Below are 72,089 nucleotides of genomic sequence, written 5' to 3'. Positions count from 1 at the left end.
TGTTACGCGGATTAATTAAACTGAGGTCCAGTGTCTCGTTGGTTAATCTGGTGAAACGTCTCATTTTCTAAAGCCACGTGGCTGCTGATTGTAATCGGAACGATTCAACGGCCTCACGTTGTACTCTACGCAAGTAAATCAGTTTAGCACGGTACTCATCGTTATTGTATAAACCGCTCACGCTCAGTTAATTAGTACATAACGCAGTGTATATAGTGTATATAGTGATTTACGACTCTGTGAAAGAAATAAATCCTGAAACTCAGTGCCGATCTGTTCATTTCAATTACCCCGTTGTATGATCTACTCATCCGTGTGTTAGCATTCTATCAGACAAGCTCATTCTCAAACAAATAGCCATTTCTTGGCGTGTCGAAACCATTACAGGTTTGTATGTATGTATTGGCAATACATGTATCTCTCTTTCAGGATGTCATGACATACTGAATATTATATGTATACACATATATTGTATATACACATGTAACAATGCGCCCCGGAAACCGCATCGTTCCGGCCGAACAACCAGCCGCGACCGCCCGGCCGACCATCCGCCGGGCGAGGAACGGGCACGGTGTGCCACTTTATTTTTTAATCATTGTCAAGATAGGAAGTCCGTGAACGGACTTACCGCGGCAACCGTCTCAAAGCGCCGAGTGGTGCCAAAAACGACCGAAGACCGCCGAACGCAATCGCGGCGTCGGGACGCCGTAATCCGCCGCGCCATCCCGGCGCTCGCGATTGCCGTCGCTACCCCCGCCACTCCGTAACGCCGCCGCGGCGTGTATATAAAGCGAGCGTCTGTTAACGCAAATGCGATTCTGCGACCGACCTGTTCACCGACCGCACCGATCCTGAGCTCTCGCATCCGCTTATCCAAAGCTAGCCAACCGAGGGTAGAGTGCTATCGCATACTCTGTCTTCGCCGAGTGTGTCTCGACAAACGACCAGCTTCCTCATCCACAAGGCTATCCTACCGGGGGTAGAGCGCTTCTCTGCCTCCACAGAGTGTGTCTCGACGGATACCTCCTCGTCTCAAGATGCTTGCAGCCTTCCCCGAGCGCTTCTCGGTGGTGGGACTCGCGCCACCTTCTCGATCTAGCCGCTTGCAGCCTTCCATCGGGGGTAGAGCCTCCGTACTCTGCCTCCACCGAGTGCTTCTCGGTGGTCGGACTCGCGCTAGATCAATCCTTCCGCCATCCGAGCGGAATCTCCGCGATCTCATCGCCGCGTCCGCGTTTTGCGCCATTCCCACGCGCCCCGCTCCGCGACGCCGGGAAAACCGGCTCCGCTCGTACCGATAAGCTTTGTTACGCGATTCGGCCCGCAAACTTCCGAACGCACCGGCTCCGCCCCGTACGTACCGCGCTAACACGCCAGGCGGAATCTTTACCTTGCGCCGCCCGCGTTGAACCGACCCGACCATCCGTCGCGACCACATAATACGTGTACCCGGCCGCTAGTGCCACCCCGCGAGAATCGTACTCACGCGCGACTTTCATTATACCGCGCCGGTTCGCTGCTCGCACCGACGCGTGCATCACGACACTGTACTCTGCGCATATCACATACTTCTCCGTTCTTGTAAATACGCGTGCATCACGACTCTGTACATCGCGAACACTTATTACTTTAGAATAAATCTTTTGTTATCGAAATCGATACGCTTCATATTGCCAGCCCACGCCTCGCTTCTGTTCCTCCGCGCCTCCTTCGAACCCAGCCACGCCGCGAGCTAGATCCGCGTATCGAAGTCAGGTTGTTTTACACATAATTCTGTCTTCGTTTCGTGACGAATGTTTATGCGCTATATAGAGTCTCTTTAAACAGGACGCAATATATTGTGACTGTTGAATAAAGAGAATATGAAATGGGCCCCTCCAAGCGTGTCAGAGTGGCGTGAGGCCTCGCGGCCGATCGCCGTTAATACTCCCGCGTGATCCGATTCGGAGACACTGCCAGGCGGGGAGTTTGACTGGGGCGGTACATCTGTCAAAAAATAACGCAGGTGTCCTAAGGCCAGCTCAGCGAGGACAGAAACCTCGCGTAGAGCAAAAGGGCAAAAGCTGGCTTGATCTCGATGTTCAGTACGCATAGAGACTGCGAACGCAACCTCCGTGAAACGCAACCAACATATTTTTGCCGTTTCTCCGTTAGTGTAATGAGTAGTGTCAGAATAAATGTTTCTGATTTTTATTACAATCAGTATCATCTAAAGGCTTCTGACACTTATTTTATCAGTAGCGTCAGACGCTTCTGACATTTATATTTTGTCAGTACCGTCAGACGCTTTTGATTTTACTAAGCCATGCAGTCCACAAAGAATATCTTTGCTAAGATAGCTTTTGAGTATCACAACAGTATTATAATAATATCAGCCCTTTTTTTAATAAAAAGCTTGAATTTATTTCTTGGGAAAAGGCAGCAGTTTATTGCTTTCTATAATTTTACAAAAATGTTCTCTCATACTTTTTACATCATTGGAGTATTTTTCCTAGCAAGGATTACCTGCTAAAGCTATAGTCGTGGCGAAAGCTGCAGAATAAATTCCACAACTCGTTCCATCAGGTTGTGTTTGAACATTTTCAAAAATTATGTCATTCAAGCTTACACTGGGATAACGATGATGTATGTAATATTTCTCTTCAGCCGCCAATTTATCGTATGTAGAACCAGGTAAACTATCGTACACACGAAGTTTGGTACCATCAAAGAAAATACATCTCCAGTGATTCGTACAATTCCCTCCAATTATTTGTAAGCTTTTATCGCTTTGACTAGCTTTAATCATGTCGGGATAGGCTATATATAGCACATTTTGCGTTTCAAAATGACTTATTTGTCGTACAACGCGTAAAAATTGTGCTAACGATGCATTGTCCAAATAACTATTTATAGGCAATACATTTTATTTAACATCAGAAATGTCAGGAATATACTTATCTAGGTATTTCTTCCGACTTGCCAATTGTTTATCAGTTATATTTTGCTTTTCGCTGGTATAACTAATAATTACGCAGTCATCATCCTGCTCCTTTTTTGGAACAACCGGAGCAGCAATAAATGATGTTTCCGTGGGTGAAATGTCTCGTTTAAATTTCTTTTCTTTTATGACATTTTCGTTTTGTTTTTCATTTCGCCGCTGACTTTGCCCTCGAATATTTATTTTCTTATTTGCTTCTTCTTTTGCTTCTACAATATATCTTGGATCTCTGATTGGCATATGCCTATTATGACGATTGTCCAAGATTTCTGGAAGTATGCATTTGTCATAGAAGCGTGTTAATAAAGGCAGCATTTTATTTTCCCGCAACATATTGTCTACATCAATGCGCAATATTTTCATGCTTTATGGAGTCCGAATAGCGAATATACAATATTCTCGTCGTGCTATATTTAATTGGCCTTGAATTTGGTAATAATACCGGTGATTCCTATTCATTTTTTGCGGATTTTTTTTTTATCGAAGATGCTTTTTAAAGCAGGCAATGTCTCTATGGCTTTTTCCGCCGTTAGATTTTCAGTACAGGGGACATTTTATTTCGACCAGACTATTTTCGTCGATAACTCCGTCTGGAGAAGCACCCAAGCACGGATTATCAATATCAATAAATAATCCGCATGGTTTTATTTCTTTGTTTAATTTGATAGCCAATCCATCCCTTGCTACTTTTTCATTGTCGCGACCATATTTCACGGCTGCGGAATCAATGAATGAAGGATACAAAATGGCTTTTACTGTCGCTGCGCAAGACGTTGTCGGTCTCATGCGACACACAGTTCAAAAATGAGACGCTGTCAACATTTCTCGTCTCAACGATAACCATAATTCGGAATCACTTTACTTTCTCGTTTCAATTTCAATTTGCTGCCAGTTAATCGCATTTTCGGATAACTTTTCAAAATGCTTGCGTTGGAGTTGATTAAATATCTCTGACGGAAGATCCGGTTTTTGCGATTTGGGACCATAATAACGATCCGTTCCTGGCTCTTGTTTGGGCTGTCTTTGTCTTCCCTGTGCTTCTCGAGATTCTCTAGTTCTTGCAACTTTGATTTGTCGGCGATGTTCCAAATTTTCAACAATAGGTGGAACAATTTTACACATGCTTTCATGCAATTGTGTAAGAACTTGTTGCGTATTGTATTACACAACTGCTCCTGCAACTCTAGCGTTGTAAGAGCCTCGTTTACCAAAATTAATTCGCTTTCCACCAATTTCTTTGCAAATTATCGAATTGAACGATTCTGCAGGATTATTGGTATAATTTAGCAACAAGCTGTACGCATTAGTGCTTATATACATTTTCTATTTTTTGATACAGACCAAATGATTTCAGAGACGGAACATGATTTTTTTCCATTTTATCACCATTCTTTTTACATTGGCGACCGCGTGCTTCGCATCGTTTATGTTCGCCAAAAATGTGGCTAGTAATATTCAATATATCTTCCTGTAATTCCACAACCTTTATATGTTGAGATGTCTGTTCTTTTCTTCGTAGCTCGGCAGCTTTTTCTATTTCTTTTCTGATATTTAAAATGTTGCTTTTCACAACATTTCGCGATTACACAAAGCCACGCTGTATTTGCGTTTTTGGCTGAACTGTTTCAGCTACAGCTTTCAATTTCTTGCATAAATTGCGAAGCAAATGATTTGTGCATTCTATTTTTTTAACTGTCACCCTACCACTGAGAGAGGAGTGCAGACGGACATTTCAGGTCCAACAGGCACTCAGGCGACGTAGACCGACGGTCCGGCTCTCGATTGCCAGGCCTCTTACACGCCTCCCGGGACACCTCCGGCTTGGAGGAGACCCAGCCAGTGAGGACCGTGTCAGCCGTTTTACCGGACGCAGACATCACCTTGCCTTGTCTGGCGTGAGCGCCTCCCGCCTTAAAGCAGAATCAAACGGCCCTTTTCAGGGCCACATAATACTCCAATCACTGTACATATTAGATTAGAAATAAACACATGTAAATATTGTACAGCCACTTCTCGTCATTCACGGGTCCACTACACTGCGCCTCCCATCCTCTGCGAGCGAGCGAACACACGGCAGGCCTGTACACAATTCAATCTTACAACTCTTACAATTCTTTCGCTTATTCTTAGTTTTCGCCTGTACACACATACACGCCTCGCACGCCTTGTCCTTATCCTTATTTTCGCATTATTCGCTTACTCGCTTGCTCGCTTGCTCGCTTATTCGCTTATACGCTTATATTCGCTTATCTTCGCTCTTATATCTAATACCTTATCTATAAAACCCAATCCGTTTTCCCCCCTATTGGACTTTCGTTTCCTTTGCCATCCTTCCTTTTCATTCATACCGTTCTCTCACACCTCCTCCCGTCCCTTCCCTCCACCCTGTCTTGTTTTCTCTATCACTTTCATCCATTCCTCTCCCTCTCCTTTTTCTCTTAGCAACCTCCCCACCACTTCCTGCCACACCTCTCCATCCCAATTCTCCCATCTCGTGCACCCTTCCCATATGTGTTCCCATGTTTCCTCTTCCCTCTCGCATATCCTACACCTTCTTTTCTCCTCCTTTTCCCAGTATAGTCTTTCCCTAACTTCATTACCGAGTCTAAATCTTGCAATCCTACTCCACCTTGCTTCCTCCCAGCCCTTCTCTAAGTATTCCGGAATCCCGTCCTTCCTTATAATCTTATACCATCGGTTGTATCTCGAGCCCATGATCTTTTCTATCCTTTCTTGTTTTTGTTTCAATTTCTCTCTGTTCTCCAAAATTTCACCTTCCAAATCTTCCTCCTCTTCAACTCTCACCCCCAACCTTTATAAATAAATCTTTTTTTCTTGCTCCCACCTTCGTATTATCTTCCCCTTCTTCCATCTCTCTTTCATTTCTTCCAGACATTTCCTCGCTATTCCCCCTCCTTTGCCTTCTTCTAGCTTCTTTTCAAATTTCCATGCTCTCTTACTTGCTCTGCCTCTCATCTTCTCTCTCTCCACTTCATCTCTCACCATATATTCTGGTGTCCTCCAATTTAGACCAAATATCCATCTAAGATATCTCTCCTGTATACCTTCTCTACCTCCTTCCTTTCCTTCCATCTCCGCTATTTCCGCCCCGTATCCCATCACTGTCCATATCAAAGTGTCGTATAACCAGATCCTTCTTTTCCAATCCTTTTTCCACATTCTTTTCCCTATCCCCCAAACTTCCCTCATTACTCTCGCCGCCTTCCTTTTTCTCTCTCTAATGTGCGCCTCTTGTCCCCCATTTTCCTTCAATGTGTATCCAAGGTATTTGAATTCCTTAACTTCCTCTAATTTCTTTCCTTTCCATCTCCAGTCATACTTTTTCTTCCTTCTTCCACCCTTTCTGAATCTCATTATTTTTGTTTTCTCTATGCTCAATGTTAATCTCTTCCTGTCCAGGTATCCCTCTAGCCTGCTTATCATCGATCTCATGTCCTGCTCCTCCTCCGCCATCAACGCTACATCATCCGCATACATTAATGTGTATATCTTCTCCCCTCTCAGTTTCACTCCTCCCTTCTTCATATAGTCTTCCAAATCCGCGATTAATAGATTAAAGAGTATTGGGCTTAACGGGCACCCTTGTCTTACACCCTTCGCCATCCAGAATGTTCCTCCACGCTCTCTTCCCATTCTAACCCTACTCTTCGTTTCTCTTGACCTCATCTACCCTATCTACTAGTCTCTACCTTACTCCTCTCTCTCTCATCGCCCTAATTAATATTTCTTTGTCCACTGAGTCGAACGCCGCTTTCAAATCTATGTATAATACTGTCATTTTTCCTTTCTCCTTTTTTAGTTGTCTATTTACCAAGTAGTTCAGTGCGAATATTTGATCTATCGTCCCCATTCCTTTTCTAAATCCTGCTTGATTATCGGGAATCAAATTCTTCGTTTCTACCTCCTTCCTTATCCTTTCTGCTAATACCGCCGTGTAGATCTTGTACATCGAAGACATAATTGTTATTCCTCTATAGTCCTTCACCTCTCGCCCATCTCCTTTCTTTATTATTGGAATTATTTCCCCTTCCTTCCATTGTTCCGGCCAACCTTCCCCCTTCCAGACCCGTTTACATATTTCCCATATTCATTTCACCATTTCTTCTCCTCCAAATTTCCATGCCTCGTTCGGTATCTCATCATTGCCTATTGCTTTTCCTGTTTTCAATTTCTCTATTACGTTTCTTACCTCCAGTTCTATCTCTTCCTCTTTTTGCCTGTCCCTTCCCCCTTCTCCTCTTTCACTACCCTATTTTCCACCCCACCCATTAATTCCATGAAGTATTCCTTCCACTCTTCCAGCTTTATCTCTTCGTTTATCCTCTTCCTTCTCTTTCTTACTCTACCTATCAATTCCCATACCTTTCCTTCCGTTCTCGCTTCCCCTATCTCTCTTATCATCCTTTCTTTCTCCTCTTTCTTCTTTCTTGCACACATTTCCATGTACTCCTTCCTCCCTTCTCTATACCTATCCACCTCTCCTTTTCCTCTCCTCCATTTTCTTAGTTCTCTCCTCACTTCTCTTTTTCTCTCCCTGCATTTTTCATCCCACCACCCTCTTCTGTTCTTGTTAGTCATTCGCCCATTCTCATTTTCATTCTCCTCCATTACTTTTCTTATCCTCGACATTCCTACTTCTATCTCTTTTTGTAGTTCCCATTTTCCCTCCTTCTATCTTCCCTAACCTCTCTTTGAATTGTGTTCTTCCCTCCTCGCTTCATATTCCTCTTCTTCTTATTCTTTCTCCCTCTCTCCTTCTCTGCTTTCTCTTAAGCTTACCTCTCACCCATACTATTAATGGATGATGGTCTGAGTCTACTCTTTCTCCTACTACCAATCTTTCCACTTCTTCTCTAACCTCCTCCTCCCCTATAACGTAATCTATATAACTGTCTCGCCTTTCTCTCCTGTGTATGTAAATTCACCTTCTTCATCTCCTTTCACGTCTCCATTTAGTATCATCCTCTTTCCTCTATATATTCCAATAACCTTCTACCGTCCTTATTTATTTTCTAGTCTTTTGATCTTCTCCCTCCTCCCATTCTTCCCTCTTCCTCTTCTTCCCATCCTCCTTCCTCACACGTTCTAGCATTAAAGTCTCCACCTATTATAGTCCTTACCCCCTTTTCCCCATCTTTCGTCCAATCTTTCAAGCCTTCTAGTTTCCTGTCTATATCACTATTTACATATACTCCTATTATTCTCCAAATTTCCTCTCCTATTCTTATCTTACATTCGATTTTTCCTTCTTCTTTCTTTAACGTTCTTTCTTCATTTACCTCTTCTATTCCTTTCCGTATTCCTAATAACATGCCTTCACTCGCCCTTCCTTTTTTGTTCTTCCTGGTCGCTATCTGCACTCTCCATATGTATTCGCTTGGGATCTTCTCTTTCACTTTTTCCCATCCCTTCTCATCCAACCATGTCTCCATCATTATCACTACGTCCCATTCCTTTATCCTTGTTTGTTATACCCGCCACGTTCCAGAATGCCACCTTCCAAATCTTCTCCTCCTTCCTGTCTTTTTTTCCCTCTCTCTCTCCATATTCCTTATTCTCATCTCTGCCCCTTCTTCCTACGTTCTCTTCTTCATCCTCTTTTTTACCTTCATTGTTCTCTTCGTCTTCCTCTTCTGGATTACCTCCATCCTCTGCTTCTCTTATTCTCCCCCCCTTCTTTGCCCACACTCTCCCTTCGTTGTCTCGCAATATCTCTTCATCCTCCTCCCATTTCCACCATTTTCCTTCTATTTGGATTTTTCCATATCCTACCCTTACTCTCTTACCATTTCCTCTCTCCTGTCTTGCAATGTCTTCTAAATTCCATTTCATCTTCCTCTCCTTCCATGTCAGGTCATCATCTATTCTTATCCCTTTTTCTCTTAATCTTCTTCTCTCCATCATGACCCTTCTTTTCTGTTCCAGTCCCTGTAGTCCTATTACTGTCATTTTTACACCTCCCTCTCCGCCATCTTCAATGACCTTTTTACAGCACACTTCCGCCTCTATTTCTACCACCTTTAGAATTTCTTTAACCTCTTTTTCTACTTCGTTCCTATTTCCTTTTGTTCCTCTTACAACTATGTTTTTTCTTCTTTCTTCTCTCTCTCTCATTTCTAATTTCTTATCTATCTCCTTTAGCTTTCTTTCCAATCCCTTCTCTCTTACGTCTTCTTCTTTTCCTATTCCCCCTTCTTTTATTTTTAATAGCGTCTTCTCCATTTCTATTATTCTCTCTTCCATCTCTTCATTTTCTTTCATCCATTTTTCTTCTCTCTTTTTCATGATTCTTTTTAAAACTATTCTCTTGTCTAAATTCCCTCTCCTGTTCTCTTATTATCTCCTTCATCTTCTTTATCCCTTCTCTCATCTCAACTTTTACCTCATTTTTTATCTCTTCTATCCAGCTTCTTTCGTCTTCTGTAATTTACTTGCCTTCTTTTTGCGGCGATCTTTGCACTTTCTTGCTCCTGCTGAAGGCCTATTCTCCTGTTTCCCCTCTTTTTATCGCTCCTCTCTTTCTCTTTATTAAATCCACGTTGCCTGTACTTTTTCTTCTCTCCCCTCTCCCTCTCCTCTGTTCTCCTCCCTCTAATTCTATCAATCTTGCCGCTTTTCCTTTTTCCTCCGTCATTTTCCCTTGGCTATATCTATCTCTCCAGCTATTCTATGCCTCAATGTGTTAACCGTTCTTTTCCCTTCTATGTCTATACTAGTCTATGCCCCCACGCGTGTCGCCGTGACGCCGTGACGTCCCTGCCTATACGCTTTGCCCTACTCTTCTGATTTATTCCGTGCTTACCTTTTTTTACGGGGGGGAAATCCTGCATTGGATACCCCCTCCCGGGGCGGGGCGGGTGGTTATGTCGGACTCCTACCGACTAAAACCCCCCCCCGGGTGTCCCTCGCGGCGTTTTGTGGGGGGGGCCGGGAAACGCAATGATTACATCCATAAGCCTCCCCACGCCGTGCCCTGACGGGCAAGAACTTAACTTGTGGCGGATGAGTGACACCACCCTCATCCGCCATCCCTCCCTCCGGGGTTGCTTTCGCAGCGGGCAAGCGGTGATCCCCAACCGCTCGCCCGCCCCCCGGGCGGGGAGGGAGGGAATTCCATCACCGAGGTAATGGGTCCCTCCCCCCGCGCCCTCGCGAAGAGAGCAGGTGGGGCCAGAACCCCAGGGGTGTTGCCACCCCCAGGGACCCTTTTTTTTTTTACTTGGGGAAATCTTCTCCTGCCGGGTTCCCGAACCTGACTGACAGGTCCGGTATGTGGCCCGGCAGCCCCCTCTGGTGACGGAGGGGGAAGACCCCCTCGCCCTCCTGGAAGAGGACGAGGGGAGTGTGGGATTCCACGTGGGTCCTAGCCTCCCGTGACCTACCCACTAAAACCCCAAGGGTGCCACCTGTGCGTCTAAGGGGACGCCCGGGAACTAATTACAAATACCTCCGGGTCGCCCCCAACGCAGAGTCCTGACTGGACTGACCTCTCGTAAGCTTTTGGCCCATTACTCTTGAAAGAGCTCATTTATCTAACTGTGGCAGGGATGGCACCACTCACCCCCGCCACTCCTCCCGTTGTTGTGGGAGTTCTGCTCGGCGCCACGTTTCCAGCCGTGGCGTCGAGCCTCCCGTCCTCCGAGCTGTCTTTTCACGGGCAGCCCGGAGGTACGGTACCTCTCTTGCCGTTTGTTGGTAACGGCATTTCTCCCCTGTGGCAGGGAAGCCAGCTGGGCCCTTAAGGGTCCACTGGTAGGGGATCCGATTGGAACGTCGGATGGCGTTCCCCATACTTACCAGCCGTGGCGTCTTCCCCCCAGAGGAGGGAGTGCAGGCCTGCGAGAGACCCGCAATAACCACGACTGGTGTAGAGAGGGTCCGCCTAGTCGCGGGGATCTATTTCTCCGCGGCGGATCCTCTCTGCCTCCTCCTTGGCTGACATCACTTGCCCGCAAAAGGCAGTGAAAGTTCGCCACTTACTTTCGTCCCCGACTATTGCCGCCACAATAGCCGGGAGGGAGAGGTCTGCTCCGACCTCCCCCTGCAGGACGCGGCGTTGGGCGTTCCACGCCGGGCATTTGCTCAGCGTGTGGTCCGCCGTGTCCCTCTCTTCGTCGCAGTGGTGGCACTTAGTTGTGGCTTCCTTCTTTATACGATGCAGGTACACACCGAAGAAACCGTGCCCGGTGAGCACCTGCACCGCGTGAAACGATAACCCGCGTCTCCGTCCATCCAGCCATTCTGCTAGATGGGGTCGGATGGCGTCGACGGTCCTCTGTCCCCACTCGGGGTTGACAAGATACTCCTGCCAGCGCCTGATGAGGGCCGTCCTCTCCTGGAGTCTGATCAGCGCACGAGCCCTGGGGTTGATGTGAGGTTGTGACCGGAACAACGAATGAAAATTTCAAAATAATAAAATATAGCCACTTACTACTTGGGCTGAATATACGGTCGCCACTGTATTTTAAGGATCTAATACAGAAACCTTTCTTTACTGCGTTGCCCCGTCCTTCCTTCTCGGCAAGATGGCTGTCGATTCACGTCGCAGGCGCGTTCAAGGCCGTCGGCCACGCCCTTGTTAAGCAAACGTATTTACGAGGATAGGATTTTCACTGGGGTCGCGAAATAATGCTTTTTGTTTATTATAAACAAATAATAGTTTATTCTAATGCTAGGTTGTACAGCAATCTCCTCTAACGTACGTATTCGCTCGATCGCGTGTTGCTACGTCGAGTTTTTATCGAAACGCCGTTATTTCGGTTAAAGCGGATCTTAACGATCAATATAAGCGCAAATGGGTATCCCGCATCGCGCACTCACTGTCTCAAATTAGTATTCAATCACGCTACTAACGCTAGCGGATAACGGGATAAGAACGTCTTTTTCCGAATTGTATGGCGCAACACGTGTTGACGCCTCGAAAACTCGCGACGGACTGTCCGGGAGGAACGGGTCGAGTTCTCCCACCTTAGACTCACGCATGCGCTGAGTCCTCATTTTAGGCGCGCAGCCTTCGCACTCGCGGAACGCACCTTTGGGTGTAGATGGTACGATTCCATCTGCACTTCGCTGGCCGAGTCGTTGTTGGGACTCGGCACCTTTTCGTGAGATGCTACACTAAAGTGCAACGGCGCGACTTGGCTTTCGCACCCGCGTGAACCAAACGCGTCGCTGCACGCAAACTTCGCGCAAGCGAACTCAAAGTCACTCGATTATTATCGAGTGACTCACAACGTCACAAAAGACGAACCCAATGCAAACCAGGTAAGTATTAATTTCTCTTTTCTTTCAGGTACCCAGGATCGCTATGGAATCGTCTCATCTAGTCACCGGAGTCGGTGTAATAAAGGTAAGTATCAAAAGGTAAGTATGACGCGGCTTAAAATTACCGCACGCGTAATCGCATAATAATGAAATTTTAAATTGACAGGGAATAATGTTTAAATATCAAATTAATGAATATAATATCAAATTGGCTCAATGCCGTCTAAAAGTGTAGAAAGTACATAAAAGTGTAAAAAAGTGTAACTGAATATAATGAAAATCACTGTTATTCGCAATGTTAAATAAATCTTTGCCTGGAACAACTCCATTTGGCTTGTTTCTCTATCTTGAGACGTAACTGTAAATAATACGCTGAAAATTCTATAAATTCAATGAATCTGCACTCAGAGTGCTAAAAGTGTAATAAAAGTGTGACTGCCGTCGGTGGCTCACAACGACATATATAATATAGCACGCTTATCCTAAGTCGGCGAGTGTAGAAAGTGTAAAAGTGTAGCACCTTTCGGTGACTCGGTCTCGCACGCTGAATCTAACATGCAAGTGTAGAAAGTGTAATAAGTGTAATTGAAAAGTGTAGAGCCTTCGCTGGCTCGGCTCGCACGCTGAATCTGGAAACAGGTGTAGAAAGTGTTGAAAGTGTATTTTAAAGTGTAGAGCCTTCGCTGGCTCGTCTCGCACGCTGAATCTCAGAAACAGGTGTAGAAAGTGTAAAAGTGTAGTAAAAAGGTGTAATTCTTCTAAATGCTTTAAAATGTTGCAAATGAATTTAATTAATTGAATATTGCCCCAAAGGGTCGTTTCTGTGGTAAAATGTTTGAAATTAATGAACAAAGTGTAAATCGATTTATATATGTGCGCACCTCGTGCATCTCATCGGCTGTTAAACGTTTGACATGTTATTATAGCTTTAAAGTGTAATTGGTGTAGCGGGGTGTAACTGTAAATGTTGCTTGAAAATTAAAATAAAATATATGTTAATTCAGGAATATGTCCTGCTCGCTGTTGGTGTATAAGGTGTAACTTAATTATGGTGTTTAATAGGACCGTCACTCGCGGATCGGTCGTGGATCTATCTCCGCTCCTAATATTAGTATGTAAAGTGTGAATATGAAAAACAATGTAATTATTATGTCGGGATCAGGGAAATTAACAAACAATGGGTAAAATATTATGAAAGAGACTACTATGTACTCCTTGAACTGCATCTTTGTTGTACTTAGGGTACTTAATGTGATTTTAATTCTATTTTGTATAAACATACCAGTAACAGTATGCTGGCTACTGCTATGGCGAAAAGAATGAAAATAAATGTTAATGCTATTACCTTGAGCTTATCTGAATCCATCTTAACGGATATTTGTTTTTAGTTTTTTGGATAGGATATGTTTGCTGGGTGATTGATATCATGCGATACGTAATATATCTTTTATTCTTGTGATAGAACGTGTATTTGTGTGTATGTATTATTTATCGTGTATCGCTAATGCGCTGGCTCGCTGCCATATATATGTTACTTAAACTTAATGATATTTTCTTTAATAAAACGTATAAAACTCACATAAAATAAATTGACTCGAATAAATTCGTTGTTGATTCGCGCAGGTACATTAATAAAAGGGATCTTTCATTCTATAGCTGGGTGTAGCTGCCCTCGGTCATCTGCTCTGTCCCCTCTGGCTGCGGCTCCTGCCGTACCTCCTCCTCTGCTGCGAACAACTGGCTCCCAGGCGATGCTGTTTCCGGAATTCGGTTATTGCCCCTCGCCATGAGCCTTTCCACCTCCTCGTCGGCAAGTTCCACGAACTGTGGAGACTCGCTTGCGTTCTCGTCTCCCGTCGGGTTCCTCTGAGTCAGGCTTATGTTACCTTCGTCGTCCCGGTGCACCTCTGTCGTCTGCACCTCCTGCTCCTTCCGCACCTTGTCCTTGCTCTGCCGCACCCTGGGTTCCCCTTTGCCGTGGGACATGTCGGGTGTGTCGGCGATGACGTCCCGGCTCTTTACCGAAACGAAGGGTTTATCCTTCGATTTCAAGGTCCCCCCGCTTGCAGCTCCCTTGTACGCCGGTGTACCTCGGCGTACTGTCGGGCTGCGAGAACCAATGGGGGGAGACCCGCCAGGGTCGTGGCCGCCGTGTGTGAGACCGTGCGGTACGCACGTGACACTCTCAGCGCGATGGAGCGCTGCATCTGTCTCAGTCGCTGCTGTATTGGGCGCGACTTCTCCGCTACTGGCGCCCACACCGGGGCGCCGTAGAGTGCCACGGCGTGCACGGTCGCGGCGTACAGTCGGCGAGCCCTACCGCTCGCCCCTCTCAGGTTCGGCATGAGTCTGGCGAGACCGTTCGCCACGCCTAATACCCGGGGAGTCAGGCGAGCAAAATGCTCGCCGAAACTCCAGGTGCCATCCAGCCAGAGGCCGAGTACCTTCATACTGGCCTCCACGGGGACGCGGGTCCCCTCGACGTTGATCTGGGCCGCCGGTGGTCTCCCCAATTTGCGTGTCTTCCTCCTATCGTAAAAGAAGACTATCTGAGTCTTCTGGGAAGCCACCTCTAGGCCCAGTTTCTTCATAGCAGCCACAACTGCCGCCACTGCGACGTTAGTTTTGGCAATGGCCTCCTCCCATGTATCGCCCTCGACTCCCAGGAAGGTGTCGTCAGCAAACCCGCTGAGCCAACACCCCGGGAGGAGGACGATACGGAGCACATAATCGTACCCTATGTTCCACAGGAGTGGTCCTAGTGTGACCGGAACAACGAATGAAATTGTTAAAATTATCAAATATAGCCACTTACTACTTGGGCTGAATTTACGGTCGCCACTGTATTTTCTGGATCGAATACAGAAACCTTGTTTTACTGCGTTGCCCCGTCCTTCCTTCTCGGCAATATGGCTGTCGATTCACGTCGCAGGCGCGTTCAAGGCCGTCGGCCACGCCCTTGTTAAGCGAAACGTATTTACGAGGATAGGATATTCACTGGGGTCGCGAAATAATGCTTTTTGTTTATTATAAACAAATAATAGTTTATTTAAAACTAGATTGTACAGCAATCTCTCCTAACGCACGTGTTCGCTCGATCGCGTGTTGCTACGTCGAGTTGTTATCGAAACGCCGTTATTTCGGTTAAAGCGGATCTTAACGATCAATATAAGCGCAATAGGATATCCCGTATCACGCACTCACTGCTTCTAATTAATGTTCAATCACGCTACTGACGCTAGCGGATAACGGGATAAGACCGCCTTTGTTCGATTTGTATGACGCAACCGTTGTACGTGTTAACGTCTCGAAAGTTCGCGACGGACTGTCCGGGAGGAACGGGTCGAGTTCTCCCACCTTAGACTCACGCATGCGCCGAGTCTTCCTTTTAGGCGCGCAGCCTTCGCACTGGCGGGACGCACCTTCGGGTGTAGATGGTACGATTCCACCTGCACTTCGCTAGCCGAGTCGTTCTTGAGACTCGGCACCTTTTCGTGAGATGCTACACTAAAGTGCAACGGCGCGATTTGGCTTTCGCACCCGCGTGAACCAAACGCGTCGCTGCACGCAAACTTCGCGCAAGCGAACTCAAAGTCACTTGATTATTATCGAGTGACTCTCAACGTCACAAAAGACGAATCCAATGTACACCAGGTAAGTATTAATTTTCTCTTTCTTTCAGGTACCCAGGATCGCTATGGAATCGTCTCATCTAATCACCGGAGTCGGTGTAATAAAGGTAAGTATAAAAGGTAAGTATAACGCGGCTTAAAATTACCGCACGCATAATCGCATAATAATGAATTCTTAAGTTGACAGGGAATAATGTTTAAATATTAAATTAATGAATATAATATCAAATTGGCTGAATGCCGTCTAAAAGTGTAGAAAGTACACAAAAGTGTAACTGAATATAACGAAAATCAATGCTATTTGCAATGTTAAATAAATCTTGGCTTGGAATGACTCCATTTGGCCGGTTTCTCTCCCGTGAGATATAACTGTAAATAATATACTGGAAATTCAATGAATTTAATGAATCTGCACTCCGAGTGCTAAAAGTGTATCAAAAGTGTAACTGCCGTGGCTGGCTGATCTCGCACGCTTATTCTAAGACGTCGAGTGTAGAAAGGGTAATGGGTGTAGCACCTTTCGGTGACTCGTTCTCGCACGCTGAAATCTAACATGCAAGTGTAAAAAGTGTAATGGGTGTAATTGAAAAGTGTAGCGCCTTCGCTGGCTCGTTTCGCACGCTGAATCTAGAAACAGGTGTAGAAAGTGTTGAAAGTGTAGTTTAAAGTGTAGAGCCTTCGCTGGCTCGTCTCGCACGCTGAATCTAAGAAACAGGTGTAGAAAGTGTAAAAGGTGTAATAAAAAAGTGTAACTCTTGTTAATTGCTTTAAAATGTTGCAAATGAATGTAATTAATTTAATATTGCCCCAAAGGGTCGTTTCTGTAATAAAATCTTTAGATATCTTGACTAAAGTGTGAATTGAATTGTACTTGTGCACCTTGTGCATCTCGTCGGCTGAAGGCATTAATATTATTGTTTAAACGTTGGAAATGTTATTAGAACTTTATAAAATTGTTGATTATACCAAATTGGAATTTCTTCCACTTACAGATTATCTCTGCGTTCTTTCGTCGGCTTAGGGCCTGTAAAGTGTAGTTGGTGTTGTAAGGTGTAGTTGTAAATAACGCTTGTAAAAATCAAATAAAATATGTGCGTATTCAGGAATATGTCCTGCTCGCTAATAACGCTAAAAGTGTAGCTTATATGTAATGAATAATGAGACCGTCACTCGCGGATCGGTCGCGGATCTACTCCCGCTCCTAATATTAATATGTATATTGTGAATAGTATGTATGTGGTAATTATCATATCTGTGTCTGGAAAATTAATGATTAAAGGGAAAAATATTATTATGGAAACAACTATGTATTCTCTAAACTTCATACTGAATGCTCTTCAGGGTAAACAATACGGTTCTGATTTCACTTTGTGTGAATACGTCAATAACAATATGCAAATTATTGCAATGGCAAATGTAATGAATAAAAATGACAGGACTATTACTCTGAATCTATCCGGCTCCATTATCTGTTGATTCTAATTTGTATATATCTTTCTCGTTGTACGTAGGAACTTTAAGGATTTCGGTAGGAAAGTATCTTTGTTTATTTATGTGTAATTTGTTTTTATTATGTTTTATACCTCGTGGTGTCAATGTTGTTCGTGATGCTCTTATGGCAGTTTGACAGTGTTATCGCTATATAGTCTTAATCCTACTCAATCAATTATTAAAACGTTAAAAACATAAAATTTATAAAAAATGTACCTTTGTGGTACTCGTTGCTCTCGAAGCTCGTATAAAATAAATCTAACTTTTCGTTTAGGACGTTTGTACATTTGTGCCCTATAGGTTCGCGTACTCCTTCTCGGAATCGGCTGCACTCGGCTGCTGCACCTTCTCCGCCTCGACCGTCATGGGCTGGTCCTCGTCCCGCCCGGTCTGTCCAGCGGGCTGAACGCCCACCTCCAACAGCCGGCGCACCTCCTCGTCGGGGTCGCACTGTGAAATATCAGGGTTTGCCTGACTATATATCTCGCATAAGCCACTGTCCTCCTTGTTCTCGGTCTGGCTCTGCTGTTCGGGCGCCGATTTGCTCGCACCATGCTCCTTCTGCACCCTTTGCTTATGCGGTTGTTCCCTGCTCATACTGGAACTTGGCTCGCTGCTTCCACGACTCGCTCTGGAAACGGAGGGTTTATCCTTCGGTTCCACTAGGACCGACCCCTGCGGAACCCCCCGCACGACCAGCCTGATTCTGACCACGCCGTCTTGGTCGACGTAAGCCAGTTCCCTGTCCCGGAGATAGTCGTATAAAACGGCTATTAAATAAGGAGGGACGCCATGATATTCCAGTGCCCTCCTTATCGTCGGCCACGGCAGGGAGTTGAACGCGTTCTTGACATCGAACGATGTGCCAAGAACTACCCTGCCGGCCTCCGCCGCGGCCTTCGAGAGGGCCATGATGCGCTTAATGGCATCGACGGTGGATCTGCCCTCTCGAAAGCCATACTGGTCCCGCGATAAGTCGGGACCAGTCCGGGACAGGTGTTGGACGAGTCGGTCGGCTAGTATTCGCTCGAATAATTTACCGACCTCGTCCAACAAGCAAATCGGCCTGTAAGCCGACGGCTGGTCGGCGGGTCTTCCCTGTTTTGGGAGGAGGACCAATTTTGCCCGCTTCCAGGCCCTGGGGAACCGGCCATGCTTGAGACACTTCGTGTAAAGATCCTTCAAGTGCTCTGCCAGTTCCCCCGTGACCAAAGACCACGCTTTTCCTGGGACTCCGTCCGGACCGGGGGCCTTTCCTGCCTTTAGCCGCTTAGCGGCTTTCCGCATCTCATCCATGGACACCCCGAGCTCTTCGTCCCACTCCACTTCCGGTGGAGGTGGGCCGCCGTTTTCCCTCTCCCCGGGATCATCCGGGAAGAGTATGTCCACCACTCTTTCCAAAAACTCGGGGGCCATGGACTCCGTTGCCGGGGGCGTCCAGGTTCTCATCTTGTTGAGAACCATTTTGTAGGGGCGCCCCCATGGGTCCCGGTCCAGTTCCGCCAGGAGTTCTTCCCACGCCTGGTCCTTGGCCCGTTTGATGGCCAGGGAGTAGAGCTGCTTGGCGGAGCAATACTCCACTCCCGCTGCCTCCATGCGACGCGGATCGCGATGTTGGACTCTTCTGGCCCTGATCCACTCTCGCCTGGCTCGGACGGAGGAGCGCCTAAGAGTGGCGATCTCCTCCGTCCACCAGTAGGCAGCTTTGCGCGGCTGTGGGCGGACTCGGGGCATTCCGGCGTTGCAAGCATCCGCCATCAGCTTCCCGACCCGCTCCGCCAGCTCCTCCACGTCGTCGGACCTTCCCAAGACGTCTTCTATCCACAATGACGCGTGGATGGACGCCCTGAAGAGGTCCCTGTCTATTTTCCGCCATGCCCATCTGGGGAAGCGTTCCTCTGCCTCCCTGCGGCGGGCCTGCACCTCCGGGAGAGCGACCGGGAGACTCGCCTCGATAAAGAGGTGGTCCGATAGCGTTTCTATCTCCTCGGCCACCCTCCATCCCCTCACCTGGTGGGCTAGGTGGGGGCTGGCCCAAGTCAGATCTATTATGGACCCCCCCCGCCTCACGCAGGTCTGTGTGTTCCCCGTGTTGAGAAGCACGAGGCCCAGACCCGCCGCCCAATCCTCTAGGAATCTGCCTCTAGCATTCGTGGCCGGGGAGCCCCACAACACCGATTTGGCGTTGAAATCCCCGGCCACTATTACTTGCTGTTGAGGCAGAATTCTCTCTAGGGAGGCTCTCAGATTCTCCAGAGTCCCCTCGTATGTGGCCGCATCGACGTTGGGGGATACGTATACCCCAACAACGTGTACACGACCCCACTTGACGATGACGAACCCGTCGCTCGCCTCTACGCGAGAGCAGGCGACGGGCTCGCTCGTGCCCATCCAGGTGATCGCTACCGAGCCGCACCGGCTTCCCGCCCACAACGCGTGGTTCTGCGGTATCCGGTACGGCTCTGCCGCCACTCCCAGGCCACACCCCAGCGCCATCATCGTGTGAATGAACACATCTTGTGAAGCCGCGGTGTGGTTTAGATTGGCCTGTAGGAGGCGGTGTAGAGACATTTTTAATACGTCTCAGAGTCCTCCGCCTCCGCATCTTCCTCGATTTCCTTGGTTGGAATGTACACAGGCTGCGTGTTCTCCTCTGGCCCCGTGTTGGGGTCCTGCGTTTGAACTGACGTCGACGCTGGGGGCATGTGCTCGTACGCCGTCTGGTCCATGTTTACCTCTTCTGCCACCAGAGTCGCGTCGGGAACCACTGTTTCGGATTCCCGCACAATCTCCGGTGTTGGAACAGGGATAGGTGGCGGCGGTGGCAGCAGTTGTAGCTGTCGAGTTGCCCCATCCTTCTCCCTGTTCTTCCTCTTTCGTTGTGCCAGAGGCCTCTCCTCCGGTCCTTCGCTATTGTCCGCCTTGGGGGCAGACCTCTTCACCGGTTGTCTGTTTACAATCGGTATTTTTACCTTCTCTACCCCAATGATTCTGGGAAGGGGGCGTAGGGGGTCGGGCTCCACCTCCACCTCCATTTCCTCGTTTTCTCTCCTCTTTGTAGGTCCCTTTGCTCTCGGTCTGACCTTTCTATTCGCAGGCGTGCAGGCCTTGCTGCCCGCACGGTGCCCCGCTGGTCTGCCCTTGTCGGCACAGACCGGGCAGTTGGGCGCCGCGCTACAGTTGCGCGCTAAATGGTCTGTGCCGCCACACCGGTAACACTGAGCGCTCCGGTCTATTGCGCTTGGGCATTGTGCCCTGACATGACCCCCCTCCAGGCACTTGAAACACTGGAGGGGGCGAGCATCAAGGGCCTGCACCCGGGCCACGAACCACCCTACTTGCAGCTTTTTATCCTTTTGGACAGTGTTGTAAGCCGCAAGTGGGCATCTGACCCACGCCGTATTCAGCCCATTTGTCCCTTTCCTTATGGGACCGACCTGGACTTGGTATAACTCGCAGCCGCCCTTGTTGGCTACCGCTGCGGCTAGTTCCGCCTGAGTGATTGAGTCCTCCAGGTCGAGGACCCTCACTTCTCCAGTCTTTACCGGCCTTCCGATCTTGATGCCTGGTCGGCCTTCGAAGAGACTGGCCAGGTGGTTCGCCAGGGTATCCGCGAGGGTCGCACTTCCCTGGCCAGGGACCTCTATGATGAGAGCCCCAGTTTGGGCCCTCTTGGGTCTCAAACCCGCGGTGAAGCCCAGTTCCTGAAGATTAATCTTCGAACACGCTTCCCGCAGGATCTCCTCGTAATTTCCGTCGAGACTCGTGACGGTGACTGCCGCGCATCTTGGCAGTCTCTTCTTTCCTCCTGTCTTGTTCGGCAAATCAGGTTTATTTCCTTGCGGTTTAGCCTGCTTGCCTGATCCCGCCTTGTTGTTCTGTCGAGAGGGAGCGTCTGCCCTGTTTCCACTAGGTCCGGGCTGCGCTCCACTCTTGTTGGCCTTTCCCTTTCTCGTCACCGTGTCCAAGCTCCTTGGTTAGCGGGTCCTTTGGTCCCGCCCACGGTGGGAGTGACGTTGTTCGAGGGTTTGCCCTTTCCTGCGTTACTTTTCGCCTTCTCCGCATAGGTGGGCTTCGGCGTCGGAGTATTTACGGGTTTGGAGCTTGGTTTAGCTCCCTTACCCTTGCCGGGGCCGCCCACTGCGTGGCCACCTTTGCCTCCCTTTGCGCCCGTCGCTTGCTTTGGAGCCAGCGCGGGCGCCTTGGTGGCTGGTGGTTTGCCTTTCCCTGTTGGCGTTGGCGTGGCCTTCGTCGCGTTGCCGGTCTGAATTCCCAGGCCAGCGACCAGATTCCTGAATAGACCCTCGATTCTCCCGGTGAGGGCGTTTAGGAGTCTCTCCTCCAGGTCCGGGGGGCAAGCCTGTATTTGACCTTGGCTCTCCCTCCCCTGTTGTTCGGGTGGGATAGCCTCCTCCAAAAGCGCTTGTTTGCCGCATACCGTTGGCCTGTAGACCGGAGGCATGCCCCTCGATCTGATTTCCGAGAGGATTCGCAGTCTGCGCTTTACTGACTCCTCTAATTCCCTTGCTTTCCTCCTTTTCGCGGCAAGGCTCACTCCTTCCTCGCCGTCAGAGGAATCGGGGATCGGGTTTTCGGTCCCCCCCCTCTTCTTCCTCCTAACTATTCTGCCGCCTGCAGGGGATCTCGGGGGAGTGTTCTCCACTACCTCGTCGACCTCCATCTCGCCCCTCTCTGTGGACGGTAGTACTCTGTCTATCCTTTCCCGGAGCTTCGCGTTGTCCTCCTTCAAGGAGGCGATCTGGGCGCGGAGCTCCTCCAACTCGATATCTCTCGACATCTGATTTCCGTCGCTGCCCAGGCGGCTGACCATGTGTGTTATGGCCGCCGTTACTGTGGCAGCGGCATCGTTCAGATGCTTTTTGTCCGTGCCCTTAAGGCTGCTGGCGGTTGAGCACACCTTGTCTACTTTACGTACCGCCTCTAGGATTTTCTCAGGGAGGTCGACTGTCGGAGCTGACTTTAGCTCCTCCAGTCTCTCCTTCTCCCTGATCTTCCTGGTCTTTGAGAGGTTCGCGGCTATGGAGGGATCATCCAACTCCTGCATTCTCCTCCGCTCCCTCTCAAACTCCTTCTTAGCCAACGCGACCTTTTTCGTCGCGAAGTCTCCTGTTGTGACGGGTCTACCCCTGCCTCTGGTGGATCCCGCCGCGCTGCCTTCCCTGTTCGACGACTCCGATGCCTCCTCCTCGGCATCCGAACGGTCGTTCCCGGGGTCCGTGGTGTCATCGTCGACGTCCCTGCCCCTTACTCCCCCGCGGGCGCAGCCCATCAAGGAGCTAACGCACCGCGGGCTTTCGGGGGTCCGTCGCCTCCGACAACAAGGGCACCGTGAGGGGCGTTGCCACGACGGGAGGGGACTCCCCCGACGTTCCGGGCGTAGGAGGCTGCAACCCCTCCACCGCCCTTCCCGCCGAGGGAGCCGGCAGAACATCCGAGGTCGCCGGCCGAGGAAGCCCTCCGCACCGACGCCCCAATCGCTCGCTGGCGGACTCAGGGTAGGGGAACATTCCACCATACGCCTGCCGCGCGCTAAGCCCGACGGGGGAGCGGATCCGGCCGAGAGTCTCGATCCTGGTCCCCACCTCCGCCCGCCGCCCGCGACAGGCCAGGGCACAGGATGTCCCCCAGGAGTCGCAGTCATCCGTCAGCGAGCCTCCGCACGCACGCCTCCGGTCTTTACGTCCGGAGGCCAGACCCGCCAACCCCGACCTCGGAATACGTCCGAGCGGCTCGACGGGTCTCCCACCCAGGTCGCCCCGGCCCCGACCTCGAAATACTTTCGAGCGGCCCGAGACGACCCTCCGCGCTCGAGGAACCGTGGGACCACGTCCCTGGTGTGCAATCCCTTCGCGCGGGCCTGCCCCCCACCGAACCCAGCACCACGTACTGAGCCGGATGAGAGGCGGTTTCCCACCCCTCCTAGGAGGAGTGGGACTTCGCGGTCCCAAGGGAGGGCGATCAAGACCCGCAGCGCACGCGACCGGAGTTGCGACGCCTCCGTCCGAAGACGGAGCGCGGGCCTTTTGACCCCCCCGCCAAGGGAACCGCGGCCTACTCTACCCCCACCCGCAAGGGACACCCCGAGCCACCCCCCTGCCGGAGCACCGGCGTGCAATGGGTAAGTGGCCCAACCCCGGGATGGGGCGACGTAGGACGGGAGGTGCGCCCGCCGGACCCCCGGACCGCGCGAGTGCCGGACCGGGCCATTGCCCGAGAAATCCGACACCCACGTAATCAGCCCAGGGGCAGGGCGAGCAACTCCCGCCGCTACCTCACTCCCCAAGGGAAACCTGCTCCCTCACCGAACCTGCCGGAGCACCGACGTGCTATGGCCGATGAGGGACCCCCAATCCCCGTGGTTTTTTATCGAGGTTTTCCTTCCTCTAGGTCGGCGGGAGGAGTAGAGACTCCCCCCTAACGGTCCCGACCGACCGGGCGTTTGCAGTCAGGGTCGCCATCCCCTACCGGCCGTTGGAATCCAGGTGGGCGGGACCCGGAATTACGTCCGGGTTTCCCCGGACAACCCGCTCCGCCCTGACCCAAACTCCTAAGCAGGGCAGCCGGTCCCCCGGTTTTCTGTCAGGGTTTTCCTTCCCTTATGTCGGTTAGGAGAGCAAAGGCTCTTCCCTCACGGCCCCGACCGGCCGGACAGTTGTTTATAGAGGTAGTCTGCCTCGCGAGTTCCCCGGGGGGAACTCCCCGGCCCACGGCAGACCCGTGGGAATGCCGTAGGTTACGGTACTGGTGTGCTCGGGCACTCCGGGTTCGCAAAACCCGTAGTGGAGGGCTTCCCCGGGCCCCTAAGGGCTCCGGGGGGTCGCCCCCCACCCCCTGGAGGGCACCCCCAGGGACCCGCCCCCCACTTATCGCGGACCAGGAAGAGCGCCAGTGGTGGAAACCCCGTAGGAAGTCCACCCGAGCCCCCCCCCTCGGTCCGCATCCTCCACCGACCTGCTCGGTACGAAAAAGTCAGCGGCGGCAGGGGGACGGACCCCTAGAGTCCGCCCCCGTGCCGCCATCCACTTCCCCCTTAGTAACGCATCCTCTTCTCATAGGGGAAGAGGAGCCGACGCGGGGATAGGGGAGATAACATCCTCGTCGGAGGGTGACGCCCCCGTCCGCGCGCCGTCGTTTTATCTCGCCCTACGATTAGGACTGTGACTGCTTGCGAGGCCTGCGTCGTCGCCTAAGCGGTGGCGTTCTTGACGGCCTCGGTGTTTATGTCCTGTCTTCCTCACTGCTGTCGTCCGCAGGAGGGGGGAAGCTCTCCCAGGAGGGGAGAGCTTCCCCCCTCCTTATCCTCTCGTCCGCCACCTTCTGCGACATGACGCTGCCGCAGAAGGAGGCAAACGCCCTCCATTTCTCCTTGCCCCTCGGTCCGATCGTAGCTTTGATAATGGCCGAGGGGGAGAGATCGTGCCCAAAACTGGCTCGGAGGACGCGGCGCTGTTCTTCCCAAGTTGGACAGAACTCTAAGGTATGCTGCGCCGTGTCTACCTCCTCCGGGCAGTGATGGCACCCCGTGGTGCGCTCCCTATTTATGCGGAACAGGTACTCCCCGAAGCAACCATGCCCGATGAGCACCTGCACCGCGTGGAAACTTATTCCGCGTCCCTTACGGCCCGCCCAGTCTTGTAGGACGGGCCGTATGACCTCTCGGACTCTCCTCCCAAACTGCAACTGGGGGTTATCCAAGTATTCCTCCCAGCTGCGGAGGAGGGCCTCTTTGGCCTGCAGCCTCAGCGCGGTCCTCTGTCGTGGACACAACTCCACGACTCCCCCCGCTCTGATCGCCCTGACTCGCCTGTATACGTCGGCTTGCGACAGGGCAATCAGGTCGATGGGGGGAATCCCTGCGAGGACCGTTGGACCGCCACAAGCTGACACCTGAGGCGGCCGTTCCTAGCCACCTCGTCCGCCCACACCGGTGCTCCGTACAATATGACGGAGTGGACCGTCGCCACGTATAGGCGGCGCACATGCCCGCCTGCCCCCCCGATATTTGGCAACAACCTGGCTAGGTTATTCGCAATCATCATGACCCTGGGGGCAATGCGGGCGATGTGCTCGCTGAGGCTGCCATCCTCTTTGAGCCACAGCCCCAAGTACTTTAGGCTGGGCTCGATGGGGACGCGGATTCCCTCAATAGTGAGGCTGAGCTCTCTAGGAGGTGAACCCCGCAGCGACCTGTTGAAAAACCAGGCCGCCTGTGTCTTCTGCGGGGCCACCCTGAGGCCCAGCCCCCTCACGGAGCGCAACACGCTCGCCGAAGCGGCATTGGCCAGCCCGAGTGTCTCCTGCCAATCCTTTCCGCCAACCACCAGGTACAAGTCATCCGCGTACCCGGTTAGATAGCAGTTGACAGGGAGGGCGATCCTCAGGATCATGTCATACGCGATGATCCACAGGAGTGGTCCTGACACGGACCCCTGCGGAACACCGCACTCCACGAGTTTGACCCTGAGAACCCCGTCCCGGTCCACGTACGTGAGGCCTCTGTCCCGGAAATAGTCCCCTATAAGCCGAATTAGATAGGGAGGGACGTCAAAGAATTCTAGCGCCCTCCCTATTACCGGCCAGGGGAGGGAGTTAAAGGCGTTTCGGACATCAAAACTGACTCCCAACGACGCCCATCCCTCCCCTGTCATGGCCCCCGTGCGGGATATGACGCTGAGTACAGCGTCTATCGTTGATCTTCCCGCACGGAAGCCCCACTGGTCGTCGCTTAAGGTCCGACCTCCTTCCCGGGACAGATGCCGGACGAGGCGTTCAGCGATGATTCTCTCTAGAATCTTTCCCGCCTCGTCCAGCAAACATATCGGCCTGTACGCGGACGGGTCGTCCGGTGGGTTACCGGCCTTTGGCAGGAGCACCAGGCTGGCCTCCTTCCATCTACTGGGGAACCGGCCGGCCTTGAAGCAGCCGGTGTAAATTCGGCGCATTCGGCCGGCCAGTCCCCCTGCGGCTAAGGTCCAGGCCCTCCCTGGAATCCCGTCGGGGCTTACCTCTCCTGACCCCGCGGAGAGACCTCGCCAACTCTTCCTCTGTGACCCTCATATCGTCAGTCCACTCCTGGGCGGGCGTCTCGGGGAATCCAACGTCGCCGCCCCTGTCGGCAGGGAATAATGTATCGACGACCCTGCCGACAAATTGGGGGTCTAGAGCTTCCGTAATTGGGGCGCCCGCGTTCTCAGTTTATCGAGAACGAGTTTGTAGGGGTGCCCCCACGGATCCTCATCCAGCGTGGCGAGGAGCTCCTTCCAGGAGAGGTCCTGGCGGGCAGCACGCCAGGCTTCACCCGCCTCTTGCTCGTCGAGGGGTCCGCGCCCACCCGCGCGGACCCTCGTCCAAATCCTTTTAGCACGAACGGAAATTCGCCTGAGATCGGCGATGTTTTCGTTCCACAAATATGCGGCGCGCCGCGGGGGACTATTGCGGAGGCGGGGCATCGCGATGTCGCACGCACGCTCCATCAGGCCCCGCAACTTCTCGACCTCCTCGATATCGTAATCCCCCGTGGTCGCGTCGCGCATCTCCTCCGTATCTTCGCCCCAGGTTTGACCCAGGACTGCTGCTTGCAGCAAGTCCGGGTCCAACTGTCTAAGGGCCCATCTCTTCTTTGAGCCGTCTATGGCTCTGCGGCCGGCCGTCACGGCCGGGGAGATGACCTGAACAATCATTCGAATTAACTGATGGTCGGACAGCGTCTCGCTGTCCGTGGCCACCTCCCAGCCGTGTATGCGGCGCGCGGCAGGGGAGGTTGCTCACATGAGATCGATCACGGAAGCTCCCTGCCGGCGCACGCATGTGTTGGTTCGACCTGTGTTGACTAAACACAGGCCGAGGCCCGCCGCCCACCCATGCCTCCAAGGTTCTGCCCCTCGGATTCGTGGCCGGGGAACCCCATAACGTGGATTTCGCGTTAAAATCCCCGGCCACAATGACCTGGTCAGTGTCGCTAGATTGGAGATGCCTTCGAACGCACGAATCTATTTCGTCCAACATCTCCTCGAACCTGGCCAGGTCCCATCTTGGAGGGGCGTACACGCTAACTATAGAGATGGGCTCCCACGTAGCTGCCACGTATCCCTCGCCGGCCTCACCACGAGAGCACGGCGGGGACCGCGGCAGCGTCCTCCAGTAGATAGCGGCGGAGCCGCACCGGTCTACAGCCCAGCATGGGTGGTTTGCCGGGACCCGGTACGGCTCCGACACAATTCCCAAACCACACCCGCGTTCGGCCATTGTCTGCATAAACCCACTGCGAGCGTCATCACGGGGACCTCGATAGTGACACTCGATAGCGCAAACTGCGTCGCATTAGAACACCGGGTTCTCTAAGTAGCGAACCGGACATCTTCCACATGAGCAAATGGCATCGACGGCTTCAGGGGAACATAAGCAACCAAACGCACCTGGTCCCGTCGACGGTGCACCATTGCCCCGCGAGTTGGCGGGGCAAGTGTCCTCTCCCGGAAGTAAGGTTATGGGCGCGACGAGGAGGTCCCATAAAGCACGAAACTCGAGACGGCGTTGAGCTAGGGTCAAAGCCCGCGGAACTCAGGGACTGAGCACAACCTCTAGAGACAGACCGCAGAACCGTATTCTGGGTCGCGCGAGGAACACGCCTATACCGTTGGCGACGTTTCACGACGCACGCGCAGCGAGTTAGAAGCGCAAAGAGTTTCCTCGAGAACTTGGGGTTGAAATGGATATACCAGGTCGAGGGGCACGCGAAAATATAGCTAGTGTCAGCCTAGGACTCCCCGACACCAAGTTAACAAACCGAAAGACTTCCCCGGGGACAAACGCGAGAAATGCGTTCCGCGGACCGTGGCAAACCTCTCTATAGGGTTGGCGACGACGCCCGACCAATGCGCAAGAAATCAGCGACCCTTGAAGTGTAGCGGAGAAATAACGACGGAATTAGCTTCCACGCGATGCAGAGATCACGAATACAAGGTCGGCGACATTCTCAGATGCCTGCGCAACGATCTAGCGAACCGAGAACCCTAGAGGGACGAAACTTGGTAGGAAAACGCAGCGGCACACGCCCGTTACAGCTACGGAGAGAAATGGCAATATTTCCAAGCGCGAGTATGAGTAACGCGGAGAAAGCATAAAACGAGCGTATGACGTTGCGTGAGTAGGATAAGGCAAAATGTGATGCACCGTTTTCGAATAGTAGGCCCAGTTCGAAAGCGACGCAGCCGAAACGATGTAACATTGTTAATATAAATGCGTAAATTGTAACAATCGCGAAACAATCGGAACACCCGATAGATAGCGGAAATTTCCACCAAAATAGGCGAAGAATGTAAGCCTATTCATGCGCGGAGCCGAAAAACTTGTTTGCGACAGGGCAGCGAGCAATCACGCGCGCGAACACAATAAGCACACGAAGGTCACGCGTGATAGCGACATAGAGTGGGGCTGAACGAGGACCCATAGAAACGAGAATTCGTGGAGTCTCTCAGCAGAAGCGATACAGTGCGGACGTACGTATCTATCGATCTGAGAAAAACCGAGAATCCCGCGTACGGTGCGATAACCGCAGCCACGTTAAAACCACGCGACGTTTATAATGTTCGCGAACGTGTAGAGCCAAGCGATTATTAGTATATTTGTACGTAAACGCGACAGATAACAAGCTTTGCGATTCCGAGTGCGGGAGACTGTATCTTAGAGTCTGCAATAAATAAATTGTGTTAACTTTCGTAACCAGTGAGTGCGAATTTATTATACACCACCCAAGCCACGCCTATATCCACCATTTTCCACCCATCGACATTCCGAGCGACAACCAACGTCGTGAGCGACAGCCGGAAGCGGAAGCGGGGAACTGCCGGAGATCCAGAACCTCCGAGACTGGTGAGCAGCACAGATCCAGACTATCCGCACAACGGGACGCACAACGGGGAAAAGGGGAATCGGCGGATCCGACCAAAGGTCAGTGCTGTCTATATCTTTCTCGGTAGGCTTAGACGAAAACCGAGTGGCGATCGTTAAATTAGCTAAACCGCATCAACAAGAGTGAGTCGTAGAGTCAGTAATCCCCCGTCCGGTTACAGGTGAACCTCGAAACGTGGGTGGGGGGGTTTGCCCTCCCCCCGCACCCCCCCTATGCACGGATCGGTGTGGGTGAACGTTGAGGCGTGGGCGGGGGGGCTTCGCCCCCCGCACCCCCCCACCCCCTAGGGCATGCCTTCGGCGTGCCCGGGTGTGGAGTGGACCTCGCTTTAAGCGTGAGCGGGGGGGCTTCGCTCCCCCTGCACCCTTTCCATGCACGTGGACCTCGCTTTATATATAACTCATAAAGCACATGCATGGGGGGTGTAGGGGGGGTGAAGCCCCCCACGCCCACGCATGTACTTTGATACATTATGTAGGATATATTCTTCATTGAAAGCTAATTGTAAGTGATATGCATTATAAGTATACATACGTTTCTCGCGCACTTTTGCATGCGCGTGCGGCCACGAAGCATGCGCATGTGGCCGCGCGGCATGTTCAGTGTTGCTACATCTCGTCAGTATGACAGGAATCATAACCTGATTCCTGTCAACTTTAACGTTTAATATCTCGCTTCGCGGGGCAGAGCGACACTTTTTTCTGCCAGATTCTTTCGTTTCCCGCAAAAACGCGTCGATTAAGCCCAAGTTCAACGAAATCGGTGAGGAGGCCACTATTCTTCAGATTTACCGAAATTATAAATCTAGAGGGTATTTTTGATTCGGTTTTTGGAGAAACGGAGTCAGAAACCGAAAAGGTTTTGAGTTGCTCTCGGGTAGTAAATTCTCCCTTTCTTAAAGGAGCTATTTGAAAAAGATTCTGAAAATTTGGACGCAGAACAGAGAAAAGTTTTTGATGGATTTTTGAATGAATTTCAGGATGTCTTTTCTGAAAACGTCGTTGCGAGAAATTGTAAAGTTGTCAGTCATGAGATTAACCTGAAGGATCCCACCCCGATTAAACAAACTTCCCGACGTGTTCCTTTCCGAATGCGAGAGAAAGTCGACAAAATCATTGAGGAAATGAGGAAACAGGGCGTGATTGAGGAGTCGCATAGCCCTTGGGTTTCTACGGTCGTTCTTGTCAAAAATAAGTATGGATCAATCCGTTTTTGTATCGACTTTCGGAAAGTTAACGAGGTAACTGAAAAGGATTCTTTCCCCTTGTCCAGGATTGATGACATCCTGGACCAATTATTATCAGGTAATAGTTGGTTCTCTACTTTGGATTTGAAGAGCGGATACTGGCAAATTAAGATCCGCCCGGAAGATAGCGAGAAAACGGCTTTTTCTATCGGGAATGGATTATGGCATTTTGTCGTAATGCCATTTGGGTTAAGTTTAACCCTTAAATGCCACACGGGGTCCAGCGGACCCCAGACCCTTTAGAATGATATATTTTCAAATGTTCCCGCCAAATATGGAGCTCATATTTATTTATTTATTATTTTTTATTTATTTGATTTTGGAGCCAACATTTTAACTGTTGGCGATCTTAATTTTTTATACTATGTTGAAATTGAAATTTTAACAATATAAGCATTTTATTCTCTTTTCTAAGCCTTGAACAACATTGAAAATAATTTTCATAACTAAATATCAAAAAATCAATAAGTAAGGAGACATTTTTCATGCTGGGGTCTTTTAGACCCCATGTGTCATTTACGAGATTCTTGAGAGGTGTGGCATTTAAGGGTTAAGCAAACCCCCCCCCCCCCGGAGGGGGGTGCGATATTCCATATTGTAGCGCTTGACAAGAGGAGTTGAGTGGTGGTACTTCCTTGTTAACTCTTACCCGTTGAATCCCCAAGGGAAAAAACGTAAAATAGTCTAAAAAATAGATATTTGCACATTTAATCACCTTTTAACCCCCTACGGATTCTGTGGCACCTAACCTTGTCACCGACAGCTAGCTAAGGGCCACGCAGCGGCGACATGGAGCCACCGACACGCCATGGGCAAGGGGCCACCCTCCCAAAGATGGCGGAAATGGCGACGGGAGCACCAAGTGCGGCGCCGAGAGGGAAGTCAGACATGGTGTCGATCCAACACACGGCGGTGAGGATGCAGCTCCTGCCAGACGACCACCCGGAGGATGGCGACTTGCACGGGGCCATTGTGGCGCAGGGCGCAAATCAAGACGAACAAATTCTGGGGCAATAAATGACAAGATGGCCACAGGACTAGGTTAAATAGGCAGACAGTAGGCATACTATAGGGGGTTCGATCCCAACAGAGCGATTTACGGCGGGTCGGGGGCAGGAAGCGGAACGCGTGGGGGCCGCCGTAAGCGGCGGGCGAGGAGATGGCGTCGGCAGACGGGTGCCGCCCCTCCGCTACTGCTTTTCGGGTAGGGATAGGGGGGGGCCGCGAGAGGGGCGCCACTCCGAATTTCCCCTCTCGCGCTTTTCAGGGTGGCGGGGTGCGAGGGGGGCGCGACGGAGGCGCCTCTCCGCGGTTTCGCGGATGGATCCCGTCACGACGACGACGACGGTGCGTCGATAATCGATCGACGGCCCACGACAATCAATCGTCGTCGGAGATCTTTCGCGCCTCGACTCACAATGCGGGCGCTTACGCGTCATCGATATTTTTTAACCGCGCAAAATAAAAGCGCACGTATCATGTTTATCTTTTTATCGCAATAATTATTAAAATCGACATTGCAATAATCGTACGGATAGAAACAATTTCAACGTACGCGAGTTTATATTTTAACATTTACCGCTGAACATCGTCGTCGTCGGAGATCGTCTCTCCGTTTGCGTGACCGCGGTTATCTCTCAAAGTTATTCGCGGCGCGGTTATCTGCTGCCCTATTGACATCCGCCGAACGATAAGCGCGAGCCAACGCAAATCCTCGCGCAATTTTATATTTTAACATTTACCGCTAAACATCGTCGTCGTCGGAGATCGTCTCCGTTTCTTCACGCCGCCGACACGCGCGAGACGCGTGATCGCGGTTATTTGTCAAAGTTATTCCAGGAAACGCGGCGCGGTTATTTGCTGCCCTATTGACCCCGTACATCCGCCGTCGAATCGTTATCGGGGTTCGCCCGGTTCTCGCGGGGCACTATATAAGCGCGAGAGAACGCTAATCCTCGCGCAATTAGATTGTCAGTTTAAAGTTTGTGACGATTAAAAATAAAAAATGTTGGAGGAGGATCGCCATCTCGTCGAATTCGCGACTGGTGTCGACTCGTCGGACGCGTATCGCGAGTGGGAACGACGGTGCGAAGAGATGCGTCTCTGCGAGAGAGATGCCGAGAGAAACCTCGCCCGACGTACACCGGAACGTTGAACTCTCTTATCGCTCGAGTGGCTCGATTGGAAGAAGCGAGAAACGCTCTGCGTTAACGTTTCGCACAGGTGGACGCCGGTCACGGCGAACCGAGCAGACGATTTTTGTGGACGGAGATTGAGACGGCTTTCGACAGTCGTGTACTGACCGGTGCGGTGATAAACTCAAATCATGTCGATCCACGACTATTTCTCGAGGACGCGAGGGACACGGTGCTCGAACAAGTGAGCGTCAATCATGAAAGACACGCGTGCTTGAAGATCAACACAGTTTTCAATGGCGAGTTCGTCGCGGGAGCTCAAACCGCCGTCAAAAACATCGCTACGAAAAATCGTCAGCTTTTTCCTGAGTCCGATTTGTGAGTGTGGTACGATAGATACGTGATTGATGCCACTCTGGCGGGTCTGGATGAGTTTCAGGAACGCGACAGTGGCTGGGCATTGTCGCGTATATTGACAACGTGAACAAGTGCAATCCCATGCATGCCGGATGTTGGTTTGAAATACCGCGATGGATAAAGCTAAAGAGAGCAGTGATCAACATTCAAACGACAACGCGTGTTTCGCGTGGGCGGTAATCTCCGCTCTGTATCCCGCTCAGCGGCACGCGGAACGATGCGGCTCGTATCCCTATTACGCGACGGTGCTGAATCTCGAAGGGATCGAGTTTCCTATGACTCTGAAGCAAATTTCGAGGTTCGAACGACTCAACGTCGTGTCCGTCAACGTTTTCACCATTTGGCGGAGGGAACGGAACGACGAGATCGTTCCTTTACGGCTGACCGACGATAAGAAGGACAGTCATGTCAATCTGTTGTATCTGTCAGATTCGCGAAACAACTCGAACGGCGGTCATTTCGCGTGGATAAAGAATCTGTCGCGATTGGTGGGATCTCAGTTAAACAGGAGCAAGAACATGAAGTACATATGCGATCGGTAGGTATAAAAAAAATAGAGTCGTGCGAATCAGATGTATGTGGAATGAGAATTGTACATATTTTTTCAGATGCCTACACTACTTTTACTCGAGCGAGAAATTGTCCGTTCACAGCGTCGACTGCGGAAAGATGAACGACTGCGCCATCGTTCTTCCGAACAACGACGACAAATGGCTGTCTTTTCGCGATCACAGCAGGAAGGAGCGACTTCCCTTCGTGGTGTACGCCGATCTGGAATGCGTGTTGGAGAAAGAAGAGATAGACAACGATAACGTCAAGAGATACGCCTATCAGCATCACAGAGCGTTCAGCGTGGGATACTATCTGTGCAACGCGTACGACGAGATCGCACCCGCGTACAGATTTCGTCGCGGCGAGGACTGCGTGTCGTGGTTCGTCAACGAGCTCAACGTTATCGCGCATCGCGCGAAGGAGATACTCATGACGAACGTGACCATGGTAGAGCTCACGCTGGACGAGACACGAAATTTTTGGAGCGCGACGAGCTGCCACATATGCGAGAGACCGTTCGAATCGGAGGATCAACGCGTGCGCGATTACTGTCACTTGACCGGACGTTACAGAGGTCCCGCGCATCCGCGCTGCAATCTAAATTATAGAGACTCGTACGTTATTCCTGTGTTCTTTCACAATTTGTCCGGTTACGATGCCCACTTTATTATCAAGGATATGGCTAACAGCTTCGATGGTAGCATCAATTTATTACCGCTCACCAAAGAGACGTACATATCGTTCACGAAGAATGTGAGGGAAGGCGTTAACTGGGGAAACTGCACAAAGTTGCGATTCGTGCATTCGTTCAAATTTCTCAGCACCAGTCTCGAGAAATTGGCGTCGTATCTCGATAGGGACAAGCTGAAAATCATGCGTTCGGAATTTTCAGAACTGAGCGAAAGCGATTTCAACTTGCTCACGCGTAAAGGTGTATTTCCGTACGAGTACGTCGACGGCTTCGATAAGTTGCTGGTGACGGAATTACCGCCGCGCGAGGCCTTTTACAGTTCGTTGACCGGCGAGACCGCGACTGAGAGCGATTACGAGCACGCGCGAAACGTCTGGCGTTGTTTTCGCGTGGGAAATCTCGGCGAGTACAGTGATCTGTATCTTAAAACGGACGTGCTTTTCCTAGCGGATATCTTCGAAAATTTTCGCGACACCTGTATCGATACTTATGGACTGGATCCCGCGCATTACTACACCCTACCGGGATACACGTGGGACGCGATGCTGAAGTACACGGGGGTGCGATTCGAATTGCTCACCGATATCGACATGGTAATATTCGTGGAGCGCGGTATCCGCGGCGGTCTGAGTCAATGCTCCAACAGGTACGCGCGAGCCAACAACAAATACATGCGATCGCACGACTCTTCGCAACCGTCGACGTATCTCATGTACTTTGACGTGAACAATCTGTACGGTTGGGCGATGTGCGAACCGTTGCCGTACGCGGAGTTTCAATGGGTCGACGACGCGGAGAGTCTCGACGTAATGTCCGTGACGTTGGACTCCGCTATCGGTTACATCTTGGAGGTCGACCTTGCGTATCCGCGCGAACTCCACGACGCTCACGCTGACCTTCCGTTCTGCCCGACGCGGGATAAGCCTCCCAGAAAACGATGCGATAAACTCCTCGCCACTCTGCGCGATAAGTCGCGATACGTGCTGCACTACCGTAATCTACAGCAATGCATGCGATACGGATGCGCGTCACGAGGATTCACCGCGCGCTGCGATTCGCGCAATCTCCGTGGCTTCGCGGATACATAGAGCTCAATACGGGATTCAGAGCTCGCGCCAGCAACGATTTCAAGAGAGAAATGTACAAATAAATGAACAACGCGGTATTCGGCAAGACCATGGAAAACGTGCGAGATCACGTTGATGTGCGTCTCGTGACGCGTTAGGATGGGAGATACGGTGCGGAGGCGATGATCGTGAAACCGAATTTTCACAGTCGAAACGTCTTCGCGGAGGATCTGATCGCCGTCGAGTTGCGCAGGCTCGAGGTGAGGTTGAACAAACCCATCTACGTCGGTATGTGCATTTTCGAGATATCCAAGACGCGCGTCTACGATTTTCATTACGATTACATGGTGCCGCTGCATCGCGAAAGGTGTAAGATAATGTACACGGACATCGACAGTCTCATATATTTTCTCGAATGCGACGACGCGTACGAGGATATGAAACGCGACATCGCGAGATTCGACACGAGCGGCTACCCCGAAAACAACACGTACCGCATGCCGCGCGTCAACAAGAAGATACCCGGTTTGATGAAGGACGAGAACGACGGCGCGGTCATGACTGAACTCGTTGGACTGAGGTCGAAAATGTACGCCTTGAGGGTCGAGGGAAAGAGCGACACGAAGAAAATAAAGAGCATTAAGAGAAACGTGGTTGCGAGAACGATAACGTTCGACGATTACATGCGTTGTCTGAACGACGCGATAGAGCAGTCTAGGCGTCAGTCGTGTATTCGTTCGACGTTACACGAGGTGCACACCGTGTCCGAGTTGAAACTCGCTCTCAGCCCGTACGACGACAAACGATACGTCGTTTCCGACTCGTACGACATTCTACCATGGGGACATTACAAGATACCGTCGTGAAGAGGACCTTTTTTTTCTTATCAACATTATATATATTCTTATAACAATAAAGTATACAATGGGTTTTATGGGTTAGATTTATACGCGCGATCGTGGGAAGGAATGTTTAAACTGTCTAGTCCTACAAATGTTGATTTTATATAGAAAAAATAGCACTCTACAACATTTTTTTTTCTGCGTAGGGAGCTAAAGTTTCTAGATAGTTTTTGAAACTTATATTAAGAAAGAAAGAAATATCGCTATTACTATTAAGAAATACATATATTTTAAGCTTACATTAAGGCAAACAAAAAAATGTAATATGTAGAAAAAAATACATTAATTTTTTGTTAACTACAACACGGCTGTCTTATTTATCCATGAGTTATTCTCAACCACTTCACATATTTAAATTAAAGTACATTAAAAAAATATCGAACTGTGGTAAAATAAAAAAAACGTCATTTCTATAATACAATAAAATTTCTCGAGAAACACGCAGCGTTACAGAATGTCGAGACGCGCGCGACGTTCCGCCCACCAATCGTGTAACTTGCACACGTTCTCCATGGCACAGTTCTTCGCGTGGCGTCCGCAGAGGAAAGATCGGATCGCACCGAGGGTCTTCAGTCGACCGATGTCCTCGTATTCGACGTCCATCGACTCGATTTTAACGTTGAATTCACTGACAGCGTCGCCGAGAATCTCCTCCAACCATCCTTTCTTTTCAGTGCCTTTCACGTAAACGAGTTTGAGCGTCTCGCAGTTCAGCCCGTCGCACACGGCGCGTCGGATGATCGTTCTCGCCTGAACGTAATTCACGTCTCCGTCGTTCTATTTAAAACCATGATGATTCGCCGTCAACCAGCACGCCCGCGATTTTTCCGCTCTTGTTAGAAGATCCTACGCCAATGGCGCGCGAAACACGTGGTGAATCAGTTTCTTTCCGTTTCTAAGCACGGCCACTTCTTTAACTGTGAACTTTTCGCGGATAACGAATCCCTGCAGATCCACGAATATCGGTACGTCGCGGTCAACGGACATCGTCTCTCTGTACGGTCAGTCGCCTCCCCTACTCCGTTTGAACCTGTCGCTTATCGCGATTTCGTCAGACAAATAGATACGTTCTTCTTCTTCTGTTTTCCTTTACACGATTTTACGGACTATGTTAGTCAGCGGATTGTACTCGATCACGCGATCGTGGATGATGAGACAGTAGGCCGTCGTATTGGAATCTATATTACGTTTGCAATCGAACTCTATGCGAACGTCTACGGTGGCGCTTTTGACGGATTCGTTCTGACGAGAACAGTCGATGACCACGAACGGGCCCCATTTGTCGAATTCTTCCATCGTTAGGAGCGCGTTCTCTCGCTCGCATCCGTAATACGACTTTCGAAATTTCGCGTACATCTCGTACAGTATGGCCGTTCTACGCTTCTCAAAATCGAAGTTCATATCGTCGTAGGGATAAAAATCTGAATTAAGGTACAGTTTTACATTGGTGAGATTACCGTCATCGAACTCGGAGGCGTGTTTCAATAAATTGTTGGACCTCCCGGTTTGTAGCGCGAAAATGACGTATCGCGGTTTCTCAAGCTGCGTCTCTGCTTTCACGGCCCACGAATGCCTGTTCGTGGTTTGCAGCAAAAGGTACTCGTACAGATCCCACGAGCGGAAGCCCATACTTAGGTATCGTCCGCTCTCCAACGTTCGTAAAAGGGACAATTTATTAACGTCGTTCAGCACCACGTGCGGCATTCGCCATTGCACTTTCAACAGAGTAATCATAGGATTCTTGTGGCGGTCCGGTTTCGTGATGATACAATTAGCGTCGTTTCGGGAACGTATCAGAATGAGTTCGTGTCGCGCGTTTATCACCACGCGTTTGTAATCCTCACAAAAACCTAGGAGTACGTTAAGGGGTACGCAGAAATTGAAATCGCCGATTTTAGTTCTCGAACGAGGTCCCACGTTTTTCTTGATCACAGTCCATCCCGCGTTTTGCAGCTTTCTGGTTCTCTCGGCGGTCAGCGACACGAAATTCTTGATCGAACTGGTTATTCCGACGTTTCTATTCCTGTCGATCTCCATGCCGTTGAGTTCGTATCGAATCTCGTCGAACATAAACGCCACGCAATTGTTGTCTATCGTCGTATCCGAATTCGTTTCCGGAACGTCGTTGTCGGAGAGTACCCCCTCGATGTACAGAAAACTTTCGCAGGGTAGAGTGTACAGATCCTGCTGCTGTATCGGAATTCGTATTTCGTCGCTGTGCCCGAACGTGGTATTGGCATATGGATTATAAGTGTGAGTCTCGATCTTGACGATGCGATCATCAAAGATCGGCTCACCTCCGATACTCAGGATGTCGGCCATGATCGTTCCTCACGACAAATCCCAGAGATCGTAGAAAAGCGACGTTCGCAGCGCTCAGTCCGTTTTTTTTCTTCTTTTTCTCTCTCACAATCAGTCTGCTCGTTCCTTTCGTTGGAGCGCCGAACGATAACGTTCGCGGTGCAATGGCGGATGTGGCTCTTGCGAACGACTCGTTCAAAACGTCCCCGATTTTTTAATTTTATCTTCTGCGGCGCACGTGTAGTCGAACCGTTATCTCCTCATCGCGGAAGTCGATCAATTGTCCGATTTGATCCACGACGCGCAACGTTATATCGGTGATACTCCGCGCGATGACCGGAAGGTAAATGATCTGCGTCGGAGTCTCCGACAGTTTATATCCCGGTGGAACGTTCGGCGCGAATTCGTGTATTGTGTGTGCCGGCTTGCCGTTGCTATAGGCTCCCGCGGTGACGTTGCATTCTACGCGAATGATATTCACGCGCATAATATTTACCGGTTCGTCGGACGCGTGCCATTTATTCGGCTCGAGTACGCGACGTGTCGAGAAACCTAACAAAGAGCCAACGTTGTTCGATTTGGTGAAGTCAACTTTATAGGCACACTTGATCTCGCTTCTCATGGTGTTCTCGTTAGCGCGCAGAATTATCGAGCGTTCGCTTTTCTCGCGGTCGTCATCGTTATCGTCCACGTATATGTAATCGTCTCTCTTCTTCTTCTCGCGTAATGTTTTGCTTATACCGTGCGAAGAAATCGTACTTTTCTTGCAGAGGATACCCGTTCTCAGGTATCTATCTATAGCGTCCAGTTCGTACGATCCTTCGGGAATAGCGATCACGTCGTTGATGTCGAAGTAAGATCTATTGTTCGTGGAGTCAATGTTCGGTATCGTGTTGTACGTCTCGAAATTCGCGAGACCTATCTCGTATTCGCCGCCGCTCAGATCCAGAGCGGGAAAGTAGCTGGCTGAGAGGACGCTGCATCTTCCGGTTAGCGAGAGAGTCAGCGACATAGCGAGATTGTTTCTCCCTCTCTCATTGTCAGAGACGTTTCCAGTCGACGTCTCGGAGGAACCGCAGACACAATTGACCGCAGATGCTCTGATCGAACGTCTGATACGAACGACGGTTGTACACGATATTCACGTCACTCCCGAGATATCATTCCCTCGGGGGTCGAAGATTTCCAAAACTGTCAAAGTATATCGCGTTGTTGCCCCTCTTCGCATAGGCGACCCAGTGCGTACCCGAGCCCTCCGCGTCGTCGAGATTCACGATTCCGCTCTCGTCGCGACGCACTTTCGTCGGCAACGCGTCGCGCATAAACACGCCCCTAAAGAAAGGTATGCGCGAAAGGCGCGCGGACCGATTCAATTGCTCGTTCGTCGTGACGCCGAACGTCAGCAAATCGAGCGTCGTCGTCGTCGTCAGTGTCTTTTTCGACGATTTTTTTCACCCGTTCTCGTTCGTCTTCTGCTCGTCACGCCACTACCGCGTTTGTACGGCGCGAGATACAGTCCGCGACCCTCCAACGCGCGATTGTGACGTTGCAGTTTCTCAAGCTGACGTTGAGCGGCCTTGTTGTCGTTTACCGCCTTGGCCACGCCAGCCGCTCCACCGATCAGGGATCCGAGCGCTCCCGATATCGGTAGAAAGGGTAGGAGACCCCCACGTTTCGCCAACGGGAGAATTTTCTTCCTCGTTACCGCTCTCCTCTTCCTCTTTCTCATCCCCATGCCCAATTTCGTTTTTGTTTTCATAACAGCCCATACGGCGGTCGCGGCGGCTCTCTCGCCAAGGGTTGTGCCGCTCGCTGTGATACGCTCGCGCGCCTTTTCAGCTAGCGCTCGATCGGCGACGTGCCGATCGGCGAGATCGCCGCTTTGCGAGTAAGCGATATCGTGCTCGCGACACGCCTCGTCCAACGGATTGATACCTCGATCACCGCGCGCTAGTCGCTGGGCGAGACTAGTACCCGGCCCGCAGAATTGATAGCCGGGTATGTGTAATTCGACGGAAAGCGCGTTTATCGCTCTGTTGAGGAGGCCGCTGCCAACGCTTCGCGCCGCTGCGCGCGACATGCACCGCAATCCCTTATGAGCGATGGTGGACCGTCTATGTGCGTTCTCTGCTACGGACGATTGTAATGTTCCAAACACGGACGACAGTCCCGTACGTCGGGATCCGTCCTCAGATGAACGGGCAATTTGTCCCACAGTCGATCGACGTACTCGGAAAAGTTGCGCAGTAGAAGGATCTTCGGCACGAATTTCAGTTGCTCGGCGGACAGACCGAGAATATCGCGTTTATCCGCCAGGAAGAGAAACATCGCGGTAACTGGGGGCGTAAACCAATCGAACATACGTATAAATAGGGCAAGTGTGCGCGCACGCGCGTAACAATGCGATTCGTGAGACAACCGTCGGCGATAGGAGTGTCGAATCTCGATTGCAAGACGCGACTGACGTCGGGTTTAACGTCGAGAAAGACGCGTCGAAACGGTCCTCTTTTACCGATCGCGATACGTTGCGTCATCTGCGGCCCTTCCAACTGCGGTAAGACAAACGTGTTGATAAGCCTACTGGAAAGTCCGCACGGTCTGCGTTTCGAGAACGTATACGTGTACTCGAAATCCCTGCATCAGCCGAAGTATCGTTACCTCGAGAGACTGCTCGAATCGATGGACGAGATTGGTTATCGCGCCATCTCCAATAATCGCGACGTCGTGCCGCCGAGCGCGAGGCGCTCCCCGATTCGATATTCGTGTTCGACGACGTGGCCTGTGACAAACAGGACGCAATCAGGGAGTACTTCGCCATGGGTCGACATTCGAATATCGATTGTTTCTATCTCTGTCAAACGTACGCTAAGATACCGAAGCATCTAATACGCGACAACGCGAATCTGTTGATCCTGTTTAGACAAGACGGAACTAATCTGAGACACGTGTACGACGATCACGTGAGCCCCGATATGTCGTATGAAGATTTCTGCGCGTTGTGTCGCGAGTGTTGGCGGCGCAGGTACGGTTTCGTGGTGATAGACAAGGACAGCGCGCTACAAAACGGCAGATACAGACGAGGATTCAACGACTTTGCCGTACTGTAGAGCAATCAGTAGCTGTCGAACGTTTCGAGAGCGATGAGCGACGCGAGGGACACCGCCGAACGAGAGAAGACCGCGCGACAGATCGCTAAAACGCGCGCGTCGATACGCAGAAAATACAGAGCGTTGAAAACTGGCAGTATGGAGAACGAGATGGCTCTCGAGAAACAATTCAAACCGATCGTCGACCCGTTGAAACAAATCGTCGAACACGTCGAAAGAGGCGAATCCAAGAACGACAATGCGACGACGACGACGACGAAGAAAGGAATCGTCATTAAAAAGAAACGCGAGGATAGCGAAGGTGACGATGACTACGACGAAGGAAAATTCGCGCGAAAAATAATATCGAGACCTAAGAAGAAAAAAAACAAACGAGCGCCGAGTCAGAGATGCTCACGATCCATTCCACGCCTCTGGAACCGCGGAAATTATTGCCGTACGAGCGGATGGGAGAGGAGGAGGTTTTCGAGACGGAGAACGACGCGTCGCCGTCTCCCTCGAAACATCCGTAAGGGACGTTCTACAAACGCCGCAGGGCCACGAGGAACTGCACAGTCAATTGGGCCCGTTGGGACGAAGATACGTGGGCGCTCTTCTAAGCGGGGACGCAAAAAACGAAATCGATCACGTTTACGGTGTGTACGTCGGGAATGACGGCACGATGCTCGGCGACAAACGGTTCGACGTGAACGCGGACGATTCCGTGATCGTGGACGGAGTGAGATACGCGGGCACGCCCGGCTTGTACGAATTAATCTTCAAGAGGATTCCCGATGACGCAATTTACACCAAGGACGACGTGCAAAAGTACAGAAATATACTGTTGGCGACAAACGCTTACAGACGCGGTTACAGTGCTCTTAACCCCATCATGGGTAACAAGGGACATAAATACAGGCACATCATCGCTCCGTTGATATCGCGCGAAAGGATCGGCAGTAATAGAAAGGGCGCTGGCGTGACCAGATTACCGTCGATCATGAGATTGAACGACAATACAATAGATTACGTTTATTGGGACAATCCTAACGAATTGGTAGATCGTCTTCGATTGCTCGAAGCCTCTCGTCGAGCGGGCAACGACGCGCACGGTAACGAGATTTAGTCGATAATCGAGGAGCTTCGCGAGATCGGATTGATTATAAATTGAACTGTCGCGTCGACCGTGACGGCAGTGCGATTCTCGACGAGATCGGAGCAATGTCGGTGAACAAATTCGGAATGTCTCTGAGGAAACGCGGCGACGGCGGTGGATTCGCAACGGAAAGATCGCGACCCTCAATCGACTCCCTGCGAAACTACGTGCGAGACAACGCGCTCTGCTTGAACGAGGATTCCTACGACGCGAGGGAGCGCAAGCTACGACGTCTAGCCGCGCCGGAGGTCGACAGCGACGCGACGAACAAGAGTTACGTCGAAAGCGCGCTTCGAGAATCGGGAAAGGAGATCGAGTCGTTTTACGAGAATACGAATAAATCATTGTCGACGGTAAAAAGCGAGGTGGATAGGATAAACGACGACGTGAACGGACTCAGAACCACGTTGAGCAAATTCAAGGAGACTGAAAAGACGCGGGAAAAACAGATTCAGAACCTGGAAAAATTCGGATCCACGCATACGAAGCAGATACTCGACGCGCGGAAGGCCATCGGAGAGACGACGGACAAGACGGATTCGTTGAGAAACGACGTGAATAAGATAAACAGCGTCATGAGCGGACTGAGAATCACGATGAACGAGTTTCTGGCCAAATTCAAGGAGATTGAAAAACAAATACAGATTTTAGAAAAATCCAAGTCCGCGCAAACGGCGCAAATACTCGGCGCGCAGAAGGCCATCGGAGAGACGACGGACAAAACGGATTCTTTGAGAAACGACGTGAATAAGATAAACAGCGTCATGAGCGGACTGAGAATCGCGATGAACGATTTTCTAGCCAAATTCCACGAGATTGAAAGAGTGATGGCGACGAAGGAATCGCTCGAGAGAGAGATAGCGACAGTGAAAGCGAACATTCGCGATAACAGGGGGGAACGTCAATAAGGAGGTAGATGAGCCGTCTTTTTTTTACACAATCGCGCAGTCGAGAGAGAAATACACGCGCGCAACGATGAGTGCCGAGAAGCGGAGATTCGTGGAGGAGCTGCACACACCGGCGCGGAGAAACTTCCCGCGACGTCGCGTCGTGGTGCGCGGTTACGACGGTCTGTGGCAGGCCGACGTGGTCGAGATGCGTCCCTACGCGCGACACAACAAGGGTTACTACTACATACTAACGGTTATCGATGTGTTGAGCAAGTACGCGTGGGCGTTACCGCTCAAGAGCAAAAGCGGAAACGAGGTAGCCGCGGCCCTGTCGAGGATATTTCGCGAGGACGCGCGATATCCGAGGAATCTGCAAACGGACAAGGGAAAGGAGTTCTACAACGCTAACGTGCGAGAGATTATGAGAAAACGCGATATAAATCACTACTCGACGTACTTGGTGATGAAGGCGTCGGTGGTGGAGAGATTCAATCGCACGCTGAAGAACGACATGTGGAAACTCTTCACGCTCAACGGATCGTACGCGTGGGTCGAGGCGCTGCCGCGTCTGCTGTCGAATTACAACCACCGCAGGCATAGAACGATCGGAATGCGACCGGTGGACGTGACACCCGCCGTCGCCAAGAAACTCTTGTCCACGGTGTACAGTCGCGCGAAGATTGCCGCTCCGGGTAGATTCAGGATGAACGATCCGCTGCGCGTGAGCAAATTCAAAACGCTGTTCAAAAAGGGCTACACCCCCAACTGGACTACCGAGATCTTCCGTGTCGCTAAAATACAACGTACCAATCCTGTGACGTATCTGTTGAAAGACTACCGCGGGGAACCGATAGCCGGAGGATTTTACGAGCACGAGTTGCTGCGAGTTTCCAACCGCGACGTTTATCTCGTGGAGAAAGTGTTGCGCAGGCGAGGCGACGACGTATACGTGAAGTGGTTGGGAATGAACAGTTCGCATAACTCATGGATAAATAAAACGGCGGTGTTATAGTTTCTATACATATTAGTTTTTGTTCGCCTTAATGTAAACTTATGTGTATTTCAAGACAAATATATGTTTTATCATTCTCTAACCTTCGCTGTCATACTTTTTTTCTTTATCCGTATGTAATTCTATTGGGAAGGAGGAGAAAAAATCGGACGAGGTTTCGTAGGTTTTTTTTCTTTCTCTTTATTTTTTTTAATGATATATGATTACAATAATTTCTCAATATTTCCGAAGCACAGAGCGGCTAACTCGCAGTCAACGATGTCATTGCGTTCGAAGAATTCGCTCTCGCGTATCGCTCTCGGGACGTTTCGCGAGATCAGTCACGGTGGCCGCCATAGCGATGAAGCGCGTCAGCTTCGCGTCGATCATGTTGGTGATCGCGCGCAACGAATTCACGAGGCTGTTGACGCAAAGTTCTAGGTCGAACATAAGGAGCACGGTGTTCATCGATACGATCATACGAGTCGTGGACGTTTCCAGGCGTAGGGTCGACAGAGTGTTCATCTGGATGCTTATTCAGCAGTATGTGCCACGGCTCCGCTTTGTCCACGTGCACCTCCGAGACGTAATTGGGTTTTCCGGTGGGAAAGAACGCGTGAGCGAGATCTCCGTGGGGGCCGTCGAGCGAAGCCAAACACAGTTCGTTTCGTCGGGAGTTTAGCATTGTGTGACGCCCCTCACGAAACGATATCAGAATATCGGGATTCAGCGAATCGCGCTCGAACGTCAATGACGAATTCGTTGTCCACAGATCGAACGCGGCTCGGGTCGTTTTCAAGATCAAGTTGTTGGCCAGATGAAGGTTCCATTTGAGATGTTTCTTCGGCCATTTGTCCGAAAGCGGAGCAAACGTGCGCTCCGAAATGTCCTCGACGCCGCATCGCGGTGCACGCATTCGATTCAACGTCTCTTCGTTTAATTCGCCGTCGCCGGGTAGTCGATAGAATTCTTGAAACAGTGAGATGGCTCGATGTAACTCCTGCGTAGTGTTGTAGGATGATGAAAATCGCTGTGCACCGTTGTTGTTGTTGTTGTTGTTGTTGTTGTTGTTATCCAGATACCCATATTTTTGCAGATAACTGATCACAGTCTCATTTTCATTTGATTTACAATTTACCCCCACGACGATAATAATCGCGCACGTAATTACGCACGCGAGCGACATTGCCGAGAGAGAGAGAACGGTGCGTTTCCCTCCCCGACCCCTCGAGAAACGATAAGCGTCACCGCGCGATTGACCGACGTATCGAGCAATGCGTTCCTTTTTTTCGGCGATCGTCCGCCGCTTGATCCAATAACTGGCGCACTAACAGTCGCTTGCGATCCGTACGCGACAAAGTGGTCAAGATCTGAGATCGTAATTTCGCGTATTTCCACCAATCACGCCTCTCCTTATTCGCGATATCCTTGATGTCGTAGACGTCCAGACGGATCAACTGTGATCCGATCTCCCCGGGCGACTTCACGGTAAGCATCCGTCGATCCTTCATCTTCGATATATGCTGCGGAATACGATCGACATCGCGAGGATATCCCCTCCCGCACCGACGCACAGTGGGGCCAAATCCCAAAAAGCTGGCCAAAACCTAAAAAATGAAAATTTGATTCGGGGAATTTTGACTGGTGGGATGGGTAGAAGGATGTTTGGTGCATTCAATTGTAAAAGGAAAAGGCCCTATCCTCATACCTGCGTCTGTGAGCTCAGTTCAAAGTTAGCCTTCGTTCAGAGCGCACGCATCACGTAACAAAGGAAAGAAAATTACGGTATATTATATATCGGATAGCTTGAAAGCGAAGTGTTTGATTTTAATTCTATGACATGGAAGTAACTCCTGCAGGTATGTAGAAAATGTTTTTACACTAATATAACCTATAAATTTAATTTTTAACGTGTTGAAACAAGGCATGATTCTGCCTTACGAAGATAATATAATTTTATAAACTTCTATTTTCAACTGGATGGAAAGTTATATATTTTGCTATATTCCGCGAAGATCCAAGTTTAGGGCTTTAGTTCACTTTATTATCTTGCGAAATTCACAAAAATTAGCTGCCGAGAGCTGCCTATCATACTGTAATGATTTTTTTCGCTTTTTATCGCTACGTTGCTCGTTTGCGACTTGTCGATTGTTTCGCTTCAGGACAATGACGCGGCTTGAAAATGCTTATGTTCTTTCGTTCTTTCGGTAATTCTATCCTTAATAATAACAAAGCATACAATATACATATCCCGGATCGATGTTTACGTCGATTAGTGTTTTCGATAAATCGCGCTCTATTATCCAAAACGTTTAAATCTATATATTTACAGTTACTTCATTTTTATTTTATTTCGGTTTATTTTAATGTTCTAAGTTTTCATATTCAAATCAGTTTTTTAAATTTAGTATGCTTTTATTACAGGATCTAGTGATCAACAATTATTACAATATTGTTGCGCCCGTGCTCTGACGCCCGTTACATAGCGGCGAGTTGCGAAGCGTCCCTGACGACCGGCTGTTATTGATTTATCGATTGACCACGATTTGTTGTTGTTTTTGTTCTGAGCTTCCGTCTCCGAGCGGACGTGACGGCTCGATTCTGTATTTCAATCCGTTTGTGCTAATAAACGAGTCTTTCCTTTTTCTACATTGTGTCGCCTCATTGACCGCGAGTGCCGGTTGCGCGAGTGAGTGAGTGTGTGAGCGGCGAGACGCGAACGCGGACTCGGCGAGCGCAACAATATACTCGAAAGGAAGTTTTTATAATCGTCAGAAATCATTTGAAAGACAAATTAAATATTATAATAGAACACCTGGAAAGAAAAATTTTCGAAAAGAGTGGACATTCCGTACAGATACGTAAAGATATGAGAGCGTCCTTTTCCATATTATTCTGTAAAATGAGAACCATGTGGCAAAAGGTCAATAGGACAGAGGAGATCTTTTTCAAAAACTACGAGAAATGGCTTAGTGAACCCGTATTTTTTCCACTATCTGCTATTTTTCAAAAGACATCGACCAAGAAAAACGGTCGCCCTTCCTCGGAGTTTGTGTCTTGCAGTGAAAGATCAAAACGAAGGAAGACCGAAAGAATTCGTACAACATCGACCTCGAGCGAATTAGCATATGCCACTCAAATGAGTTTACGATCTGCAGGACAGTTACACGCTTCGAAACTTGTGAAGGAAGCAGCACTAACGAGTCCAACGAGAGCTTTGCGGTACCGAAAAGCTTTCCAATCAACAACAGAAAGTACATTATCTGATGATGCTGCACTTTCCGTTTTGGTAGAATGCAAATTATCCAAAAATCAGTACCAAGGACTAAGATCAGTGAGCAAGGAAAATAATTGTAAATTGTATCCTCCTTACAAGAAAGTAATACAAGCAAAAAAACGTTGTTATCCACCTTGTACGGCTATTAGTATCACAGAGAGTAGCGCAGAAGTCCATTTACAAGCTTTATTGGACCATACAGTCGAGCGTATATTATTATTCCAAAATGACGTAATTCGAAGTTTGACGCAAAGAAATGTAAATAATATGGACTTTATTTGTAAGTGGGGTTGTGATGGGAGCTCTGGACAGAGTGAATACAAACAGACATTTATTGACGACAGCAAATCAGATGCGAATGTGTTTCTTACTTCACTTGTGCCATTACAACTTATGTCTGGCGATCACGAATCGAAGGCACAAATCATGATTTGGAAAAATCCTAGGCCTTCATCTCCTCGATTTTGCAGACCGTTAAGACTACAGTTTCTACCCGAAGACATAGAATCGACAGTCAACGAAGCGCAATACATCGAAGAACAGATTAAAGCACTTGTTCCTTTTAAAACTGTCATAGATGGAAAGGAAATTTCGATTGTGTACAACATGGCATTTACAATGATCGATGGTAAAGTGTGCAACGCATTGACATCTACGAAATCTGCGCAACGTTGCTATTTGTGTGGAGCTACAAGTAAAGATTTTAATAACATTGATGCTATGTTACAAAAAGAGGTCGATGAAAAAAATATAAAGTTTGGGTTGTCGACATTGCATGCGTGGATACGTTTTTTCGAATGCTGTTTGCATTTGTCCTACAGAGTCGACATTAAAAAATGGCAAGTGCGTTGTACAAAAGAGAAGCAGATGACAGAAGACCGCAAGAGAAAAATTCAAAAGGGATTTCGTTTAAAATTGGGGCTAAACATTGATCGTCCAAAGCCAGGATACGGAAGTACCAATGATGGGAATACAGCTTGGCGCTTTTTTGAAAACTCGGCTGAATCTGCTTCGATAACAGGATTGGACGAAGGTTTAATCAAACGCTTCCACGTAATTCTACAAGTTATTTCCAGTGGCCACGAGATTAATTGTGACAAATTTCAAGAATATGCGGTTGAAACTGCAAAAAAATTTGTTGAACTATACCCGTGGTATTATATGCCTACTACGGTACATAAGCTATTAATTCACGGTCCACAAATAATAGCTCATGCATTATTACCAATCGGCCAGTTATCTGAAGATGCTCAAGAAACTCAAAACAAAGATATTAAAAGATATCGTGAAGACTTCTCACGAAAGTGTTCAAGAGCCAAAACAATGGAAGATATTTTCAATCGGCTCATGGTATCTTCTGATCCATACATCTCCAGCATCAGAAAGCTGCCACAGAAGAAACTAAAAAGTTTATCACGGGAAGCTGTAGAGCTATTACTCTCACCTACTGTTGCAACCGGAACCGAATCTGGAACTACGCTTGACACCGATTTGGAAGTTGATTCTGAATCTGGGATGGATTCCTACTCTGACAGTGATTCCGATTAATTATCCTTAGTAATATTTTTTGTCAAATAAATAAATTTTATTCTTTAACGTATTAATTTAAACTAAATATAATTGTGTCTTTCTTCCAGTGATTGTTGCAACTGAAACGGAATATGGCTCTACGATTGACACGATTTGGATCTACGATTCGGAAGTTGATTCTGACGTAGATTTGATTCCGATTCTGACGTGGACTTAATTCTGATTTTGACGTGGATTCCGATTAATTATCTCCAGTAATGTTTTTAAATCATGTTTCATCTTTTTACCACTACCGTTTTAACATTATTTTATATACATATATATATATTTGCTTAGTTGTGCTAGTATCGAGCCTATAATCTTTCTTTATTAAAAAAATTTACATATTTTTTACACATGCGTTTACCATATTAGATTCCATTTTGCTTACAGTAATTTTGGCCTGGGATTTGTAATCAGCGAACTCAAAAATCCCTGTATACTAATTTTTATTAAATTCTGATATCTTTTTCACATGTGTGACCACCATATTAGATCCGCCATTTTGTTCACAATAATTTTAACTTTGGATGTGTAATCAGCGACCTTGAAAACACTTGAATACTAATTTTTATTAAAGTCTGATATCTTTTTCACATGTGTGACCGCCATATTGGATCCGCCATTTTGTTCACAATAATTTTAACTTTGGATTTGTAATCAGCAACCTCGAAAACCCTAGTATACCAATTTTTGCTCGATTCTAAGTTCATTTGAGGTTTTGGCCAGCTTTTCGGGATTTGGCCCCACTGTGCGACGGGTAAACTTTTGACGTATCTGTCGTGATAATTGGTCCATTCGTAAAAGGTATCTTGTGTCATTAGATCACTCACTAATGATAAATACAACTTCGACGGAAATTGATCACGAATGAAATTATACATTTCTTTCACGGAACAGGTAGGACTCTTAGTGCCAGACTAGAGTCAAGCTCAACAGGGTCTTCTTTCCCCGCTAATTTTTCCAAGCCCGTTCCCTTGGCAGTGGTTTCGCTAGATAGTAGATAGGGACATAAATGTCGCGAGTTTAACGTGCGGCACCTGCTCGTAGAGCCTTATCCACACGGCCCCCATGGGCGCGGGATTGGGATACGCCCAATCAGCGCGTACCGACCGAAGTCTGGTACTACCAGTACGCTGCAGGATTACAGGATCCTGCAGCAACCCACTGGTCGGGGCGAGCGACTATCCACGCTCTACCAGCTGTGCAGGCTGGCACCCGAGCTGTTGGGACGCAGCTCACCCGTCGGACACCCAAGTTCGGAACTCGGGTATCCTAGCCAGCATTTGGCTGTAAACCACTGCCACCACGATGGCCCTACCCGCGCCCGGCGGGAGCGAACTCCCTGGGCCACCGGTCCCCGTGGTACCAGTCTAGATCACTGGTCGGATCTTTGTAGCCGAGACTACTCCCAGTTTGGTCTCCTGCAGACCTGGCACTGGTAAGCCACATTCCTCACGCACACTTTATACATTCCCAGTCATTCTTCTCTGAAACACACATGCCGCAAACCTGCTCAAACTCTCATATCTCTCCTTACATTCCAACACCTTGCTCACATCCACTCTTCCATCCTCACTCACACTGACTCCCCATTCATCCAGGTCTCTAACATCCTCATATATTCCACATTCAACCAGCACATGCTTCCAATCCTCGCACTCAGCGCCACACGCACAACTTTCACTCTCGGACAATCCCCTTTTATACAGAAACTCATTCAAACTGCCGTGACCCGTCAGGATATAGCCCAGCCATAGGCTCGGCTCAAATCCCAGACATCCTTCGGCAAACCTCACATCCTGTATGAAGCCATGCGTCACTCGTCCCTTCGCATTGCTGTCCCATTCACTCTGCCACCTTTCGTACAGCCTAGCATTCAACATCTCCAAGCTCTTATCCACATCTCTCGTTCTTACATCTTCTTCACTCATAATACCACTTTCACCCATTCTCCAGCCATTCTTAATTCTTACAGTCATACCTCTTTTCACGCATTCCAGGTCCCACGGAAGACCACCCATTATTACCTGCATGGCCTCCGTGGAGACCGTTCTACAGACATTCAGACAGGCACTCATTGCCACTCTCTGGCATCTATTAATTGCCTCTCGCGCATATTTATACTCCATGGCCTCATACCACACACTCGCACCATACATAACACACGCAGCAAACAAACCCTTATAAATCACACGCCAAGCTCTCTTTCGCAGTCCCCATTTGCTCCTCATCACTCGTCTCAGTTTTCCAACCACACTCACACACTTTTGTCTCATACACTCCAGGTGCGGCTTAAAACTCATTCGCTCGCTCACCCACACACCCAGATACCTCACACACTTCACATACCTCACATGCTTCCCATTCACACTAACGCTCGGGTGTCTTGCTCCAGACAACTTCCCTTTCAGGAGCATCATTACGGTTTTGCTCTCTGAAACTTTCACTCCGACACTCGCACCTCATTCACTCACTATCCTCATCCACTCGTTCCCCATTCTCTCCAGATCCGCTCGGCTCTGTCCTTCGACAGGCACGAACAGATCATCGGCATACGCCGTCGCCATACATCCACGTCTGCGGAGTTCCCACAGGAGTTTATCCATCTGAAGGTCCCAAATGGATGGGCCACCGATGGACCCCTGCGGTGCGCCCCGCAGAACCTTCTTCCACACTTCCCCATTCGCTCCTATCATGCATGCCCATCTCTCATCAAAGTAGCTCTCCCACAACCCAATCTCCTCACATCCTTCTTCACGCAGTCTCTCAAGCACACACGGCCATTCCAGGTTGTCGAAGGCACCCTGGAAGTCCACAAAAATTCCCAACACATACTTGTGCACGGATCCACTCACACACTCACGCACGCTATTCCACGCACTCTCGGTCGAACGCCCCTTCACGAACCCGTGCTGTGCCTCACACATCTTACCACACATCCGTCGCTCAAGTCTGTTCACCATTAAACGCTCTAACAGCTTCCCCAACACAGACAACAGACAAATCGGTCTGTACGATCCGGGGTCCGACCGCACTTTCTCAGGAGACTTCAACAGCACAATCACTCTCGCTCTCTTCCACTCCGAGTGGCCTGCACTTGGACACGGTTTATTTGGACACGGTCATTTGGACACGATCAAATGGACACCGTTTATATGGACACGGTTCATTTGGATACCGTTCATTTGGACACGGTTCATTTGGACACAGTTCATTTGGACACGGTTCATTTGGACACGACTCATTTGGACACGGTGAATTGGACACCGTTCGTTTGGACACGGCGAATTGGACACTGTTTGTTTGGACACGGGTTATTTGAACACGGTTCGTTTGGACACCGTTTATTTGGACACGGTTTATTTGAACACGGTTCACTTGGACACGAAAATGCGCGGCCTGTTCACTTGGACACGAGAATGCGCGACCTGTTCACTTGCACACGAAAATGCGCGACCTGTTCACTTGCACACGAAAATGCGCGGCCTGTTCACTTGCACACGAGAATGCGCGACCTGTTCACTTGCACACGAAAATGCGCGATCTGTTCACTTGGACACGAAAATGCGCGGCCTGTGCAGTTGGACACGAGAATACGCGACCTGTGCATTTGGACACGAAAATGCGCGACCTGTGCATTTGGACACGAAAATGCGCGACATATCGTTGTGATTGAGAATACTCGGGTTAAAAATTGCAAGTTTTCACTATTTTTACATGTTGGCAATGTTCTTTGGGATCAGAAGTGATTCATAGTATATGGGTAAGGATAAGAATAGAAAAGGATAAAAAATTACATAACACACATTAAGATTTATGTACGGAAATAAAAGTTACAAACTCTATTTATGTTTAATAAAACGTATGTATATTTGTGACAATTTCCGCAATTTTTTATTTTATACCTGCCTCCTGCGCAATAGCGGTATAACAATACTTGTACTTATATATTTTAAATCAAATACGAAGAATTATAATATATAGTGTTGTCTCCGATAAAACGTTACAAAAGAAAATCGCATATAATCACAGCGCTTTGTACTATACGTAACAATATTAAAAGAAATAGTTATCACAATATCTTGTGTATCATAAATCCGCAATTTGCCCAATTTTTATTTTATATCTGCCTTCTGCGCAATATAGCAGTATAATAATACTTATACTAAACATTTGTAATGAAATACGAAGAATTGTAATACACAGTGTTATCTTTCCGATAAAACGTTACTAAAGAAAATCGCATATAATATCTTTGGTATCATAAATTCGCAATTTTTATTTTATACCTGCCTTCAGCGCAATATAGCGGTATAACAATACTTATACTAAACATTTTAAATCAAATACAAAGTATTATAATATGCAGTGTTATCTTTCCGATAAAACGTTATAAAAGAAAATCGCATGTAATCACAGCGTATGTGTAACAATATTAAAAGAAATAGTTATCAAAATATCTTTCTTATCATAAATCTTTGGTATATAAAATAAAATGCCCATGTTTGGTAACAGAGAACTTACGTATACTAATTATGATTAAGTTTAATTAGGAACTATAGTTTCTATAATCAGGCATGTTAAAAGATATTAATTATTACAACAAATCATAAAAAATGCAAAATGTCTTGTTATAATTGATTTATAGCTAAATTTAGAAAACAATTAATTTCAACGAAAACCATGCATGACTATAGCAATAAGTTACATATAACATTAACATTTGGCTTTGGTATCTTTATCTGTTTCCATTTTTTTGTTTAGGATAAAAAATATCTGTATGCATTACACAATTTGTAGACTTATTATATATCGGCACTTCATAGTGCATAACTTTGCCTGTAAAATTCGAATTATAAGTAGATATTTCAGATGCAATCAAAGTAATATTGCACATACAGATATTTAAGATACATTCTAAATAATGTAAGAAATATGAGTCAATTTGTTTTTAAAACAGAGTAAATAAAAATAATAAAGCGTTTTCTGTTCTATTCTAAAATTCTACTGTTCTAAAATTAGTAGACAGCAGTGTTTGTAAACAAAAAAATATTGCTTGACTCAAAGACAATTTTTATGGTCTTCTAACTCGAAAACAGTTTTCATAAGTAGTATTGCAAATCGGACATCGATTTCTTTCTAATTTTTCAATGCATTCAATGCAACAAGCAAGATGACCACATGGTATGAAAACATGTGTTCGTTCATTAGTAAGACACACCGTGCAGGTTTCTTCGGAAGGTTTTGCTCCTGACACGTTAGAATTCTGGTAATCTCTGTTAATAGCATGGAATGGAAGGTCTTCTCTATGAGTATTGTTGTTATCCTCATACCAATATCCATAATCATCTTCTGGCACCTCATATATGGATGAATCATCTGTAAGAAAAAGAGGAAAGAACGTTAAGGATATTGTCCATAAACATGTATGAAAACTTGCTGTAATATACTTATTACTTGTTAACTGTTATGTCTGAGTATAAAGTATTACGAAGTGCTAAGCAACAATAGCATTACCTGATGGAATTTAAATTCTGTTACTTCTGTAACGTTTTTTTAATGGTTCATCTATCTTGTGTAAAACCACATGTAATTCTCGCAATTTCATTGAAGTAGTATGTTGTTTCTGCGCATTTTTGTTCTCTTCATAGCAATTCTCTGTAAAAAAATATAATACGATTAATAAGAAAATGTTAATTAGAAAACAGAATATTATATGTCATAAAATTTTTTGTTTATTTCTATATATATATATATATATATACACACAAATATATATTATATATATAATATAATATAATATTCCAGAAAATAGAATCAGCAAAAAGAAAAAGGGTTATTGGAAAGTAACGAATTTATATATTTCATTTACACAAGTAATACCTATATTATTACATGTAATTAAGTACAGATAATTTAAATTGCCCTAATTTAATAGGGCACATAGGGCATATAGTTAACTTCATGATCCACCTTGACAAAATATATATGAAAAAATGAATTTTATGTAATAACTAGACATTTTAAACGCGCGCTGCTTATTTATTTATGCTATTTTTATATTATAAACACTATTACACTATTAACCCTTAGATACACACAACTTTATCAACTGGTAAAATATGCAATGATAGCCGCTCACGAAGTAAGCGCAACGAGAGAATCAATTGGCATTGCGGAAAGGCGCCAACAATATACTTTGATAGATTTGATTATCAACTTTACATGCCTTTTTTAGAAATAAAAAACGTCAATAATATTTTAATATATGCGACTAATTGTCTTTGCACGCCTTCTTTACAAGTGGATGGATTAGCAACTGAGTAATAAATATAGACAAGAAACAACGACATAGTATCATTTCATAGGACGTCTAATATTAATAATTGAGAAAGAAAGAAAGAAATAATAAAAATAGTTATTATAACTAATTTGATTAAATTTAAAAAAATATAAAACTTGTAAATATAACATTAAAATTTGCACTCTTACCTTTATTAGCGTTTAACCATTTTTTTGTCCTTTTCTGGAATGGAGCGTTTACTTTAATATCACTTTTGACATTATTGTACAATGTCCTAGATCTTGTTCTATAAGGCATATCTTTTTTATTAGATGTTGAGTTATGTACATCACTGTGACCTTCTGTAAAAAAGTAAAATTAATATTAATATTTTAATAATAAGCAGAAGAAAATTGCAAGAATTAAAAAAAGGAAAAATGTTTATGTGATAAATATTATTTTCAAAAATTATATTTTATGGCATATTCAATATTTTAATTATGTAGTACTGCAAGAGATAAATCATCGTAAAAGTTGAATTTAAATGTTTATTGTAGACGTTTACAACTCTTAAAAGTTAAAAATATACTTAATTTATTTATTCTTTTTAATTATAGTTAGAGGCCTACTAATTTATCTGTCTATATTTTTCAAGTGTAAATTTTAATAAACAATTCTAATAAAATTAGACTTAAAAAATATAGAAAGATAATTAGTTGGCCTCTAACTATAGCCCAACTATAGCCTATGGCCCATAGGTTTATCAAACTGATGAGGTTAGTAAATAGATATATTTTTAAACCCTACAACTTTTATCTCAAAGTTATCTATAAAACTTATATTTTCTGAGTTATTCAGGGAGACCGACTTTCTTTCCCTACCTTGTATATATAAATATACATATGAAATTATTATTACTTTTATTACTCAGAAACCTGATATTCCTAGATGTTACATTTTCAACACAACGCGTATGTCTGAAAGAAATGTTAAAGACGCCCAAAAAGATGTCAAATTTTTATTAGATAAGTCTAATAAGACATATCTAATAGAGTTTAGACATCTCTTTAAACATCTTTAATATTTCTTGATGCGTGTTGGTTGAAGACTTAGTCTAATTTCACTAGTTTTGAAAAATATGAAACTATTAGTAAATGTTATTGAAATTTGCATTCTTACCTTTATTAGCACTTAACAGTTTGTTTGTATTTTTCTGGATTGGAGCGTTAACTTGAATATCACTTTTGGCATTATCGTACAATATCCTTGAGTCAGGCGTACCTTCTTCAGCAGATGTTAAATTTTGGTCTTGATTGTTACCTTCTGCAAAAAAGTAATATTAATATTTTAATATAACAATATAATACCATTTAGACGATAGTAAGGTTTAAAGTTCAAAGTGGATAAAAATTCTTTTTTTTTCATATTATAACAAAATTATGAGCTTTATTGGATGTTTTTTTTTATTTTTTCCATAAATTATTAAATTAACTGTAAAAATAACTTTAATTCTAGTCAATAAATATTATTAGTTACTCATTGAAGGCCATAAAAATATATTTTTTGTCAAAAAATTGGTTTTAATGAGCTAATATTCGTTATAATAGTTGCACAAGTGATCGACAAAATTCTGACGAATAAAATACCACTTTTTTTAGACCAAATATCAATGATAAAAATATTTCAAAATAGTTTTTCCAATAAATTTATTGATTGACAATTATAAATGTTTAATTATATATTACTGTATACTTTACTATGTAAAACTAGTAAATGTCATTGAAGTTTGCATTATTACCTTTATTAGCACTTAACAGTTCGTTTGTATTTTTGTGGAATGGAGCATCAACTTGAATATCACTTTCGGCATTATCGTACAATGTCTCTGATCTTGTTTTTTCAGGCGTACCTTCTTCATCAGATATTGAATTTGGTTCGTGATTGATACCTTCTGCAAAAAAGTGAAATTAATATTAATATTTTAATAACAATAAGCTGAAGACTACTGTAAGAATTAAAGAAAGCAAAAAATTGTTTATCTGATAAATGTTAATTTCAAAAATTGTATTTTATAGCATATTTTATTTATGTAGTACTGCAAGAGATAAATCAAATTTATGTAAAAGTTAAATTTAGATGTTTATTGTAAAAGTTTACAACTTAAAAGTGAAATGTATACTTAATTCATTTTAAACCTAATTTGGAAATTTAAAACGTTAAGCATGCATATTGGAAAAATATACAATTAAAAATATATTATTTACATTGTTCAGATTATGAATTTAATTTTCAGCAATACATAATAACCACTTAATATAAAAATATAAATTTCAGTATTATTACTTAAAATGACAGTGTTTTATTTCGATACGATTCATTTCGACACTATACTGTTCAATCATATTAAACTCATAAGAGAAAAGCTAATCAAATCCAATCTAAGCAATTGTATTTATATCTAAATCTTATGGTTTCCAACTGCATACCATTTGCACTCCTCTTTTTCAAATATTTATCATTGTTAATAGAGAACATATATATGTATGTAAAACTAGTAAATGTCATTGAAATTTGCATTATTACCTTTATTAGCACTTAACAGTTTGTTTGTATTTTTGTGGAATGGAGCATCAACTTGAATATCACTTTCGGCATTATCGTACAATGTCTCTGATCTTGTTTTTTCAGGCGTATCTTCTTCATCAGATATTGAATTTGATTCGTGATTGATACCTTCTGTAAAAAAGTGAAATTAATATTAATATTTTAATAACAATAAGCTGAAGACTACTGTAAGAATTAAAGAAAGCAAAAAATTGTTTATCTAATAAATGTTACGTTCAAAAATTGTATTTTATAGCATATTTTATTTATGTAGTACTGCAAGAGATAAATCAAATTTATGTAAAAGTTAAATTTAGATGTTTATTGTAAAAGTTTACAACTTAAAAGTGAAATGTATACTTAATTCATTTTAAACCTAATTTGGAAATTTAAAACGTTAAGCATGCATATTGGAAAAATATACAATTAAAAATATATTATTTACATTGTTCAGATTATGAATTTAATTTTCAGCAATACATAATAACCACTTAATATAAAAATATAAATTTCAGTATTATTACTTAAAATGACAGTGTTTTATTTCGATACGATTCATTTCGACACTATACTGTTCAATCATATTAAACTCATAAGAGAAAAGCTAATCAAATCCAATCTAAGCAATTGTATTTATTCTAAATCTTATGGTTTCCAACTGCATACCATTTGCACTCCTCTTTTTCAAATATTTATCATTGTTAATAGAGAACATATATATATGTATGTAAAACTAGTAAATGTCATTGAAATTTGCATTATTACCTTTATTAGCACTTAACAGTTTGTTTGTATTTTTGTGGAATGGAGCATCAACTTGAATATCACTTTCGGCATTATCGTACAATGTCTCTGATCTTGTTTTTTCAGGCGTATCTTCTTCATCAGATATTGAATTTGATTCGTGATTGATACCTTCTGTAAAAAAGTGAAATTAATATTAATATTTTAATAACAATAAGCTGAAGACTACTGTAAGAATTAAAGAAAGCAAAAAATTGTTTATCTAATAAATGTTACGTTCAAAAATTGTTTTTTATAGCATATTTTATTTATGTAGTACTGCAAGAAATAAATCAAAATGTAAAAGTTAAATTTAGATGTTTATTGTAGAAGTTTACAACTTAATAGTGAAATGTATACTTAATTCATTTTAAACCTAATTTGGAAATTTAAAACGTTAAGCATGCATATTGGAAAAATATACAATTAAAAATATATTATTTACATTGTTCAGATTATAAACTTAATTTTTAGCAATACATAATAAGCACTTAATATAAAAATATATACTTTAGTATTATTACTTAAAATAACAGGGTTTCATTTGGACACGATTTATTTCGACACTACAGTTTAGTCCAATTGAACTTATAAGAGAAAAACTAATGAAATATAATCTGAGCAATTGTATGATATCCAATTACACCGCTTGTACTTATTTTTTTAAATATCATTTATCATTGTTAATAGAAAAAATATATGTGTGTGTATATGTGTATTTACCTTTAGGAACTACTGTATCTGTCAGAATAAAATTTTCGCAGCTGTCAGTAAACATACGTAAGAAATATTCAAGATCTAGCCTGCAATAAATAAGAAATACAGTTTGTTATACCACATACATAATATTAAAATAATCAAACAAAGGGCTTGCGAACCAGCAGGATGTTTATGCTATCGTGTATATATATATTTCGAAAACTGACACAAACGTTTCGGCCATAACTGTGGCCTTCTTCAGTGTAATAAATAAATAGTCGTTAAAATTTAAAACATACCCCCCTACAGTAATAAAAACGCCATTCGCTTACAAAATCAGATTATAAATCCCCTTACAACAATTCAAACGCCATTCGCATTTGACATCTGACCGAACACAGCCAAACATGGGTCTCTCGAGGAGCGTTTCTACGGTTGAAGGATAAGGATTTTCAACCTCAGTCCCTCCTTACCAACGCAATGTGTGGACAAATTAGAGACGTATTCTTTCTCGATCGACTCAGGGAAGGCTCGTATTAATAACCAGACACGATGTTACGTCGACGAGCCGTTATCGGACGTGAGACGACAATTGTAAGGACGATGTAAGCGAATGGCGTTTGAATTGTTGTAAGGGGATTTATAATCTGATTTTGTAAGCGAATGGCGTTTTTATTACTGTAGGGGGGTATGTTTTAAATTTTAACGACTATTTATTTATTACACTGAAGAAGGCCACAGTTATGGCCGAAACGTTTGTGTCAGTTTTCGAAATATATATATACACGATAGCATAAACATCCTGCTGGTTCGCAAGCCCTTTGTTTGATTATTGTTATTCTAAGCGAACACTATATACTAATTTGTTCATAATATTAAAACTACTATACATAAATATTAAAAAGTATGGAAAAATATGAAATAAAAATACAGTGTTTCAAATAAGAAAATAAATCCAAATACTTGGTATTAAAACCGTTTAATTAAAATAGTTTTAGATAAAGTTGTTGAGTTTGAATTGGGAAATGGAACATTAATATTAATTTGAGTTTAATTTTACTACCAATTACGTAAAGTACGATTTTTTAATTGAATTACGTACTTTTTTATACAGACCTATTGTATTGTAGTGACATATCTGTAGTCTGTACCTCAGAGGTAAAAGATCATATGTCCACTTTTTATCAAAATTGAGTTAGTACTATTTCCAATATACCAGGAGCTTAAATTTTAATATAGTAAAAGGTTTTATGTCTATTACAACTATATTATCTAAAATAGTGTCTAAAATTTATGTTTCTTTAACCTGATTTTACATTTAGCGGTAAACAAGTTGTTTAGTTCTTGCAAGTTCTTTAGTTTTGGTTAGGTTGTAACCGGACGGTACATATTTGGGTCATAAAACGCTCTGTTTTGTACTCTTAATTATCGGTCGCCACTCGGTTTGTCCTACATCCACCGAGAAGGTAAGTATTATGACAACGTGGTAAGCTATCTCGTTTAAACAATGGAAATTTCAGCTTTTCCTCCCTGGGTGCCTCATCTCCATCGCCCGGCTTAGGATCCTAGCTGCTTGTTGCTCGCCAAGGTCAACCACGGACGAAGGTAGGTGACCACCGTAAGAAGTGTCAAGTATCTACTTAATTACACGCGATTTCCAGAATCACGCTGTCGCTGCCCAATCTCCATCGCCCAATCGTGGATCATCACCCGCAATCGCTGGCCCCAGTCAACGTGGTCTCAAGATGGCTGACCGCGGTAAGTATAAGTGTAGTGGTCAACTAACTTAATTAATATCGCTTTTTTTTCAGGATTTCGCGACGGCTGCCTCTTCTTCGACTCCCACTGATGAAGCAACGATGACTATCTTCGATCCCGATCACCGCCCATGGAAGATGGCCGACACTCCCGTGTTCAGGTAAGTATAGGTAAGTAATCGACAATTTGGTATTTATTTTCATAAATGCTGCTTCATTTATTATCGCTTCACACAGATGCTTGTTCACAATTATCAATCCCGCGCAAAGTGGCGGTCGCACGTCTCGCACGATGCGATGCTTCGTATTTCGGTGCACAATGACCGTTCGCCTTTCGTTTCGGCGACAAGTAACGCGTTTCGCGGGCGTTCCCGTTTGTTTCGGACGCTGAGGTAATTCACTATTCGTATTTCGGTACGCTATCACGAACTTTACGCGACACGCCGAGAGATAGGCGCGAGAACATGTTATACCTACGAGCGCCCACGAGAGACTGCCTCGAAGAATCTTCCGCTCTCAGGCTCCCCACCAACGGGATTTTCCCCCGCTATCGCGCCACGGCCGCTTTCCTCTTTCAGGAATGCGCGCTACTACGCAGTAACATCTGGTGTTTACCTGTTCCGGGCGCGCCAGATGCTCGCGGTGGAAAATTCCGCTCGTATACCCTTGTTGACAACGTACTTTATTATTTCCCGGGTAGTGGTTTTCCACTACTTACAAATTTCGGGTTTTCTCGGCGCCTACCCGCGCGCACGTCATCTCCTACGTTACAATATACGCCTCCGGGTCGACTTCCCGGAGAAGATGTCCGGGTCGTTTTTGCGGTGCCCGCCGATGACGGCGACCCCCGTTGCCCACTTGTACGAGGCCTACTACCCCGATTCCGGCCTTTGCCCTCGTAGCCGACGTCCGGATGGGGTTCTCGCCGACCATGTCCGCGTATCTTTGGTCCGGCGGGTCGGATCGCGACGGCGACTGGTCCCCCGGGTGTACTAGGTTCCCCGGGTGTGGCAGCGCATGTTTTTTTTCCCGTGGATGACGGTTGCTACGCTATCTTACCCCCTAGTGGTCGGATCGCGTCGCGGTTTCGTTCTGCTCTTATTCTGTGTTCCCGCGGTACGGCCCATGTGGTTTCTGGGTCGCTTACCCCGTTTGCTTCGGTCGCCCGTGACCACGGCATCCTATCTTGCCTCCTGGTGATCGGATCGCAATGCCGTTTGGCCCTGCCTGCTTCTCGCGTTGCCCCGGTGTGGCAGCGCTGTCTATCCCGTTGAATCCAAATCCCACACTCCCAAACTGATGCCTCGGAAAGTACGGCCCGGTGGGCAGATTCCAAGCTATTCGCCCCGTCGCTTGGCAACTTTAATGCGCTACTTAATGCTAACTTATAATCTATGGGGTGGTACGGGTTCCTTCCTTACCGGGGTTCCCCCCTTTCTCCGCCTGGGATGCGTAGTCGTCGTCCACCTCCCCTCGGGTGGCCTACATGTCGCATACGGCTGCAAGGTTGTGACCGGAACAACGAATGGATTTACTAAAAATTGAAATATAGCCACTTACTACTTGGGCTGTGTTTACGGTCGCCACTGTATTTTCAGGCTTAAATACAGAAACCTGATACAACTGCGTTGCCCCGTCCTTCCTTCTTTCAGCAAGATGGCTGTCGTTTCTACGTCGCAGGCGCGTTTAAGGCCGTCGGCCACGCCCTTGTTAAGCGAAGCGTATATACAGAACTTGGGATAGGATGTTCACTGGGGTCGCGAAGTAATGCTTTTTATTTATTATAAACAAATAATAGTTTATTAAAAATAGATTGTACAGCAATCTCTCCTAGCGCGCGTGTTCGCTCGATTGCGTGTAACTACGTCGAGTTGTTGTCGAAACGCCGCTTATTCGGTTAATGCGGATCTTAATGATCAATATAAGCGCAATAGGAATATTCCCGTATCACGCACTCACTGTCTCTAACAATAGATTAATCACGCTACTGACGCTAGCGGATAACGGGATAAGACCGCCTTTTTCGATGTGTATGACGCAACCGGTATTTCTACGAATTAACGTCTCGAAAGTTCGCGACGGACTGTCCGTGATAATATTTCGTTCACGCTACTAACGCTAGCGGATAACGGGATAAGAACGCCTTTTCCGATTTGTATGGCGCAACACGTGTTGACGCCTCGAAAACTCACGACGGACTGTCCGGGAGGAACGGGTCGAGTTCTCCCACCTTAGACTCACGCATGCGCTGAGTCGTCATTTTAGGCGCGCAACCTTCGCACTGGCGGAGCGCACCTACGGGTGTAGATGGTACGACTCCATCTGCACTTCGCTTGCCGAGTCGTTCTTGGGACTCGGCACCTTTTCGTGAGATGCTACACTAAAGTGCAACGGCGCGACTTGGCTTTCGCACTCGCGTGAACCAAACGCGTCGCTGCACGCAACTTCGCGCAAGCGAACCAAAAGTCACTCGACTCGCATCGAGTGACTCTCAACGTCACAACAGACGAATCCTATGAAACCAGGTAAGTATTAATTTTCTCTTTTTTTCAGGTACACGGGATCGCTATGGAATCGTCTCATCTAATCACCGGAGTCGGTGTAATAAAGGTAAGTATAAAAGGTAAGTGTAACGCGGCTTAAAATTACCGCACGCATAATTGCATAATAATAAAATCTTAAATCGACAGGGAATAATGTTTAAGTATCAAAATCATGAATATAATATCAAATTGGCTGAATGCCGTCTAAAAGTGTAGAAAGTTCACAAAAGTGTAATAAAGTGTAACTGAATATAATAAAAATTAATGCAATGTGCAATGTTAAATAAATTTTGGCCTGGAATGACCATTCGGCTGGTTTCTCTTCCGCGAGATGTAACTGTAAATAATATATGTAAAATTCAATGAATTCAATAAATCTGCACTCGGAGTGCTAAAAAGTGTATCAAAGTGTAATCGCCGTCGATGGCTCATCTCGCACGCTTATTCTAAGACGTCGAGTGTAGACGGTGTAGAAAGTGTTGCACCTTTCGGTGACTTCGTCTCGCACGCTGAAATCTGACATGCAAGTGTAGTAAGTGTTAAAAGTGTAATATAAAGTGTAAATCTTGTTAATTGTTTCTGAATGTAATAAAGTATTGTAATCGACTGTATGTTGGCCCAAAAAGTCATTTCTGTATTAAAATCCTTGAATCTCTTGAATAAAGTGTAAGATGAATTGTACTCGTGCACCTCGTGCATCCCTCTGGCTGAAGGCCTTAATAATATTGTTTAAATGTTGAAAATGTTAATAAAACTGCTAAGTATATTGATTTGGAAGCTCTTCCGCGTACAGATTGTCTCTGCGTGTTTCTATCGGTTTTAGGCCTGTAAAGTGTAAGTATCGCTGTAAAGTGTAATACAGGTGTAGTTGTAAATAACGCTTGTAAAATTGAAATAAAATATGCGCTAACTCAGGAATACGTCCTGCTCGCTATTAACGTTAAAAGTGTATCTTAAATGCTATGTATAATAAAACCGTCACTCGTGGATCGGTCGCGGATCTACTCCCGCTCCTAGTATCATTATGTAAAGTGTAAATAATGCGTATAGTGTTATTATTATATCCGTGTCTGGGAAATTTGTGAATAACGGAAAAAATATTATGAATGTATTCTTTAAACTTCATGGTAATCGCTTTACGGTAAACAATGTGGTTCTGACTCTACTTTATAAGAATATACCAATAACAGTATGCTAACTACTGCAATGGCAAAAAGAATAAAAATGAATGTTAATATAACTATCTTGAATTTATCTGAGTCCATTTCAATGAATGTAATTATATAATTTCTGTGTTTGTCGTTCTGACAATTATCTGGGATTGGAGGAATCTTTACAGGTATGTATTCGGTATGTATGTATTTGGTGTAAATGTCTTATACAAAATTATATTATTATATATCTATATATATCGACTAAACGTTGGCTCGTAGCCTTGTATGTATCTCTTAAAACTTAATTGTACTTTGTGTACTTTTCTTGAATAAAATAATAAAAATCATATAAAATAAAATTGACTCGAATCTATTAGTGTTAATTCGCGCAGGTACATTAATGAAGGGATTTCGTTGTTGCGCTACAATTGGGTGTAGCTGCTCTCGGTCGTCTGACTCTGCTGTTCGGTCCCCTCTGGTTGCGGCTCCTGCCGTACCTCCTCCTCTGCTGCGAACAACTGGCTCCCCGGGGACGTGCTCACCACGAATGGCGTTTCTCTCGTCTCCCATAGCCTCTGGACCTCCTCATCTGCTTGGATCTGCGTCAGGTTCACCTGAGACCCCTCTGTTTGCTCCTCGATCGACTGATGCACCTGGCTAGGCTGCACCTCCTGCTCCTTCCGCACCTCGCTCGTGTTCTCGAGGTCGTGGGACACGGTCTGCGTCTTCACGAACGATTCCCGGCTTAAACCAGAATCGAGTGTTTTAACATGCGATTCCAAGGTACAATGTATTGACAATTATACTACAAAACATATCAGTTTCATTGCTGTAATAAATATTTAACAAATGACATTGCTACTTTTATTTTACATTTAATAAAAATACACTTTCCTTATTTAAAACTTTGAACGCCGTTTTCTCGAAATGTATAAAACTATAGACATATGGTCCTTTACCTCTGAGGTACATATATATATATATATATATATATATATATATATATATATATACATACATCCTACATCTTTATACAAGTAAAATATTAAAAATAAGAAAACATTGTAACTATTGTTTGCCATAGTTCAGTAAATTAATATAATTTATTGTTATCTAACCTGCCAGCTGCAAAAGCTCTTTGAGCTTCCAGTATTTTAGAATCCCGTTTTTTGTTTTTAAGGCTTGTACGATATCCACTTATTTCACCAGTCTGTAGACGTTTTAATTTTAGTTCTTCATCAACAATCAATTTTGTAAGTTATCTGCAAATGGAATGTTATATCAAATTTGTTCATTTCTTCATAAAATGGAAATGAATTACCTACCTAAGAAGTCCCACACGTTTCCATGAGATTTGCCAAATTTTTTTCCTGCTATATTATGGAAACTTTCTGTTATGTTATTTGTCCTCACAGGACAATTATGAACACTGACTTTTGATGCTAACGGTAACCAAGTATTCCGTACATAAGCCAGAAAATTATTAACAGCAGGATATTTTCCCAAAATTTGACAAGCTTCAAGCTGTATAAGAAAGAATGCTTTCTCAAAGCAATCAGAAGGAATCAACGCCATAGTCATAGTCATAGATAAAACGTTTCTTGGTGCATCCATTAAACCTAATCGCCGCCAATGACGCAATAATGCCTATAAATATATTTTTATTCATTATAATCAGTCAATTCCGATAATTATAGAGACAACTATTGCAAGTATAAGTTTATGTTATACATAAGGATTTTTGTATTCATTAAGATCAAGAGACACAGTAGTGTTTTGCGCCAAGTGTACGCACTCCGTACAAAATAAAAAATGATATCAGGAAATTTGCGCCAAGTAAATATGAAAAATTAGTAACATTTTATTATTATAATCATGTTTCTTTATTATGTATTGATAAAAGTAACTCGTTACCAATATTATTTTTATTTTATAACAATGTTACAAGTAACGCGTTACTTTTATCAATAGATAATAAAGAAACATAATTATCAATCAGATATTACTCTTCACATTGATTTTTGTTGTACAAAATCTTATTCCAACAGTTATCAATATTTCTTCTAATAAATTATTATACCTGATTAAAGTGAAACCAGCAACCATGCGCCTCTGCTGTTGGAAATTGTTTATTTATCGCTTTCATGGCAGCTGCCTCATAGTCGCTCATTATAAACTTTAAATTTTGTTGAAGCGTTGGCACTAATTCAATAATTTTCTCCCAAATAGCTGTATACAAATTACTTGAACGACTTTCACACAGGACAAAGATCATACCAATACCCTACAAAATATAACAGATTTGTTATTAAAATCAAGTAATATATACATATTTAGATATTTCACAAGAGAATCATATAGGAAGTAAGATATGAACTGAATTGTTAATATAAATATTGTTTAAATCTCACTATTTTATTACTATTAAGAAAGTAATCAGACATTTATTCAAAACACGTATAAATTTATAAAAAATAATGATGTATTCGTTCTTTTAAATTCCTACTGTCGATATCCATATAAAATAGAATATTATTTTCCTATTGTTCTTACTTTTCCTATATTTATTCTTTAAAAGAATATAAGCCAATCTGTATGAAAAGAATATTATTGTACAAAGAACTTAATGTAGAATATTGATACAAGCTCCTCTATTCTTTTTCTATATTTCTACTGTTACGTCCTGCAGACTCCACGATTTCCCTTTTTCGCGGGAATTCTTGTGCGCCTAAGAGTGGCCCTTAAGATTAGGATAAACAAACCGAGCACGGACGGTTATCGATCGGGGAGTGAGTTTAGATCTCCTCACATTCCTTTTTTTTATGATCAAATAAAACCAACCCTCCAGATGACGAATTGGTGACGGACGGGGCATATGGTGACCAGATTCTCAGCAACCTTATCGGGCCCATAACTATAAACCCGGCGTCACGACGCGTAAAAGGAGCCTTAATTCCAGACAGGGGTTGATGGGGATCTGTACTGTATCGTGCGACTAGCTCAGATTTCCCGCGCAATGTTCCGACAAACAGAAACGAGATCTAAAACGTGCTTTTGGAAATCTTGTAAGAGCACGTGGCGGAAGTTTCTGTTTGCACTTAGCAATAAAACTGCAATAAAACTGCACTTGAGATTGGAGGGATATGCGTCGTCTGTCGGTAATTCGAGCAGGGTCGCGAGATAAATAAGAGACCCTAATAAAAGAGAAATCGGCGATAGTCGAAAAACAGATGAGTCACTGGAGGAAACGATAGGTTGCACCCCCAGCAAGACAGTGGGGGCCTTACGAGGGGACTCACCAATGAACACCCGGAAAAATCGACAACCGTCTCTAGCTTTCTAGGATAGGCGAAAACTTAAGAATCCAGCTCTTGGGTGAAGACCATCCCACCCAATAAGAAATCCTTCAGACAAAAATTAGAAACATCCCGCCAACCAGAAGTTCCCAAAATGAAAACCTGACACATCCCACACGCAATTCACCCTTCCCATCCTTAGAACTTTCCTATATAAATCGCGACATCGCAGGACTTGCTCTCTTGCGCAGCTCCTCTTCAGCCAGATCATCTCGTCGCCTCCTTTCAATTTACTGCGCCAGATTCAAATCTCATCTTGAGTTCAAGTTAAATTCTGTGCGTGAACTTAAACCCATCGAGTGCCAACGAGAGCCTATCCACAGCACCCAAGGAGAGCCAGCGATTTCAAAAGAACCAGCTATTCGATCACCGACAAGTAGTAAGTTCCACACACACCATATATATATACAGGGTGTCACTGAATGTTTGGTACTTTTCTTATATTTAGATAGAGCGAGCCAAACTGAGTCGAAAAGTCATGTACCATTTTGCAATTTTCGCAATAGTTGATGAGTTATTAATGATTAAAAATCGCCGTATTAGCCCGGCCCACCACCAAATCCAAGCGCGCGGCGAGATGCGGCCGCCCCGCGGTCGGCGCGCGGGCAGTTGTTTTCTACAAGCGGCGATAATTACGCACGAGCGGCGCGTAACGCCGGGCCCCCGTCCTGAGCGATGATAGTTTCTCGCCTTTTTTAAATAGAAATAAAATTTTTTAACAACATAGAAAAATTTTTTGTGCGTACGTATGTACATACGTGTGTACATGCATACACACAGGAACATATCAATTGTACTGCTTAAAAAAGCGATTACTCAATTTACTTTTTTTCTTTTAGTAAGTAACGGTTGTCTTTAAGAAAGAATATTTTCTTGATGATAGTCTTAAAATGTACAAATTTTAGAAAGAGTCTTTATCATGTACTCGAAAGAAGAATTTATACTCCTTCAAAGAACATAATAAAATTTTATCAAAGAAAAGTCAAAATAATAAATAAAGTAATATGAGGACCCTCGAGATTAAAATAGGAGAAGTCAAGGCTATGAGGGTCAGAGGCAGATCACAGTGCGTAATATCAGAAATAACTGATTTATTTGTCGTTTTGATACATTACATCGATCCGTACGTTTCGGCTCAGCTTTGAGCCATCTTCAGCGGTAGTTAGTTACAAAAGTTAAGTTACACGTTCTCCGTACCGTATGGTGAGTAGTTTACTGATTCAAAGTATCAGAAACATTGACCAATTGATCCATATCTTTAAATTTGTTCAATTAATATTGAGATATTAAAAAGATCCCTTAGAAAACTCACCATTTGGTCTGAAAAACGTGGAATACAGAGCCATTTACATAATGAATACTCTCTGCGAGAAGACTTGACGATCTTGTCGACACGACACACAATGATATGAAAAGTCTTGCAAGAAGAGGCATGTCGTAGGTCAACACACCGGCGAGGATTATAACAAAGCACGATTTGACACCGTCACAATATTACATGTACTAATAGTAAAACCCCGATTTGCCAACGACCAAAGTTCATGAGCATGGATTACAATTTGCTCAAAACCGTGACATATGCATGATGCAAAAAATCCGTGTCATTTTGAGACGGTATCAAATCGTGCTTTGTTATAATCCTCGCCGGTGTGTTGACCTGCGACATGCTTCTTCTTGCAAGACCTTTCATATCATTGCTGTGCATGTGTCGTGTCGATAAGATCGTCAAGTCTTCTCGCAGAGAGTATTCATTATGTACATGGCTCTGTATTCCACGTATTTCAGACCGAATGGTGAGTTTCCTAAGGGATCTTTTTAATATCTCAACATTAATTTAACAAATTTACAGATATGGATCAATTCGTCTATTTTTCTGATACTTTGAATCAGTATACTCACCATACGGTACGGAGAACGTGTAACTTAATTTCTGTAACTACCGCTGAAGATGGCTCAAAACTGAGCCGAAACGTACGGATCGATGTAATGTATCAAAACGACGAATAAATCAGTTATTTCTGATATTACGCACTGTGATCTGCGTCTGACCCTCATAGCCTTGACTTCTCCTATTTTATAATCTCGAGGGTCCTCATATTACTTTATTTATTATTTTGACTTTTCTTTGATAAAATTTTATTATGTTCTTTGAAGGAGTATAAATTCTTCTTTCGAGTACATGATAAAGACTCTTTCTAAAATTTGTACATTTTAAGACTATCATCAAGAAAATATTCTTTCTTAAAGACAACCGTTACTTACTATAAGAAAAAAAGTAAATTGAGTAATCGCTTTTTTAAGCGGTACAATCGATATGTTCCTGTGTGTATGCATGTACACATGTATGTACATACGTACGCACAAAAAATTTTTCTATGTTGTTAGAAAATTTTATTTCTGTTTAAAAAAGGCGAGAAACTATCATCGCTCAGGACGGGGGCCCGGCGTTACGCGCCGCTCGTGCGTCGCGCCGTGTCATCATCGCCGCTTGTAGTAAACAACTGCCCGCGCGCCGACCGCGGGGCGGCCGCATCTCACCGCGCGCTTGGATTTGGCGGTGGGCGGGCCAATACGGCGATTTTTAATCATTAATAACTCATCAACTATCGCGAAAATTGCAAAATGGTACATGACTTTTCGACTCAGTTTGACTCGCTCTATCTAAATATGAGAAAAGTACCAAACATTCAGTGACACCCTGTATATATATATATATATATATGCTCCCCTTCTTCTTCATATATCCACGCGTTAGGGAAGTCTCCCAGTATAGCCCTTCCATCCCTCTTGTTACCCCTGTTCCGAATTAGCCGATTTATCGGTCGATTCCGAACAATCTCCTTTGCTTTGAGTTAACTGGCACGGTGGACTCGGAGTATGTTGCTTTGAGTTAGCTGGCTCGGCGGATCCGAGGTATGTTGCTTTGAGTTAACTGACTCGTTGGTGGACTCGGGGTACACTGCTTTGGGTTAGCTGGGTAGGCGGACTCGGGGTATATTGCTTTGAGTTAGCTGACTCGTTGGTGGACTCGAAGTACTCCTTAGATTTATTCTCCAAAGCATGAGGAGACTTCCCCGCACGTGACGGACTTAAATTTTAACAATCCGCTAATTCGTAGTGGATTCGGCCGGTCCCACCAATAAGATGTCGCGAAACGCCGCGAAACACGGGAGACGTCGCCACAAGCGGGCCCGCAGGGAACCGGAAGAACCTTGTCCCACACAGCCCGGTGCTTCGCGTCTCGCCACTCCACCGCCCCTACCAGCCTTCTCAGAGGAACCCTGTTTCTCACAACAGCGTCGCC

At 45.9% G+C, this 72,089-nt stretch overlaps 4 protein-coding genes and 1 long non-coding RNA gene across 5 annotated transcripts; 2 read left to right on the top strand and 3 right to left on the bottom strand.

Annotated features, from left to right (window-relative positions):
- Positions 1-33,234: 33,234 nt before the first annotated feature.
- LOC139781635 (uncharacterized) lies at positions 33,235-35,452 on the top strand. The gene is made up of 2 exons (XM_071720498.1): positions 33,235-33,659; positions 33,730-35,452. Exons 1-2 carry the CDS (start codon positions 33,235-33,237, stop codon positions 35,450-35,452), a joined length of 2,148 nt encoding a protein of 715 aa, XP_071576599.1.
- Positions 35,453-37,422: 1,970 nt separating this feature from the next.
- On the bottom strand, positions 37,423-38,655 carry LOC139781634 (uncharacterized). Its single transcript, XM_071720497.1, has one exon. It carries the CDS (start codon positions 38,653-38,655, stop codon positions 37,423-37,425), a length of 1,233 nt encoding a protein of 410 aa, XP_071576598.1.
- Positions 38,656-48,827: 10,172 nt separating this feature from the next.
- On the top strand, positions 48,828-50,199 carry LOC139781647 (uncharacterized). Its single transcript, XM_071720506.1, has one exon. The coding sequence runs from the start codon at positions 48,902-48,904 to the stop codon at positions 49,580-49,582; it is 681 nt and encodes a 226-aa protein (XP_071576607.1). The 5' UTR covers positions 48,828-48,901; the 3' UTR covers positions 49,583-50,199.
- A 3,200-nt stretch (positions 50,200-53,399) lies between these two features.
- On the bottom strand, positions 53,400-66,676 carry LOC139781638 (uncharacterized). Its single transcript, XM_071720502.1, has 9 exons — positions 66,548-66,676; positions 60,000-60,079; positions 59,259-59,411; positions 58,473-58,625; positions 57,688-57,840; positions 57,069-57,212; positions 56,099-56,251; positions 55,124-55,264; positions 53,400-54,985 (listed from the first exon to the last, which is right to left on the bottom strand). Exons 2-8 carry the CDS (start codon positions 60,052-60,054, stop codon positions 55,134-55,136), a joined length of 942 nt encoding a protein of 313 aa, XP_071576603.1. The 5' UTR covers positions 60,055-60,079; positions 66,548-66,676; the 3' UTR covers positions 53,400-54,985; positions 55,124-55,133.
- A 5-nt stretch (positions 66,677-66,681) lies between these two features.
- On the bottom strand, positions 66,682-67,728 carry LOC139781639 (uncharacterized). The gene is made up of 3 exons (XR_011720601.1): positions 67,510-67,728; positions 66,755-67,076; positions 66,682-66,691 (listed from the first exon to the last, which is right to left on the bottom strand). It is a non-coding gene; the product is annotated as an uncharacterized lncRNA (long non-coding RNA).
- Between the last annotated feature and the right edge of the window lie 4,361 nt (positions 67,729-72,089).

The sequence above is a fragment of the Temnothorax nylanderi genome, unplaced genomic scaffold (genome assembly GCF_030848795.1).
Source record: "Temnothorax nylanderi isolate EJ_2023f unplaced genomic scaffold, tnyl_v1.0 TNYL_tig0350_pilon, whole genome shotgun sequence".
NCBI classification, from domain to species: Eukaryota; Metazoa; Arthropoda; class Insecta; order Hymenoptera; family Formicidae; genus Temnothorax; species Temnothorax nylanderi.
Note: the sequence above shows the minus strand (reverse complement) of the source record. Positions and strands in the feature narration are given on the sequence as shown.

Bases quoted from the DNA above. Each gene is read 5' to 3' on its own strand.
- LOC139781634 (XM_071720497.1), bottom strand. From the start codon at position 38,655: ATGGCCGACATCCTGAGTATCGGAGGTGAGCCGATCTTTGATGATCGC.
- LOC139781638 (XM_071720502.1), bottom strand. From the start codon at position 60,054: ATGTTTACTGACAGCTGCGAAAATTTTATTCTGACAGATACAGTAGTT. The intron at 58,626-59,258 runs GTAATAATGCAA...ACTTTTTTACAG, and splicing joins ACTGTTAAGTGCTAATAAAG to AAGGTATCAATCACGAATCA. The intron at 57,213-57,687 runs GTAATAATGCAA...ACTTTTTTGCAG, and splicing joins ACTGTTAAGTGCTAATAAAG to AAGGTAACAATCAAGACCAA.
- LOC139781647 (XM_071720506.1), top strand. From the start codon at position 48,902: ATGACAGAAGACCGCAAGAGAAAAATTCAAAAGGGATTTCGTTTAAAA.
- LOC139781635 (XM_071720498.1), top strand. From the start codon at position 33,235: ATGGATAAAGCTAAAGAGAGCAGTGATCAACATTCAAACGACAACGCG. The intron at 33,660-33,729 runs GTAGGTATAAAA...ATATTTTTTCAG, and splicing joins ATGAAGTACATATGCGATCG to ATGCCTACACTACTTTTACT.